At 37.1% G+C, this 72,089-nt stretch overlaps 4 protein-coding genes across 7 annotated transcripts in view; 3 read left to right on the top strand and 1 right to left on the bottom strand.

Annotated features, from left to right (window-relative positions):
- On the top strand, positions 11,864 to 16,036 carry LOC109223465. The gene is made up of 7 exons (XM_019387797.1): positions 11,864 to 12,159; positions 13,318 to 13,417; positions 13,517 to 13,637; positions 13,730 to 13,851; positions 15,284 to 15,405; positions 15,494 to 15,653; positions 15,738 to 16,036. Exons 1-7 carry the CDS (start codon positions 12,033 to 12,035, stop codon positions 15,850 to 15,852), a joined length of 867 nt encoding a protein of 288 aa, XP_019243342.1. The 5' UTR covers positions 11,864 to 12,032; the 3' UTR covers positions 15,853 to 16,036.
- On the bottom strand, positions 17,780 to 20,705 carry LOC109223475 (pentatricopeptide repeat-containing protein At3g46790, chloroplastic-like). The gene has a single exon (XM_019387809.1). It carries the CDS (start codon positions 20,403 to 20,405, stop codon positions 18,528 to 18,530), a length of 1,878 nt encoding a protein of 625 aa, XP_019243354.1. The 5' UTR covers positions 20,406 to 20,705; the 3' UTR covers positions 17,780 to 18,527.
- LOC109223486 lies at positions 27,780 to 32,264 on the top strand. 2 transcript variants are annotated; one of them, XM_019387826.1, is made up of 6 exons: positions 27,780 to 28,180; positions 28,791 to 29,234; positions 30,124 to 30,209; positions 30,298 to 30,608; positions 31,248 to 31,319; positions 31,782 to 32,264. In XM_019387826.1, the coding sequence occupies exons 1-6, from the start codon at positions 28,033 to 28,035 to the stop codon at positions 32,038 to 32,040; spliced, it is 1,320 nt and encodes a 439-aa protein (XP_019243371.1). In that variant the 5' UTR covers positions 27,780 to 28,032; the 3' UTR covers positions 32,041 to 32,264. The 2 variants fall into 2 exon arrangements, with proteins under 2 accessions (XP_019243371.1, XP_019243364.1); XM_019387819.1 differs by having other exon boundaries at positions 27,782 to 28,180; positions 28,737 to 29,234.
- Positions 61,360 to 72,089, top strand: part of LOC109223498 (phosphatidylinositol 4-phosphate 5-kinase 7-like) — a 13,643-nt gene continuing 2,913 nt past the window's right edge. Inside the window, exons 1-9 of one of the 3 annotated variants that reach the window (XM_019387852.1) lie at positions 61,360 to 61,697; positions 62,980 to 63,114; positions 63,239 to 64,297; positions 64,391 to 64,558; positions 65,096 to 65,151; positions 67,842 to 67,951; positions 68,938 to 69,048; positions 69,138 to 69,325; positions 71,542 to 71,696. In XM_019387852.1, the coding sequence (XP_019243397.1) occupies positions 63,098 to 63,114; positions 63,239 to 64,297; positions 64,391 to 64,558; positions 65,096 to 65,151; positions 67,842 to 67,951; positions 68,938 to 69,048; positions 69,138 to 69,325; positions 71,542 to 71,696 (1,864 nt within the window). In that variant the 5' untranslated portion in view covers positions 61,360 to 61,697; positions 62,980 to 63,097. Of the gene's footprint in view, positions 61,698 to 62,979; positions 63,115 to 63,238; positions 64,298 to 64,390; positions 64,559 to 65,095; positions 65,262 to 67,841; positions 67,952 to 68,937; positions 69,049 to 69,137; positions 69,326 to 71,541; positions 71,697 to 72,089 lie in introns of all 3 variants that reach the window. The other 2 variants (XM_019387837.1, XM_019387844.1) reach the window with 2 other exon arrangements.

Raw genomic sequence — 72,089 nt, forward strand, 5'->3', positions numbered from 1 at the left:
AGATCTTTCCACCAGCTTAGCAGTCTTTGATGGATGTTGGTGACCATGCCGAATCTGGGGATTTCGTGCCTCATTATCTGCAAAACAGAAGGGTTAGACCTTACCCCACCAGACTCGACTATTTAACATCAACAATTAGCATGAAGCATTTAGTTCTCCAAATAAATGCACATAACGTGATGATATCCGTTTGGGTTTAGGGCAACCCATTGGACTTTTGGACAAGGCTATCTTAAAGGATCATTATGTGGACAACATAACTGACCCGGCTAGGTTTGACCATGATGCATGCAAAGTTTAAACAGAGTAAGGTTTCTATGGGGTTTTAGACTGGTACCCTTGAGCGAACAACTCAAGGGGAAAGGCTCGGAACTGTCGACTGCACCGCTGATCGACTAGTTTTACCGCAAATATGCCTTTCCGAATTTAGGGGGTAATGATATAGGAAGAGCGCAACCACTCATTGTAAGCGTTGCTATAGTATTTGTTTTGGCACGAGTGGAGTATGATGTTGAGCATGATTATGCAATAATTAAAAAGAAATCATGTTGACACGTATTTGCACATTAAGGAAGCGATAAATACAGCAATTTCATAATTTAAAGCAATAAAGGAAAGAAAATAAGGAAGACATGTCAGTTTTGCTTCAAAAGAAGAAATTAAATGCTGAAAGGAATTAAACAGATAATTGCACATAGAGAGAGGTACAAATTGACAAGAATAATCTGAAATGGTAAAAGCCTAAAAATCCCCAGCAGAGTCGTCATGCTGTCGCGCCCCCTTTTTCCATCTTTGCATCGGAAAATCGGGTTTATGACATTTTGGGTATAGGACAACTCATTCCTTTCGGGAACTGGGTTTTGCATTTGAAGAGTCGCCACCTAATGATTTAAGGTGCATTAGGACACCTATAAGGTTCACTTCTAAGTTTGTTTGATAACCAGAGATAGAGTAAGGGCTTGAAATTATCCTAAGGAGAAGGTGTTAGGCACCCCTCAGGATCCACCATTGTGGTTCCCGGCCAGATAGTTCTTTGTGAATTTGTGCAATTAACAAGTAAACAAATTAGGCCCAAATAAGAGGGGATTTTAATACACAAGTGTTTGGAAGTGATAAAAGTAAAACAGAGTTTGCAAAGCAATCATTAAAGGGCTGATTTTGAAAAGAAGTTACAATTCTATAAATATTTAAAGGAAAAGAAAGAAGAGGGGGAGGTCCTAGGTTTATTTGCAATATGGATCACATCAATGCAATACCCGGTAATCACTCCTCGAAAGAGGGGCTACACGTGGTATTAGCGCACCGGTCATCATATCCATATCTACCCTTCCCACCCCGTCGAGGTACTAAAGCGCAGATTGGTCTCGACCACTATTGCATGCTATTACCCGTCCCATTCCTATCAGTCCCGGAGGCACTTAGGACTACTATTCCTAAAGGGGAGGGATATTAGGCTGACTTTGAGGTTTCAAAAGGTGAAAAAGCTAGGCCGACATACAAAACACATAGGACTGCACAATAAGGGGAACATGTAAACACCCAAAAGGCTCATGTATACCTCCTCAAGCAAAGCACATAAATAGCATGACTTAAACACAATCAAGGCCAGAATTTAAAGTACTAAGACAGGGGAGTTTCAGTTTTTGAAGCAGACCAATTATTACATAACTCAGATAAGAAGTCTGAATTAGGCCCGCCTGCTGGTTGTAGCAATTACTAATTAACAAAGGCGGATTCAGTTTTATTATTGTTATCACCTAAGGCTTGCCTAGGTGTTTGGGTGAGATCCTATAAACACAATATCTATTACCAATTCAGAATGGGGCAAATCAGTAACAGATTTTAGAATAACGATTTAAGATCCTATAAACATGCTTTCTAAACCGTATTAATAGGAAGGGAGAGAGTCGTTGAAAATTAGTTCAGAATAGTGAGAGTTAGGCTGATTTTAGACTAGACTGGTTTCAGACGATGACATCTATTATTGCTGATTTTAAATCCAATAGACATGATATCTAGTATTGCTGATTTTAATTTCTATAGACATGATATCTAGTTGAACGTGAAATGAAGCAGGCAGGATTTACTTGAAATTCCTATAGGCATGATTTCTATGAAAAGGTACTGATTTTAGATGCCGGATTATAACCAATAGGATCCTAAGAACATGGTGTCTAAGTGTGGTAATAAACATGCATAACTTAAGACAAATCCTACAGGCATGTTGTCTAAATGCAGAATTTAAAACAGGTCCTACAGACAGGTTCTATAAATGCAGAGTTAAACATGCAAACTTTAAAGACAAGTCCTATAGGCATATTATCTAGATACTGAGTTAATCATACAAAAAAAGGTCCTAAAGGCATGATCCCTACCCTTCTAATAGTTAAGCATGCACAATTACCCAGCCCTTTTTCACTAACCAACCCCAAATGTTTATTAAAAATTATTACAGACCAAAATAATGAATTACATCAAAAAAAAAAAAGTTACAACCATAGGAAGCCTGATTCTGACTTCCTCTTTGAGTTATGGAACAAAACACCTCAAATGCCAACTTGTTTCAAAACCTTTCTCACACCTAGGTGTGTCAAAGTTCCCTAAGGGTCTCAAGGGACCCCGGGCAGTGCTTACACCCAAGTTTGCATAACCAGATAGAGATGAGTGCAGTGTGGGAGGGCCAACCCTTATGTGTCCAAGTTCAGAGGGAGCTCATGGGTCCCAAGGCAAGGCTCACACAAGAGGGGCAGAACCTAAGTCTAAGAATATAGTGGAAGTGCAGGGAACAGAGATTTAAAACTGAATGGAGAATAGAGAGGGGTAAGGGTGATTGGAAAATAGTAGTAGTACAGCTAACATTACACAGAATCAACACTTTCATACAGAGGGGTCAGGAGTTTGGGAATTCATTGCAGGGAGTATATGACCTTAGGAAGGGGCCAGGTTTGGGCATGTACAGCAATAGATGGTGCTGGCATGCTCATATACCAGCCTGAGAACACAACACATAGAGGGGATGTGAAGCATATGACCCTAAGGAGGGGTCAGGTTTGGGGTCATGCACAACAATGTCTAATGCTGACATGCCCCCAAACCAACCAAGGAATACAAACACATAGGGGATATGGGGGTTTGAGGTTCATAAGTCATAATAATTGACTGACAGAGTTCGTACATAAGGAAAGCAGTAATTCAGAAGAAAGGGGCATATTACAGTATGCTCAGTAATGGAACTTGATTAAACACAAGCAGGAAACAGGCAAGAGTGAAGGAAATAGTAAGGAAACATGTTGTTATTGATGCTGGAAAAATAATTAGAACATACCAGTAAAGGAACAAATGCAGAAAGAAAAGTAAGCAAATTTCCCACAGCCTAGCCTTGGCTTTCAGCCGGCTAGACAAGGCAGTAACACAAGTAGTAACAGAGAAAAGAGAGAGTTTTTAGTGAGGTGTGTGTTCTGAACTCAAGTGTTTCGTTCCTTGTGTTCGTGTGTTTGAAAGAAGAGGGATGCAGGGTATTTATAGCTTTTTTGAAAACGAGTGAAGGAAGGTAATAAGTAAAGTTTTAATACAAATATAGAAACAATTTCCAGTCAGAATCAATTATACAAGTGATTCCCTTTAATTAAGGAATCACCGTCTAACAGATTCAAATAAGGAAAGAGATCAGTTTAGAGACGGGCTGATTATTGCCATAAAAGAAGTAGTACAAGCATTAAGTAAGTATTCAAGTCTAAGTACAAAGATATGCTTATTTTGGAAAAGATTCAGTAAGGCAAATATCGTAGTAATGGGGAAAGTTAATCAATTTGAACGGGCGAGTGAAATCAGGGTTCATAAAAGGGAAGAAATCAGTCGCAAGATGAAGATCAATCAAGGAAGAAACTTCAGCATATAAATAAAGTGAACAAGGTCATCAGACATGCGAGGCCAAACTCATTGACAAAATCACAAACAGGCAGTAGTGGCAGAAATAAGCTAGGGTTCAATAGTAAAGCAAACATTCGAAACACAGTAATCAAGTAGGTCAAGTCACGTTGAATCAATAGTGCAGAAAACAGAGTATCAGAAACATGCAAAGGTCTCAGAGTAGCAGGTGAGGAAACCTTTTGAAAAGTTAGGGTTTCAGCCATAGTCGAGTTGAAAGATAGTAAAATCAGATAAGTCACATAAAGAAAAGAAAGTCTAAAACAAAAGCTTTCAGTCGAGTCAAGTACTCAAACAAACGATTTCAGACCCAAAGACCTAGGGCTTTTCAACAACAATCGAGTTTTTTTTTTAAAATGATAACACAAATAAGTCAAACAAGAACGAGGAACTTAGTTAAACAAGTACACATTAAACAAACAGCTTCAGGATGAGACCCAAAAGAAATTAGGGTTTTAACATGCTAACTCAGATAGAGGAATAATATGAACAAAACCATAACAAAATCAGAAATACGTTAAAATCAGAGATCTTTGAAAAGAAAATTTAGAGGAAAAACCCTAATGGGAGAAGATGAAGGGTCGTTTATGAAGGAAAGTTAAAGAACCTTCGAGAAACACTCAAGAAAGTCATAGCGAGTACAGATCTAAAGCAGATCTGAAAGAAATAGAAAGACCTTAGAGATTAGGGTTTCAGAAAACCAAAAAGAAATGAGAAAGGCCTTGAAAGTTACCGGTCTAACAAGGAGAGTCAAGGATCTGACTCGAATGGCCATGGCTGGCCGGAGAAAGGTCAGGGATGACCGGAGAAAGGTCATCGAGCAAGGACTGGACAAAATCCTTTCAAGGTCTGGTCATGAAACCATAGAATCAAACACATAGGAGCCATGAAAGCTGCTACATGCCTCAAATGACCACGCAAGGTTATACATTAGGTAGGTATTAGGGTGGATTAGGGCGGCGGCGGCTAGGGTTTAGGTGGTGTTGCAGAGAGGGTCTGAGAGGAAAGGGGTTCAAGGGCGGCGGTAGGTGAGAAATGATAGGGTTTTGGGGTCGTTTGGGATTAATTAAGGTAAGGGGGAACGGGAACCGTTGATCTAAATGATCAACGGCTGGGATTGAAATGGTTAGGTGGGAGACCGAGTTGGGTTGTTTAAACGGGTAAGGGGTCGGATTTAAAAGGAATTGGGCCAAGGGAAATTGGGTTCAAATTGGGGTCAATTTTGGGCTATAATTGAAATGTAACTGGGCTATCATTTAAATAGCCAATTTTTCCCTATTAAAATTATAAAAAAATAGTAAATTGATTTTTGGAAATAAATTAAAAGTACTAAAATAATTTATGACATATAATTAACCATTTAAAAATTCTGGACTTAATCTTTATGAATATAAACGCAATTAAATCCTAAAAGAGGCTAATGTTGCAATTATACAATTTAGCCTTAAAAATACTAAATAATTTTGTAAAAAATATGCAAAAATTCCCTTAGCTATATCTTAGCATAAATATAAAAGTTCAATAAGTGAATCACCAAAAATGATTTTAGAAGTAATTATTGGGTTTTTTATGGATAAAAATAGGGAAATAAATTGATTTAAAAACCTTTAAAAATTAAGGAAAAATAATGAGACGCTTGGACATACATTATATATGCATACATATTCTATTTTGAGGGTAATTTGCATATTAAAATATATATAGGGAAAAATTGGGTATCAACAACACACGACTATCATAAGCCTAGAATTACTCATAACATAACCTTCTTATCACGTTAAGAACCCTAGTCTCACCCCAAAGCGCATGTTATAACATTAAAAACTTATCGACTTTCGGCGAAACTTATTTTTCGTTTAGCTTCTAAGCTTTCCAACCCTCTTGATGCTTGTTATTCATGATCTTAAAGATTTGTAACCTCCAAGGTAACATGATTAACTTACTTTATGCACTTTCAAAGACGGTCTCATTTATGAGCTTACATCAATTTACTTACAAATACTCTCACTTACGAAGATATGGGGTGTAACATCATTCCCCCATTTGGAACATTCATCCTCGAGTGTTGGCCGATGCGCTCTTACGAATATTTTAATACTATCTTTGCCATCTAGGAAATTGTTCTGTGAATAAATCCCAGGGCATCCCCCCCCCCTTTAGGCCTCTTTCTCACACCACGACTTGTTGTCTGAATTCTTCCAATCTCCTAACTGTTGCTACCTTCTGTCATGCAGCCTGTACGACTTTGTCCTTATATGTGCGCCTATGCGACTTTTCTCTCCTTTTTCCTTTGGCTTTTAGCCAATCTCTAGGCCTTACTTTGGGAACATATACAGTATTTTGATAAACTGTCCCTCTAGCATCTATAGGTGTACTGATGTCCTTCGCTTGGTACTTTGTTGAACTTACGACTATTGCTATATTTTGTTTCATAGCCTCAGTTATCTGTACTTATGGATTTACTGCATCTATATAGGTCATTCTATACCATAACACTTACTTTGGTTTATTATTACCGAGGTCTACTGTCACGACCCACATCGATGGGTCGCGACGGTTGCCCGAGTCCTACTTGTCGAACATCCTTAAGCATGCATCTAAGATATAAACATGAATAACATATGTGAGGGAAACCTGTCCAAAAGACATATGTACGTACACATGCGGAATATAGTGGGGCGAGCCGGCAAGGCTACTATAGACAACAATATACCCAAAACTGGAAACCGACAAGGCCACATACTATCCAACTATACATAACTATCTACAGACCTCTATTAGAATATACAACTGTACAAGGACGGGATTGGGCCCCGTCATACCTATATATGTATACAAACATATAGTACCAAGGTCAAAAGCAGCTCCGGATCAAATGGAACACACCAACTCTCGCTGATCAAGGATCCTAAGGAGGGGGACCGTCAGCTTGTCTACCTGCACATGCGGGCATGAAACACAGGCCTCGGGAAATAGGGCGTCACTATGAATAATGTACTGAGTATGTAAGGCATGAAAATCAGTACATAAAAGACATAGATTAAACATAGAATAAAGAATTCCGCCTGTAAGTATAAATAACTTTATAAATCCTGAAACATTTATAATGTCATGCACGTGCGTGTAATTGTCGTGTTATGCATAGGTATAGGTGTACATAACCTTATCAAGTCTCTAAGGGCATCCCATCATATCATCTCTGCCACTGGGGGCAAAATCATCAACATATACCAGCTGATCAGGTGGTGGTGCGTATATAACGCCGTAACCTTTTCCCATATCACACACACACACACACACACACACAAATATATACGCATATATAACACCATCTGGTCATGGGTCAATGTAAATGAATGCAATGCATGAGAAGTACGTCAATAAAATCTTTTGAAGTGTTATAAGACCATTATGCCTCTGATTAATATCATGAAATAGACTTTATCAACTACGTATTTTATGAGACCCATGAACAGACGATAAATAATAAGACTTATGGAGAATCAAGAATATAAGCATTTCTATAAATATAGTCATTTATGGAAGTTGTACATTTGCTCGTTTCGTTTGTGTCGCATGGACCATGCCAAAAGGAAAGAAGGGATAGCCTTAACATACATGAGTCGATTCTCTTGACAATCCCTCTAACACACGTTAATTGCAATGAAACACGTAACGGCGAGATCAAAATAGGTAACAATCCGTATGATATATTTGAGAAATATTGCACCGTACTTCCTTATAATTGCCCAATCTCACGTTCTGATATATTACTCTCACGTTCTTAAGAATAGTTATATGACTCTCATGTTCTTAAGACTTACAATGTCTCTTCTTTATTAAATGGATATGTGACTCACGTTCTTAAGACTTACAATGGCCCTTCTTTATTAAATGGATATGTGACTCACATTCTTAAGACTTGCCAAATCTCACATTTCTAATCTTGCCACATAATATAATAACTTAAGAGTCACAATTCTTGGGGTGGCTTGCTGCCACGTGGGAGATGGTCTAATCTTATCCAATTTTTTAATTAATCACCCAATAATCCTTAATTAACTAGGTAATCTTTCATTATCCAATAATTAATCAATTACCCAAATAATTAAGAATTACCTTAACTTACTTAAAATACTACTCACTTTTAACATACCTTATACATCTTACTATCATGGTCATGTAGTACCTTGTGTGACACTAGTCCATAAATAGGGGGTATTATAGCTTGGACCGTATTTTATCCCAAATTGCCAAACTTCGACAAAACACATTTTCTCCTATTTGCTTACCCTCTCTCCTTCATGAATTTACTCATCACGTGTTTGAAATAGCATAATGCTTATAGTCCCAAAATAACCTCATTCTCTAACTTACGTCGCTTAACTTACGACGAAACTTTAACGTATGAAAATGCGAGATATAACATCTGCTACCCAAATCCAGGTTACTCTCTCGCTGCTTATCATATATATATAAATCTAAGTTATTTAATGCTTCCTTATTACTGTTCATCTTAAGAATGACAACCTAATCTCATCTCATAATTTGTAACTTTTATCCATCCATTGTTGATTCGCCTCAATGTTGAATTATAGTCTACCACTGATAACTTGAAGAAGAAATGATCTTATAACAACAATCTCACTACAATATTGTATTCACTCCATAAGGAAGTGGCACCTATCATGACTAATAAACTTCTGTCACGACCCAAACCGCAGGGCCGCGACGGGCACCCGGTGCCTTACTCCACCGAGTACCAACGTAACTTATCTTTCTTATCATACCATCATGGTTAAGTGGGCCAGAAGGGCCGTCATGTTATAACACACATAGAACATAAGGGAATACTTGACATAGGACGACCCAACATGGAATACAAACTTATACATGTGACATACGACACTATAAGGCCGACATGATCACTGTACACTCAAAATATAGGTCGACAAGGCCATACAATTCTTCATATACATGACACATATCTACAAGCCTCTAAGAGTACATAAACGTCATAAAGGTCGGGACAGGGCCCTGCCATACCAATATATACATGTCCAAAGCATATTGACCAAATAGGCAACTCTTGAGCAAGTGGAGTGCACCAACACCTTCCGTTGAGCTAATAGACTACTAGGAGGACTGTCAACCTATCTATCGGGACTTGCGAGCATAAAACGCAACGTCCCTATAAAAAGGGACGTCAGTACAAATAAAGTACCAAGTATGTAAGACATGAAAAGCAGTATATAAAAGACATGAAAGAAACATGGAGTAAAGGACTCAACCTGTAAATCTGAATAGCTATGTAAATCATGAAACATTTATAATGTCATGCATGAGCGTATAAATGTCATATCATGCATAGGTATATGCTTACATAACGTCATCAAGCCTCTGAGGGCATCCCATCATATCATCTCGGCCTCATTGGGCAAAATCATCAACGTATACCAACTGATCAGGTGGTGGTGCGTATATAACGCCATAACCTTTCCACATGCCCCATATACATATACTATACGCGTGTATAACGCTATCTGGGCATGGGTCAATATACATGTATAAATGAATGCAATGCATAATGAAGTAAGTCAAGAAGATCTCTCGGAATGTCATGAGACCCATGAATAGACAATATGATAGTAGGACACATGGGGAATCAACAACATAGGCAACCCTAGCACTTCTAAGAATAAAATCATTTGTGAAAGTTGCGTGCTTGCTCGTTTTGTTGTATCATATGGATCATGACAAAAGGAAAGAAGGGATAGCCTTAAACATACCTCAAGTCATTAATGCAACTCAACAACAAGCATATGACAACTAGTGCACCAACCCTATAACAAAGAAATACATTTACAACTTACATGACGCTACTATATCATGTATCTCAAACGATAACTCGATTCTAAAATAAAATGGCAGCATTTCCCCTGATTTTACTGCTCCCTCAAGCCTAATATAGGCGAGATACAAACATAATACAATTAGCAACTCTAGCCTACTAGTTGTCAGTTATACCATAACACACCCAATCAACAAGTTATCAATTAGCCTGAAATTGCAACGACGACCGACTAGCCTACTACCCTACCACATATGCCGTTTCTCCATGCCTTTTTTTGCTTTCAAACTCCTCGGTAGCACAATAGGCCAACACGAGTGGACTACAAAACAGTCCACTAAAAGTAAAATAAATTGAACTCACGGCTTCCGATCACTGTCCCGTGAATTCTAACTATTAGGAAACGAATTTATCAACCTTCCTTGATATTTAAAGCTTAAATACAGAAAGTAGACATTTTCTTAACTATGAAGTACCTTCCAAAACTCAAACTATAAAGAAAAAGAGAGGCGATATAGCGATACTTACATCGTATGGATCGTTCTAATGTTAACGCTTCTTGATTTCATACTTGGGATATTAATCTTCTTTGAAACCCTAGAAGAGAGCTTATGGATATGTTTATGGATGTTGTCTAGTCGTTTTCTATAGAAAAATGAAGATAAAGACGGCCTAAGACCTATATATATCAACTTTGGAAAAGTCAAAGAGGTGGTAGCTTGGCACCCTAGCATTGGCCTATCTTCCGACGCTTATATCTTTTTATCCGGATGTCGTATGAATGAACAGATAAGAGCATTGGAAACTATATTCCAATACCTTAAATTTGGTATATAATATGTCCCAAAAAGACCTCATATAACACACAAAATGTATTGCTCAAAAAGCTTTAGTGACACACCTACTTGTCACCTATGTAGTATGCGCAGTCTCGCGAAAAGTGCAAATATCTCTCAACTCTGATGTCCTATCGACGAACAGTTTAACGAGTTAGAAAATAGACTCGTAGATCGTCAATTTGATATGTGAGTCATCCCGTTATTCGAGTATATTGGGAGAAACACTCCGCTACATTTGACCTAATTTTCAGCACATTTATGAATGTAACTTGTGATGACCATTGCTAACTTTTGTTCCACAGCTCGCTTGACTTCAAAACGTAACACACAACTATCATAAGTCTAGAATTACTCATAACATAACATCCTTATCATGTTAATAACCCCAGTCTCACCCCAAATTGCATGTTATAACATTCCAAACTTATTGACTTTCGACGAAACTTATTTTTCGTTTACCTTCTAAGCATTCCAACCCTCTTGGTGCTTGTTATTCATGATCTTAAAGATTTGTAACGTTCAAGGTAACATGATTAACTTACTTTATGCACTTTCAAAAATGATCTCATTTATGAGCTTACATCAATTGACTTAGAAATACTCTCACGTACGAAGATATGGGGTATAACAAATAGTAAAGTTAACAATTTGATAGTTTATTGCATTGAAGTTTTGATTAATATTTTTTACGTTAATGGTTGATATTTATTTCCACAAATATTGATTGAACAAGTAATGCAGAGACAAAGATAAGATATTTGTAAAAATCTTTTCGCAAATAAAAAAAAATGTTATTTCTTCTATTTTTATTGGAAATTATTTTATTTAAGATATTTATCAATAATCAAATAGTCGAGATGACTTTATTCAAATTAGAGTGTCCAATAAACATCTTCCTTCACACAAATTTAATTTTCAAAATAAACTCTGCTATTATATTTTGTGAGTTAATATCTCCTTAACTTTTTATGAAATTATTAAAATCAATATTACTTTATATGCATTCGTAATTATTGAGTATGCCACAAGTTTAATAGCAAATTTAAATCGTAAATGTTTAATACGATGACTTTTGTTGTAAGCAAGACCCAACATCAACGTATTGCTAATGTCTTAACATTTAACTTTAGCACACCATCTAATACTTATATATTATTAAAAATCAATACTTTAAAATTTTAATCAATACGCTATCTGATTTGTCAACATTATTACTAATTTACAAAATATATTTTCTGAAAATAATTTTCCATTAGCAAACATTTGGGTTAAAACCGAAAGTAAACCCGTTTCTGAAAATCAAATGACAGAGCGGGGTAAGTTTCCTTCCGTTGAAAAACGATCACCTGAAAATCGAAGTCTTCTCTGAGCAGAAATTGAGCTTCATCACAATTAGGGCACGCGAACGCAAAATAATGAGGAAGAGAACTGTGTGGGCATGGGTAGTTGCAATCTTCTGCTTCATAGTGCTAATGATCGTCACTCCAGCAATTCCTCAGTCTCAAGAATATCACAATTTTGCTGATCAACGCCAGTTTTTGGGTATACGCATATTCATTATTAATCTATGTTTTTTTCTCTCTTTAAAATTTGGATATTTAGCTTTCAATTTGCGATATTGTTCCAGTTCTAGGTCATGATTTATGAACCGGTTTTTGTTGCTTTAAGTGTCGGTTCACTGTTGCTCCAGAGTGTTGAACTTATATTCAGTTTGCTAATATGGTTAAGTCAATTTGTCCTTTTGTTTCGGGGATCACTATGGTGGTCTTATTCAGAGGCGGAGCCAATTTAGAACTTTATTCTAGGATAGCGGACATCACATGTTAATAACTGGTTTCTGAATTTAATTTTTGTATATATTTAGTGGATTTCTTAATAAAAATATAAGGTTTGGACTAAAGCTACTGCCTACTGGGTTTGGCCGAACCCATACCTCGCCTTCGAGCTCCGCCACTGGGTGTACTTTGGTACCTGTATGCAACTTCTGTATGTTGAATGCCAATGACATTTGTATATTTCCAATTAGTCCTACATACGTTTTAACCTTTACTCTTTACTACCTATAGCCATTCTGATCCATTCACACGTCGAAGTGATGATGGTTATGATGATTTTCTCAGTGCGAGTTGAGAGTTCCGAGATTAGCTTTGACAATATGATTAAACTAAGTTCAGAGAAAAATAAGAACAACAAATTGTAGATGGTTTTCAGCAGATACTTATGAGGACAGAACAAGCAGCAGATTGCTTGTGTTCTCTCTGTTATATGCTGAATTGTCCGTGTCTGATTTTCACTTAAGTAAAGTGTTAGCTCCTCCTATCTGAAAATTGGTTTTTGCACATTCATATGGCTGTGGAAGAGCATAGTGAATTTGAAAAGTTTAGTACTCACGTACAAGAATTATGTATTTTGCTCTCGCCTTAAATGTTTAAGAGTTAGTCAAAAAGGTAACAGTATAAATTACTATAAATCGATTAAGATATAATTCGGATAATAGCAGTAAACTTGCTTTACATTTTACCCCTTCATTACCTTTAGTTTAGATTGTATAATATGTAAAATCAGATTTATCTTGTATTTTGAAGTCAGTGTTGCCAGTTCTGTTTTCATGTCAGCTGTTTATTGATTGGCTACTGGGTGGTATATACTGCCTTTGGAGTTTGCTGCTGCAATTTTTCATGCCTTATTTTTCTTTTGCAGGGATTCCCAACGCACTGAATGTGGTTTCGAATTTCCCTTTCCTTGTGATCGGTCTAATAGGTCTTGTACTTTGTCACCACGGTAACTATTTCAAGCTGAGGTAAACTGTTTACAAGTATCTGCTCTACGTATGGTTAAGGCTTTGAAGTTTATATGTCCAGTACTTCAAACTAATTCCACTTGATATGTGCTTCAAAAGCTTGCAAGGAGAGCTTTGGGGTTGGACATGTTTCTATATTGGTGTAGCAGCCGTTGCTTTTGGGTCCTCATACTATCATCTCAACCCAAATGATGCTACTCTTGTGTGGGATAGATTGCCAGTAAGTTATTTAAGTATTTACTGTTAAGTGCAAGCTGTTATTAACTAAAATTTCTTTTGTGTGCTTGTTTTTGATACTCTCCAACTTTGCAGATGACTGTGGCATTTACTTCTATCGTAGCTATCTTTATTATTGAAAGAATAGATGAAAGAAAGGGAACTTTGTCTCTCATTCCATTGCTTCTGGCTGGTGTAATTAGTATCATGTATTGGAGGTAAGCTTCTATTTTCTACAGTTGCTAATAAACTCCTACCCCTCCCCACTCCCACCATTAATTTCTTCTAAAAGAAAAAAGAAGCAGGAATAGTGGAAGAAACGCAAAGTGTTTCCCTGGATATATGCTCTTTGGGTCCTCTCCTTTTTTTTTTCTCTCTCTTCTTTCTTTTCTTTTCTTTCTTTCTAGATAAGTTAGACAATTATTTTTCTCACAAAGGACACCTAGTGGGTATTGACAATTACCAAGTTACATATTACTAGCCTACCAAGCATGTAAGGAGTTACCAAATTCAGCAGTGTTAAAATCATCTTTAGTGTTCTATATTTTACACTTAATTTAGCTTAAGATCTTCCTTCAAAGCACTTGTATTTCCTTTCTAGATAATCCATAGAATGCATATGGGTACTATCATCCATGTTTCTTTCAATGATTTCCTTATGATGTGTAGTGCCTTTAACATCCTTAGGCATCACCCATTGTGACACCAAAAAGGTTCATAAACAAACACCATAACTTCCACTTGAAAGAACAATGCAAAATCAGATGCCTCAAGTTCTCATCAAGCTTTTGCACATGTAAATATCTACTGCACATACTGAAGCTCCTTTTCAATAGTTTATACGTGATTATTCCAGTAGAGCAAGCCACTTTCAGGAGTTTACTTTTGAATATCTATTTCCAAGTTCCCTCATAACTGAGATATCAGGACACTAGAGCATTACCTTACTGAAAATTTACCTGCTTTTCTCGCTTCCATTAAGAGAGATTAGAGAATCTACTCCTCCCTTCAACTTCTTAGCCTCTGCCAGCTTTCCAAAAAATTGTACGACCCTTTCAAACCCCGTCATGTAAACTCCTTCTGGACTCAATGTTACTACTATTTCCTATCTACTCTTCCGATTGTGCTGTCCTTACCGATTGTAGGACTATAGAGCCCAGGGAAGGTGTCTTTAAGAGGAACCAGCTATCTTCCTTGAGTTTCAGCTTTGCAGTAGGCTGGAGCTAGGATTACAAAGATTATTGAGCTTCTTTGAGCCTACTGTCCAATATTGAGTGCTGGTTTTGATTTATAAGAAAGTATAACATATTGGATGTGCTTTTGTTTTTCTTGCATTTTCATTTTTTAAGGGTGCTAGACGGTGGCGAAGTCAGGAATTTACTCAAGGGTGTTCAAACTTGAAATGAAAAAAATTCTCCGAGAAAGAGTGTTCAACATATGTTATATACTTTTAAAATCTAATATTTTACCTATATACGCAGTGTAATTTTCCGATGAAGGGTGGTCACTTGACCACCCTTTATAATTTGCCCATGGTGCTAGAGGGGAGTGGATGGTCTAGATCCATAATTAATTACTGTTATTTCTCTTGATCATCATTTGGCTTTTTCAGCTAAAACAGCTTTGTGATTGTACATTTTCCTTCTGAAGGTTCTTTGAGGATCTCCGTCCTTATGCGGTAGTTCAGTTTGTACCGTGCCTAGCCATCCCAGTCATGGCTATCTTGTTACCTCCAATGTACACTCATTCCACTTATTGGTTGTGGGCTGCAGGTATGAATTTCTTCTTCTCTGGGTTCTGTGACCTTGTTCCTGCAGCACTTTGTGCCTATATAAAGTGAGATTTTTCTGCATAATGCAGGATTTTATCTTTTAGCTAAGATTGAAGAAGCAGCGGATAAGCCAATCTACAACTGGACTCATCACATCGTCAGTGGCCACACGCTCAAACATTTATGTGCTGCAATGGTGCCTGTCTTCTTGACATTAATGCTTGCCAAAAGGGACACTGAAACAAATAGGTACAGCTGTCTCTCCCCCCCCCCCCCCCCCCCTTACTTTCAGCTTGCACTGTCATTACATGATCCGATTTCACTCTCCCACAGGATCAGTTTATATCAAAGTTGGAGAATATCTTGGAGTAAAGCAAAAGAAAGTGGAGCAGAAGTGGAGAGTTACACTTGTACTTATTCAAGTGTCCCTGTTGAGGAATCACGTTGAAGGGAGTGCTTGCATTTCATTGACAGAAACTCTTTATTTTACTGTAAACAGATAGGAAGGCTAAAACAAGTCTCTAGAATAATTAATCTGGTTCTTTCTTGTGCATCCGAAAGAAAGATTCATACTTTTTATCAGTGTATACAAGTCACATGTTAATGTATAAAAGTAAGTTTTGTGCCATGTAGATTATGTCTCAGCCGTGAGCCGTGCCAGCAGCATAAATTAGTCATTAGTTGTTGGTTACTTTGAATCAAACGTGCAATGGTCAGATTGGTGATCCCAATTTCGTTGCAAATCACAAGGCAAAAGAGCACATGAGAATCAATACTGAAAAAGAAGAAATAAGAAAATGAGACCTGACTCATATGAAGTAGGGTGAATGAACCATTTAACCTTTAAACTAGTTTTATGCTAAGTAGTGGTAATAAGAATTTGAATTTTCTGACAGATTATTCTTTCTCGGTAAACTTCTTAAACGTCCAGCAAATTATTACTTTGGATAGGTAGAACAGAGGAATCTGGGAGAGTTTCCACCGTTCTGGTCTGAGTACCAATTAGCTAACATTCCAAGAACTTCAAGTCTAATACAATCATATGGTAGACCACCTTATCCCAAGTGATTATTAGCCAAAGAGCAAAAACACGAGGTTGAATATGACTCTACTAAATTGCAATTTTTATTGGAGTAAGGAAAAGTACTTTGTTTCTTTTGTCAAAAAATATAGTAGCATTTTAAAAAATAAATTCATACTTTTGGACCTTTATTTGACTAGACTTGTGCTACCTTTAGTACTTCAATCAGAAATTCCCACGAAAGTGCTCAGCTTTCTGTCTTTGCACGCGTTTTATTTTTTCTTTGTGAATTGAACTCCCTAAACTATGGTAACTAGATAGCTACGGATAAAACCTATATTAAGTTTATTTTGTACTCTTACCAGCAACGGGGTGGTGGCGCAGTTAGCTAGCGCGTAGGTCTCATAGCTTCTGAGTAATCTTGAGGTCGAGAGTTCGAGCCTCTCTCACCCCCAGGAGCAACTTTTCACTTTATGAATTTTGTGTTAAACACACGCTTTCTACCGTTCAACCAGGTATGGTGTTCCATGTTTGAAAGGGTATGATCAATCGGATTCGGATTATGTACTAAACTTTAATTTCGGATAGTTAGTACTTTCTTTACATCTTCCTCCAAGTTATTACCTTTACAATTGCTGGATTTAGCTATATTGGCACCATAGTACACTCATAATTGCAGAAACATGAATTTTTCTTGTTGTATTGCCTCTTTTACAAAGAAAATATACGTATGAGTTTGCAACTTTGAGGCATAACAATTCGAACCTCCAGATAAACCATAGTACCCTCATAATTGCAGAAACATGAATTTTCTTGTTGTATTGCCTCTTACAAAGAAAATATACGTATGAATTTGCAACTTTGAGGCATAACAATTCGAACCTCCAGATAAATATTTTCTTAGAGATGCAATGCTGATAATAGGGATGAAAAGTAAAGAGATGTTTGTATTAGCACATAACACAGAAGAAGCAGATAAGGCAGATGCATTAGCTGATTAGATTATCAATAGCCTTAATATATGTATACTCCGATCCGAAATCCGAAATATTGATCCGATCCAAACTTTAAAATCCGATCCGATCTGATCCGATATTAATTCAGATCGGATTCAGATTGCATTTTGTAGAATCCGAAATCCGAAATCCGAATCCGAAATGTGCTAAATTCGATCCGATCGATCCATGCACAACCCTAGTTTCAAGTCCAATAACCTTTTGGTATTTCGCTTGTATTATACTTGATCACTTGTAGGAATAAGACATTGGCTACAATGCACATTCTAGTTTTTGGGACAGGTGAAGATGATAGTAAGATAAAAGCATCCAAGGAAGAGTACAGTTCATGTACAATAGCATATGTTAGGAAGCAATACTCAATGATAGTCAAAACCTTCAAAAGCTTAAACAAAATTCAGTTCCTGCGGACTTGCATTCTCATATTTCCGGTAACTTAATGAACATTCCATATAATCTTTTTCATTTTGAGGAATTGTTGAATTTAATACTTATAGTAAGTACAATATGTTGGTTAACAAATTGATTCGAAGACGTTCAACCTCTCTCTTTTCTTGAGGTAACCAAGAGCATTACTATACCGCAAGGCCAGAAGACCAGGTCTAATGGTTTATTGGCTCTTGCTGTATGGAGCTTCTTGTGACAGTGAATAACATCCTCGAGATCAGGTTCCTAATATTGGTTCTCAGCAACAATGGCGATTTCAAACTTGATATACGATAAACTACGATAAAGTCTATCTTCTCCCACCACAGTTGTGAGATTTTAAATGGCTTCTCCAGGAAGGATACTTCACCCTCAAACATCAAAAATCTCCATAAAACAAACCACCATCTTGAGGCTTGTTATTCAGCAATGATGATAGTTCAGTGAGGAGACAGCTTGTTACAAATAAATTCATTGCCACTGTGGTTTTAATCATTTCCTCCCAAGCCTGGACAGTGAACAAGGTAGATCTTACAGTTGGTAGCCTTGGACATGGTCATTCATAGAAACTTCAGGAATTCCTGGACTGAGTTTGTTAATTGATCCTGACTCTTGAACAGATAAATTAGAGGTATCAATAAACTACATCTTCTTTTTCGGTCACCAGTAGTCTCTGCAGGAACAGCACCCATCTTTGAAATGATGAAACCGATTCACATCCCTTACAATGATCTCTCTTTCATATATTTTTGAGATAAGTTTTATAACAGTATGACAGTCTCCACAGATTCTAAGATTCTTTGTCACTCGGAGAACTGTATCTGGGCTTGTATTAAGAATGCCAAAGGCAATGGCCAGCCTCTCACTGTGACTACTCAGATTTTGCTCTTTCTCCTCTTCACTCACATCATGCAAAGCAAAAGTAGTATCTGGAATGTAACCAGCCGCTCTTATCTTGGCAGGCAGTGCCTCTAAAAACATGTATATTTGTTCTGCCTGTGGATGAGATGTATCTCCTCCAAGGAATAAATGGGCCTTTCCTTCAAATTCAATCCAACTACATCCGGGATTCTTCATAATACGCTGTGATTTCAGTTGGATCCTCAAGTCGTTCACTTCCTCCCACATCCCAGCTTCTGCATACATATTTGAGAGCACCACATAATTCCCACTGTTGTCTGGTTCCAAGATAAATAACTTTTTAGCTGCTAATTCTGCAATTTCTAAGTTGCGATGGCTTCGACCAGCAGCTAATAACGAACCCCAAATGCTTGGTCCTGCTGCCATTGGCATTTGAGAAATGAGGTTATATGCATCCACCAATCGTCCAGCACGACCAAGAAGATCAACCACACAAGCATAATGATCATGTCCCGGCTCCACAAAGTAAACGGAACTCATACAATCAAAATATCTTAGTCCAACATCCACAAGACCCGAGTGGCTGCAACCTGATAACAAGCCTGTAAATGTAATTCCATCAGGCTGTACACCAGCTCGTATCATATCCTCAAACGTTGAAATAGCTTCCTGCCCACAACCATGGGATGCGTAAGCAGAAATCATTGTATTCCAAGCAACCAACTTCTTCTCCTTCTGGTTCATCTGATCGAAACACAAACGAGCATCAACCAGACTGCCACATTTCGCATACATGGCTATAAGAGCTGTTTGCACCGAAGGATTCTTCTCCAATCCGGTCTCTCTAGCAAAACTATGTATCTTCCTCCCACGTTCTAGTTCAGCAGAATGCACACATGCAGGTAAGACACTCATAATCGTCACCCAATTAGGCCTCACCTCCGAGTCACGATCCAACATCTTATCAAACAATCGCAGCGACTTATCAGCTAAACCATTCTGAGCATATCCAGAAATCATTGCTGTCCACGACACTATATTCCGAGTTGGCATTTTCTCAAACAACTCCTCAGCGTATTTGAATAACCCATCCTTCATATAACCAGCAATTAATGCATTCCAAGACGATACATCTCTCACGGGCATTTCATCAAACTGTTTACGAGCCTCAATCAAATCACCACACTTAACGTACATATCAATCAAAGAAGTGCCAACATAAATATCAAACACGAACCCACATCTCAATATTGAGCCATGAACACATTTCCCCAACCAAATATCACACAAGTCAGCACATGACTTAAACACAAAGGGAAAAGTAAAATTGTCACCACGCAAACCCAAAGAATGCATTTGGAAGTAAATCTGTATTGTTCTTTCGGTAAGCCCATAAAGGGTAAGTGCTCGAATCATGGCATTATACAGAAGCGAAGAGTGTTCAGTGGCATTATCGAAAATACGTGAGGCGGAGTCGATTTCACCGGAGCTGGCATACATAGCGACCATTTTCGCTGCGACTAATCCATTGGGATAAATCCCTCGAACGGCCAAGTGAGCGTGAACTTGTTGGCCAAGTTTGAGGCAATTCTTGGCAATCAAGTACTGGAAAATAGGTGCGTAAGAAGAAGGGGGAAATGAGTTTTGGTACAATGGTTGCAGGAGGATTTTCAACATTGTATTTCTGGAAGCTGCTCTCCGTCATGGAACAAAGGAAAAATTGGAACTTTGGAGCTGATTCAATTCAATATGGAAGTTTCATGTCCACTTCTCATTCTTTGGTAATTCTCCTTTGCATTTTCTGTTCAAATTTTAGAAAGTATTGTACAAGTTCTTTACTTATAAATAATGTATCTGTAGTTTTAACAAGAGAAACGAAAGAAAGAATCTATCCAAATCATGAGTACAAGTTCAAGGAGTATAAAGTTGGCTAGGATTAACAATAGATGATTTTATACATGACTATATGTTCTCAGAAAGAAGTTTATTTGTTGCCCACCATTAAGACTTGTACTCTTTGATCTTAAGTTTGTAGTTAGGGGTTTCGTGAAAAATGAAAATTCAAATCAAACCGAAAACTAAATTAAACTGACACAAAAAACAAAACAGATAATATCTTTGTTTGATTTAGTTTTGATTTTGAATTTTAATAGCCGATCAAATTTGGTTTGGTTTTAGTTTATATATATATATATATATATATATATATATATATATATATAATTTCATGGTAGATTTAATAGTTTGCACTATTAGTTGGTAGTCTAGTTCTTTGTTATTATGATAATTGTTTACCCCTAAAATGGTACATTTAAATTTATTATGTGGGTTATAGACAAGCGAAATGATTTGATCCAGAAACAATAATGAAATAAGACTAAGAATAAGATTTAGTAATTGAAATTGATAAAGATAAGAAGCCCGGCTCTGAGCGCAATGCCTCCGAGGACAAAAAATAAAAGCAATGATAAAGAATGAGCAATGTTGTTTAATTGAGAGCAAAAGTAAAGTACAACTTGTGTTTTCCAAGAATTTTCATCCCTTATAATGGTTGCTGAGCCTGCTATTTATAGCTATACCTAGGGAAACAAGATCCTAAGATCAATCTCCACTTAAATGACGATAAAGGAGTCATTGATAAATATGTAATGGCAGTGAATGCAAGGGAGAATATTCTCTCATTGAATACTATCCGATGGTAAATACTCGATCTACTCCCGTTGACCATGCTCACCTCGTGATTTGCCCGATGTCGATTGCAGTTGTTGTATCCGGTATTGATTGTTACTTGACTCGCCTTTTGTCTGCCTACGGTTCCAAGTGTTATGCTATCATTTGACCATTTATTATAAACTAATTTTACCCCGTACAATAACCGGGTTCTTTGCATTTATATTCTAGCTTGATGGTAATTTGATTTTGCTAAGCTCGGTAATCTATTTCACGTTAAAAATAACTTGTCTTTAATTGAGTCCATAAATTTTTTATCACTATTTAATTCAATATATATTATCACTATATCTTAGTAAATGATAACTTTTCTTAAAGAATAATTGGCGAGTGTTGTGTTAGAATATAGTTGCCGGATTATATACTTGGCAAATGTCTCATATTTAAGAAAATAAGCCGAAATAAACGAAAAACCAACTAAAACCTACATAAAACCGAACCTATAAAAAAACGAGTTATTTGAATTGGTTTGGTTCTAATATTTGAAAAGGCGACTTAATTGGTTTGGTTTCTTTTAAAGGAAAATCGACCAAATTGAATCATGAACACCCCTATTTGTAATTACTTAACTTTATAAACCCGCAGTCGTTACCCTTCGGGTGCGACTAACTTGCTTCACTATGCAATAACTCGCAAACCAGTAATTCCCCTTGAACTCCCAGACCCCTCAGAAGAACATGCACTAGCTGATGCCCTAGCCTGTTGCTGGGTAGCTACCAACTATGTCAACAAATGCACTGCACTCCTCAAGTCCTGATCTGATAGAAGTGGAGGGGGAACTGGATGTGCTGTATCCCTAGAAATCTCCTCAGGTGGTGGAGGAGCCGGCAGTGGCTGAGTAGGGGTCTCGCCCTGGGCCTCAGACTGGGCCCCATCTACTGGGGGTAGCCTGCTGGTCCCCTCACCTGCTGTTGTATGTCTACTAGTCGTAGTCTTCCTACTCACCGTCGTCTCTGTATGCAAACACCAATACGTAAGTTTAACTAAAATTTCTTATAACTCAGTTCTACAACACAGTTTAGATTTGAAAGAATGGTAACCAACTCCTAAATGTCCTGTAGTTCCGTGCTTATGTAATGTGGTGCACAACACATCTATAAACAAGACCCTACTAGACACGGCTTGTAGACTCTCTAGGACAGAACTTCTCTGATACCAAGTTTGTCATGCCCCCGACCTGGAGGGCGAGACTAGCACCCGGTGCCTCACTTAACCTAGCGTACCAACTAGCGACTGAGGGACTCTGAACATACAATGTCATACTTTGGCCATAGGGCCACGTTGAAAGACAATTTGTGAAACAAAATATAAAACTGATCGAAAACTAGCTCTGACTGAACATCATTATAAAGTTGGGTCGACAAGGCCGTCATAACTACTGCAGCTGACAAACCAACAAAAATATACATACAAGGCCTACAAGCCCAACATACTACACTAACTGGCAGGATATGTCTACAAGCCTCTACTGATAGATGTACTGTGGTCGGAACAAGGCCCCGACCTACCCATAATATATATACATACATACACAATATGTACTCAAAAACCTAGACCCGGAAACTCCGAAGGACATGGAGCTTACCCATCAAGCTGATCAAGGACAACACCTACAGGAGTTTTACCAATCTGTCTATCCGAACATGCATGCATGAAATATAGAGTCCCCAGGAATGGGACGTCTACGAAATAATGTACCGAGTATGTAAAGCAATAGAATATTGAAATATGAAACTAAACTGATAATATAATAACTAAAAGTAACTGGGAGTCAAGGATGATCTGGAGATATACTTACGTGTTGATACTGACTCAAGTCTCTCAATATAGTAAGTAAAATAGCTGTCCGACCCTGTAAGGCTCAGGACGTGTAACTGCTCAGCCGTAGTAGGCTCGTTCATAGGCGCCCGGCCATACTAGGCTCGGTATCTCGGCCATTCTGGGCTCGCTCATAGGCGCTCGGCCACAGTAGGCTCGGTATGTAACGTACCATCTGATTAGAAGTTTTCCAATAGGGGCCTGCCCACCAATTATAGCTCGGTGGTGGTGGAAATACTGTAATACTGTATATATATAGACCCTATACCTTCTTGACTGAAAAAAGATAATACTTAACTGAATATAAGGGAGAATACTGTAAATTCTGAGACTAGGATAATGTGAATAAACTCAGGAATACGAACTTCTCTTTATGTCTCGTTATCAAACACATGCAGTTACGAGATCATGCTAAAATAAAGGAAATGTTTAGCCTTAACATACCTTATCACAATCTTTCCAGTAACCACTTTGAACTCGTCTCTTTTCACCTTAATCTACAACAACGACAATAATACTATCATTAATTTACGAAATATACAACTATCGCATAGCGAACGATAGGCTTATTTTATATTAAAACCGGCAGCATCTTCCTTATAATCTTTACTTCCTCCAAATTCAAAATAACACCAACAACACAGAACACAACAATAACAACGTACATACATTATTTTCCAATTCAATTAATTTAAATTGGACAACAGAATTCAATTAATCTATGAGATAATTTTTGCACACCTTATAATAGAATAAATTACTGCACATTTTTGCAAAGGAGATATTTGGTTAATCTTAAATCCTTTACAAATTACATTTTTGCATAAAGAGAATTTTATAAAAGGAGAAATTACACATTAAAAGGACATCTGATAAAATTTCAAGTAGAATAACCGAGGGAATAAGCAATTAAACACGGTTGGGACCAAGACAGAAGCAGCAAGGCCCAAAATAAAATATTGGATTGGACTTGGTGGGGTGCGCCAGGCCCGTACAATAGTGCAACGCATGAGCGACGCTCGAGAACCCAAGTAGCAAGCTACCTTAATGACTCCCTCCATTAAAAAATTAAGTTAATATCGTGTGAGCCGATGGCCCACATATCAGATATTAAACTGATAAGAATAGATACTTCACTTGATCTTAGCCAAAAGGCTGAGAAAGGTATGCTTTGAGAACAACAACTGGAGAAATTTACCTAGTTATACTATAATAGAAACTTATTTACCATTTTTCTATAGGTTTCTTAAAAATTATATTCTCTATCTATATTTACTTATATACAAAACCTTAATAAAGAGAGTATCCCTTAAAATTAGGATGTAACTGAAATAGCCCCTTTCCCCATCCCACGTTACTCCCCCCCCCACCCCACCCCAACCCTCGTATATATACAAAGCCCCTAAATCACGTTGCATCCCATTTTCATAAAGATTTCAAAAAAATTCTTAATCTTCATACAAATCAACCCAAATCTCTCCCTCTTCACACAATTCCATGAACATTATTTCCAAAATTGTAGCAACAAAGTATTCTCCATTGACAACCATTAAAAAACTTTGAATTCAATATTTGGATTTTACGAATTTGTGATTTGTTTAGATTGTGTGTTCTTGCAAACGATTGAGAATATACCTTGGAGTTTATATCTCAATTTTGAGGGAGATTGGTTAAGTTTAGATTTATTTTTAGGTAAAATTTCAGATTGAAACTTGAAAAAAGAAGAAGTTTCAGAACTGTATCATGATTGTATGATAATTGTATCACAATTGTATCAATATTAGGGTTTTATGAATTTTGTGAATTGTTTTGAATTGGGTGTTCTTGCAAACAATTGAGAATATAATTTTGAATTTATATATCAATTTTGAGGGAGATTGGTTAATTTTAGAGTTGGCTTTAGGTAAAACTATATCGAAACTCGAAGAAGAAAAGTAGTTTTCGAATTGTATTACGATTGTATGATAATTGTATCATAATTGTACTAGATTTATTTCATAATTATATCACAATTGTATCAAAGTTGTATGTGATACATCAATACCTAAAACAACACCTGATACAATGCTAATACAACTATGATATAATATTGTATCAGACTTTAAGTTTAGAGTTGTGATTGAAACTTGAAGAAGATGAAGATCAGAACTATATCACAATTTTTCAGAATTGTATCACGATTGTATCATAATTATATTTGGATCATAATTGTTGCAGAAATTGTATACCAAATGTATGATAATTGTATATTAGTTGTATATGTCTAAGAGCAATTGTAAGTTTATGTCCTATTTCACATTTGAATTTTTACGAGCCATTATCCCATTAATAATAGTTTTGCTAGAGTTTAAGGATTTTTGAATTGTTCAAGATACTTGGTTAGCAAATGAATATTTTTATATCGTGATATTTCCGTGTGTATAGATTTGTAACTGCACAAAAAAGTTTTTTTGTTGCTATTCTGAAAAGCAGTCCCGTGTTATTGGAATTGTTAGATTAGGGATCACTTTCTTACTATTTTAAGATAATAGGAACATAAATTTTACTTTATGACGTTATATCCAGTATTGGATGGTCCAACCAAAATTCAATAATGAAGAAAAATTGCCAGATTTTTGTTGAAGACGTACAGTTTACAACTATCAAAGAGAGAGAGAAAGAGATCTACTAAAGAAATTAGGATGCAAGGAATGAGGAGAAGAGAGAAAAAAGGAAAAGGATATAATTAAATCTTTTAATTAAAGGCAATATTAATGGGGTGAGAGCCTTTTAAGGAAGGAATATATCTAATTTGTAAATAAAATTTAGATACTTTTTAAAAACTAAAAAACCTAGAGAAAGTAGGTACATTAGTTTCTATTATAGTATATATTGAAAAAATTCCCTATAGCTTTTTAGATGCCTACGTATTTTCGCTAAAACCAAAGTAGCAGCGAATGAAATGATTGAATGAAGTTGGGCTTGGGCCTATCCTGGGATGATAACGAAGGACAAAGTACACAAATAGCCCTTTTTAGGATCCATATTTATAGAATAATCAAAAATTATAAAAAATGACGAAATTACGGGTCTATAATATCCAAATTCACATATTCATGTTCAATGAGCCTAAAAAGCTATTCATATGTTTAACTTTCCTTTTGCATTACATATATTTTATATTTTATATGATGGTATTTCAATAAGCATAAATCTTTCTTTATTAAAGAACTTCCGACATGTATCCAAGTCGAGGGATATGGGTTCACGCGAATTCATACTCCTCTCTCTAAACCATGTATAACAATGTTATATTTTTTTAAAATTATTTAAATCTATGTGCGTGAACACATGCTCAAAGACTATTATGGTACAATTATTATTGGGTGTACCTCTACAAGTGAAATTGGCAGTTCAAATCCTACTCTGAATGGTCTTGTTTTTGGCACGTTGTATAGATTTATATGTGAAAATTATTAAAATTTCAAAAAAGATATAATTTTGAACCTATAATTTTAAAAGTATAATGGATTTTTACTTTCCTATACACTATTTGAAACTTTATTATTCTCCCTACTCAAGTTTATATTTAATTACATGGTCATATACAACTTACCAATTATGTACAAATAAGTTTTAAATGAGTATCCCTTTATATTAGGAATTGAATAAGGAATATCAGCTATTTATACTTGCTCACTCTCTCTCCGTCTCTCTCTCTCTCTCTCTCTCTCTCTCTCTCTCTCTCTCTCTCTNCAAAATCTTTGTTAATCTAACGGGACTTATACAGGGAGCGCATTGAATAACTTTTTTTTTATGTATTTTTCATACTATATATATATATGGTAGTTTTTTATTTTATTTTATTATTTTCAATTTTTATATATATTTAAATTAAAAAATAATAACCAATAACTAATTATGAACTAAATAACTAATTATGCCATGTGGCATTTTTTTGGGTTGCCACTTGGCTTAAGGAAAGGACTTTTTCCTCTCCTTTTAATAATATATAGATATAGATATAGATAAAATTCCCTTTGAACTGTTTCTTCCGGCCCTTTTTAGACATAGCTTTTTTCTCCATCTTATATTACAAGCCAATGTGGGAACAAAGGCCAAGGCATACAATAGAAACCTGGTAAAAATTGGGATAGCATGAAAAATTAAGGGAATGTAATTATTTTGATTTATTTATTTTCGTTTCTAGGAAAATTCTATGTTTCTAACTTTCATATATTGGCTAGCCTTTTTAGAGAAATATAGTTGTTTCTATTTAAATAGAGGAAAAATAAGAAAAAAACCAGTGTGCCAACAGAACACACTTTCTTATAAATTAAGATTACCAATCATCTCGTTCTTTATTTTTCCATATTCCAGGGAGGATACTTTTGTCCATATTTCATCCCTGAATTAAATAATAACTAATATTTCTTAATTACGTTGCAAAAGTCGGTTATTCCTTACCTTAAAGCCCAAGTTTTTTTCCCACAAGTACTACAAAAGAGCAATTACCAGTTTACCACTCCTACTGTTAAAAGGATTAATTTGCAAAAACATAAAAATAATTTAACAAATGGAAAGTACAGTGTTGTTTTAGCTGAAAACATAGTCCTAACTCATTTAGGTTTCAGTTTTGTGTCGTTCCTCAGGTCAGTCAACTATATTTAATACGAAGACTTTGCTAAGTGTAGTCTATACATTCCAAAATTCAGATTGATTCATATTTATCTCTAGTGGGTCAAGAGCTAAGAGGAATAAGAATAAGAATTGGGTCATGGCCGGAGATTTTTGCCGCAGGTCGCAGGATTTCATGGCTATGTTAAGGAACCTGTCACGTGAAGAGATTCTTGTTGTTTTGTCTGAAGGTTTATGTCCGCACTGCGAAGATGTTATTGAGGCTCGTGTTTACAATCTTCATCAGAGTAAGTTGTCTCAGTTATTCTATTTTCGGATCTATCAATGGATTTGTATCTAATTTTTTGTTACGATTTGAATTTAATTTCAAAAACTCATTTTTTAGGTTGTGATTATCAATTCTTTGATGTTCTGTTTGTGACACGATAATTTTTGTTTCTGTCCTGAACTTTTTTAAAGTCTTCCCTTCTAGCAGAGATTAATATATCTATTGAATAAATTAATTACAGTGCCTGTATGTTTTTACTGAAAATACTAAGATTCCCTCGTGAGAATATTTTGCTTGCTAGTATTGAAAGAACTGAGCTTTCTCTTTGAATTTAAGGAATGCTTTGAACATAATCCTAGGTTGGGTGGTTCTTAAGGAATGTTCAAATTCAATCTCGAGTTCCTGAGTAATTCGATTTAAATCACATATTAGGATTTTTCAGACAGAGAATCTATGGAATGGCTACAATATATTCTTTCTTTCTTTTCATATTTTTTTTTTGGTAAAATAGGATTTTTAGAGTGATTCGTCTTTTGGTACAATGCAAATTCACATAATTTTCTTCTAATTTGTAGGAAGGTTAGATGAAATGTCTTTATCAGATGTTAATGTCACAAAAAGTTCTGCAGAGTTCTTGCATGGAGAATCATCAGATGATGTAATTTCACCAAAGAGAAGGCTGAATTCTTATGGTCATACACTCAACTCTTTGCGTTCTCCACAAGTTGTCGACTCAACTTACTCAGGAAGGCCGAAGGTACTTGTTACACCTTCATCGATAAACAAAAAACGACCAGTGTTTAATCATTCAAATTATGAGATTCCACTAAGTGATGGACTTAGTAGGTCAGTCGTAGGCAATGGTTTATCGGAGGATCAGAAAGAGTTAAGTAGATTTGGCCAAGTTGGTAGACGAAAGGATTTTGTTTATTATGAGAAGGTCAATGGAAAGGAGACAAATATACTTAAAGGGCTTGAGCTTCACACTCGGGTTTTCAATCCTGATGAGCAGAGAGAGATAGTCGAATTTGTTTATGCACTTCAGAGAATGGGACAAAAACGGCAGCTTAGAGGTACACACTAAAGTTTTCATTCAATCTTGTTTTCTGAATTAAGGCTATCAGTATGGTGATACAATATTGCAGAATGCATTTTTCCATTAATTATATCTAGAGTAATAGCTAGAGAAATGCGAAGAATGTTTGGAAAGCTATTGTACTGTTATTCTTGTGTTTGTTGGTATAGGATACATGCATATTACATCTAGACTTATATGAATTATCAACAACTTTTTTTTATATATTTTCAGTCAAAATATTAATAAATTACTGTCCGCTTATAGAACATAGGAAACGATAAACATATCTGGGAAATCTGAAGTGCATTCTCTCAGTATCTATAATTGTGCAACTCAGGAAAAGGCTGAAACGAGAGAGACAGATATATGAGGCGAATAGATTCATCAGTTTTCTAGTTCTGTTATAGTTATCTGATTAAGAAAGTATATTTTGTTCAATACATAAGCTATGTTTTGGTCTAGCGGTAAGAGTGCAGCAAGTGATGTATAGGTTAGGCGTAGGTCACAGGTTCGTATCGTGCCGTAAACAAAAACCTAATATTTAAATGGAGAAAGGTAGATGAGTGGGACCATTATCTATCGAGCTTCGAACTGTGTGGCATTGACCCTCGGGAATTTCTTGGTTATAAAAAAAAAGTACATACGCTAGGTTAAGATGTGAGGTAGAAAATCCTCTAATCCTGATATGTATCTTCTTCTTTGTGGATTGGCATTAGAGAACACATTATTTGACTACATTGTAATATTTCAGTCTCCACTGAAAATTGTTTTTTGTCCAGGCTGCTATGTAGCAGAAGAGAGATAGCTATATCAGTTAACATGTTGCTCTCGCAAAAGAAAAATTAAGTGTTTCAATTCTCTCTCTTTTTTGGTTGATTTTGCAGCACGAACATATTCTGAACCAAGAAAGTGGATGAAAGGAAAGGGCCGTGTCACAATGCAGTTTGGTTGTTGTTATAATTATGCTGTGGTAAGAGTTATCTAATTGATTCTTTGAGATGCATGTTTATTCCTTTTCAGTTTTATCTCAACATTTATCCACTTATCCTTCTTAACAGGACAAAGATGGTAATCCACCAGGCATTATTAGAGATGAAGAAGTGGATCCATTGCCTCCTTTATTCAAGAAAATGATTAGGAGGATGGTTAGATGGCATGTTTTGCCTCCGACATGTGTTCCCAATAGTTGCATTGTGAATATTTATGACGAGGGTGATTGCATTCCTCCTCATATTGACCATCACGACTTTGTTCGACCTTTCTGCACAGTGTCCTTTTTGGCAGAATGTAATATACTCTTTGGCACAAGCTTAAAGATTATTAATCCTGGAGAGTTCTCTGGTCCTTTCTCCTTACCTCTTCCTCTCGGGTATGACACCACATTTTGCTCTATTAAATTTTAATACCTTATATGATTCGGTCCCATCCAAATAAAACTTCCCCATCTGCATTGCCTTGTCACGTTTGTTTTGATTAAGCAAGGAATGCTATAGAAATATGTATCTTTCTTTTTCCTCTAATTTTGCATAAATGTCTAAGATAGTGAAGCAAGAGTCTATCATAAAATATCTGGATTAATTATTGGGTACAGCAAGTAGCGATTAGTGAACAAACTTGGTACTAGGAAGTTGCCCAAACCTTGATTAGTAACCTTTGTTCTGACTTTTACATTCTTTACTTGAATTAATCAAAGAATGTCATTGTTCATATTTGTAATTTAAAAGAGGGGGGGGGGGGGGTGGCATAAGTTTGTTAAATTTACTTCTGAAACTTTGCTTTTCCTCCCTAGATGAGATTTAGCATCTAGTTTTATAGGGAGAAGTGGTGATGACTAGGAGTAGTGGTGCCATATTGAGGTAAATAAGGCTAGCTTTATTTCCAAGAACAGTCTCACAAAATTAAGCTTCCCTTTCCTTCATTTGAAATACTTTTTGAATTCACCTTAATAAAAAGTTATACTTTTAGTCTGGAATTTATGTTTAATAACTTGTTGCTTTCTATCATGCAGGTCGGTGCTCATTCTCAATGGTAATGGAGCTGATGTTGCTAAACATTGTGTGCCTAGCGTTCCAGCTAAAAGGTTGTCCAATTTTCTCTTCTATGTATGACATCAATGTGGCATTTCTCAAAAGGATATCGAATGATCGATTCACCATTGGGAACATTAACCCCAAAAAGACTGAATTTTTTTTAATGCAAACATTTAAAAGATTTTCAGAATATATTTTTGTTTTAGTTTTTCAAGAAGCTTTTGCAGAAGATTTTCTCAAAACACTATTTTCGATAGAAGTGATTTGATGATGTTCTCAAAGAGTAGTTCTTCTTCCACTCACAACAAGACTATAAATATTCAATATTAATAATTGTTCTTAATAAAAATGAATAATACCACTACCCAGACAAGTGTTTTGCGCACAAAAAAAAATAATCCATATCATTTTGCAAAAAAAAATTGTCTAAAAGTTGTCCAAATGGCTCCTTATCTTGTGCAATTGTCTTGTTTATTCCACTGACACCGTCATTGTTATGTTCTTTCTTGCAGAATATCCATCACTTTCCGTAAGATGGATGACAGAAAATTGCCGTTTGCATATACTCCTGACCCTGAGCTTTCAGCAATTGAGCCTTTTGTTCCTCCATCATTGGAGAAGTCAAGAATTCGGCACCACAAAGATGGTATAAATGACAACCATGATAAGTCAGAATATCGTGCAGAAAGTGGTAATAAGGGCTTCTCCAATGAAGATGAGTTCCCTCCTCTGGGAAAAGGGAATTCTTCCAACCGTAGAAGTCAGAGATAATTTTTGCAGCAATTAGGATGAGTACTACATAGAACAACATTGTAACTTATAAGCATAACATTTGTTGTATGGTCAACGACTTACTTTAGTCATAAAAGTTTATCTGTTGAATCCTAAATTTGAAGTTTGTATTTTATAATAATTAAGTTGTTTCTCATAAATGGTTGACTCGTCAAAATTTCTATGTTTGTTTGAGCCGAAATAAACATTCTATTACTGGTGAAGCTTCTCCTATGACCTCTCTCTCTCCTCATAAGAGAGAAAATTTACATTCCTCTTTGAGACATTACTTGAATGGACCTATATATCATATCAGTGCTTTGCAACATACTATGATGCCCAATATCTGATTGTAGAACCGCCTCGTTCTCATACATATGAGAGGGTCCCGTCCTCCCCAAGCTAATGCGGACAATTGTTTATTTTAGTTCTAACTGGACAAATGCGAGCGCCACCTTTCCTTCAGTATGCTGTCTCAGTACCGCCTGAAGTGTTTACCTTTGCATATTCTGGGAGTCAACAGGTAAAGTGCTTTTACATTAAGCTTTCAACATCATATCATCTACAATTATAGCCAGCGGGCCTTTATTGATGCTGAGGAATGACCATAAGGTTCAAATTTGACATGGAAATGACGCTGTGTCTCAATCTTCTGGAATTTCTTTCCAAGCTGGCTGAGAGAGGCATTTCTTTACTGATCATTCTTGAGTACCCTCTGCTTCTTAGGATGTAAGCATAAATGTACTGGCTTGCATATGTATAAGGTCTTTCCTCCTCTTTTTCTGCTTTCATCTCGATTAATCAGTATCTTTGAGTAAGTTTCAGACTGCTTATAACTTCAGCATGAAGTAGCATCTGGTGTTTTACCTAATATACTTTATAATGCAACTGCCAGCTCTATGATTCTTCACTTATGGCATAATCCTAACATCTTGTTGCAGGTCATGTAGATGCCATGGACATTGACCCAGAGAACGTGAAACAGATTCTTGGATGCTTGTCAGGAACTAAAGGTTCGATCATTTCCAAATGCTAGCTAGTATCTTGGCTTTTTTACTCCTTGCAGTCTGACGCACAAAATTGAAACTATTATTGTCTCTGTGCTATCAGAGATGATTCCTATGCTGTATCTTTGAGTGTTGACATTATTGTTCGAGTTGATATATCAGTCATAGTTGTATTTGGAGAACTTCTAATTGTTTTGTGGTTAAGGTCTACGTCATTGCTATAGCTTACTCTGGTAACCTCGTAAAGTTAGTGTCTGTTTCCCACTTAATTATTGCTTTACGATCATTCTTGATAGATCCTAGGTTGAAACCATCACCCCAAACGATGCACATACGTGTATTGTCTGAAGAAATAAGTGAATTAAAGACCTTCTAAGCTTTTACTTCTCCAAGGGCTTCACTTCTAGCTGTAGTTCGTAGCTGAAACACAAGTTTCTCACTGTACCTTTTCCCCTGTTTGCGTACCCTCCCTTTCCATATGTACATGTATATATATTTTGGGTTACAGATCTGTTGAGATTCCTGGATATGATTGTTTATTCGACATTAGACTTGCTGCCCTTGATTTTTCAAAACACTCTTAGATTTGCCGAAATGGTTGAACAACAACTTGAACACATATGGAGAGATCTTCTACGAGGTCGTCAAGTGCCTCACATTGGTTGAGGCCTTGAGGGAATGGACTGTTTCTTCGTCTTGTGCAATCGGCACCTCATGGTATAAAGCTAGAGCCATCATTACTCTTGGTTTACTTAATGTTGGACCCCTCATGTTATGTTGTCCACGCTCCAAATGTCCAGCCCTAGGCATGCGGGGCTGTTAAAGTATCCCACATTGGTTGAGTATATAGGTTGTTGTCTCCTTATATGGTCTAGGAAACCAGCAACCCGCATGAGCTAGCTTTTTGGTTGAGTTAGGCCAACGTTCACTTTCTTTTTCTTTTAGCTTTCAGTCATAGATTTGAAAAGACGTTCCGCGGTAATTCTGTTGGCTTTCAATCATAGGTTTAAAAAGACGTTCCGTGATAATGCTGTTGGCTTTCAGTCATAGGTTTGAAAAGACGTTCATCACTAATTCTGTTGTGAACATCTAGTCTTTGTTCTCGTTGTTCTTAACATAATGAATGCTAATCAAAGCATCATAGTGTGGGTGGTGCTGATGTATCTAGTTCTGATTGTTATCCTGATTATTTCAAAGCGGAAGCAAACAAGTTTCCATCCAACGTTTCTTGATCAGCTGACTGTTGATGCAATGATTCAAATGGCTTGTTTTGAAGAATCAACTGAAAAGAGAGAACTTTCTTTTTACCAGAACCCTTATAACTTTTTGGGATCTTTTGTTTGGTGAACACATATACAGTCATATATGAATCAAGCATTTCTTAAGATGTTTCTCCTCTGCCATATGCTCTTTATGTTCCAGAAAGATTGCTACAGTAAGAGGGCTATTTTGTTTTTGTGTTTTCTTCTTACCATTTTCTTTTATTGCGGTGGGGGTGCAGAAAAGGTGTGTGTAAAATATATAGTGAATGATTAATTTTCTTCTAAATAATTTTGTATACGGGTAAAATCGGCCCGATTTTGCAATTGTTTCGAGATCGGAGAACCGCATCAAGGGTCAGCCTCGTAATAGATTAGGCCTGAGCACGAAGACAACGTACTGAAAATATGAAGATCGAGGTACCCGTAGAGATTGAGATCCCCGTTGATCGAGACCAGATGTGATCAGCTTCGAGCGGAACGCAATAACGGCAAGACAAAGTATCCGTAACCGGTCGGAGATCACGGCGAAAATCTCGGAGCGGATCAAATCAAGGGCGATTATTTGTATCAATCTTGGGATTTACTTCCGTAATCAGAATTGTACCTCAATTAGGATTCCTCTAGTATATAAAGAGGGGTCTCCATCATTTATAAACTCTCTCACATTGATTCGGATCGAAGCAATATAACATTTCTCCATTGTTCATCAATTTATTGTTCTTTACTTCTTCTTACTTGTCAACTCAGCAGGCTGCAATACCAGAACTCCAGAATCGGGCACCTAGCGGAATCAAACTTGATACATCGCAGGAAGTTGTTCATAGGATCGAACCAGTACAGGATAAATTGACCGATAATGGATCGGCGACTGATCCCGCCGTTATGAAGATGCTCGAGGAGCTCACGAAACGGATAGAATCAGGTGAAAAGAAAATCGAGGCTAATGACAAAAAGGTAGAAACGTGCACGAGTTGACCAAATACCGGGGGCATCCCCGATCCTAAAAGGTGTGGATTCGAAGAAATTCGTGCAAAAGCCTTTAGTGCGGCTCCGAAGCCCATTTCTAAGTAGTTCCGTATGCCGGACATCCCCAAGTACAACGAGACCGATCCTAATGAACACATCACTCCGTACACATGCGGGATAAAGGGAAATGACTTAGAAGATGATGAGATTGAATCCGTTTTGCTGAAAAAATTTGGAGAAACTTTGTCGAAGGGGGCAATGATATGGTACTACAATTTGCCGCCCAATTCCATCAGTTTTTTCGCCATGCTCGCCGATTTGTTCGTAAAGGCACACACCGGAGCAATAAAGGTCGCGACCAAGAAGTCAGACCTCTTCAAAGTGAGACAAAAGGACAATGAAATGCTAAGGGAATTTGTATCTCGATTTCAGATGGAACGCATGGACCTACCCCCGGTTACCGATGATTGGGCTGTCCAAGCCTTTACTCAGGCTCTGAACGAGCGAAGTTTGGTAGCATCACGTCAACTGAATCAGAATTTGATTGAATATCCAGCGGTGACCTGGCCGATGTGCATAATCGGTACAAATCAAAAATTAGAGTCGAGAATGATCAGTTAGGAGCCCTATCCGGTTTTGTTTACCCAAATAGATCTGAAGGCAGGATTCGAAGAGACATCGATGGAGAGCCCCGATCAAATAGAGATCGATACCTACCTTATAGCGCAGAACGTAAGAACAACGGATCAGGACGTAATCCCATTCGCAATGTTCGAAGGAACGATCGAGGTCAAAATTCTCGAGGGTGGCTTCGATAAACATGTCGAGCCTAAGGAAGCGCCACGGTTATCAGACTACAACTTCAGCACCGATGCTTCAGGTATTGTGTCATCCATTGGACGAATCAAAGATACTAGGTGGCCCCGACCCCTACAGACTGATCCAGCTCAAAGGAATTCAAATCAAACGTGCAAGTACCATGGAACCCATGTTCACGGAATCGAAGACCGTAGACAGTTAAGGGAGGAGGTAGCTCGCTTATTCAACGAGGGTCACCTTCGAGAGTTCTTGAGTGATTAAGCAAAAAATCACTTCAGAGACAGGGATGCAAACAGGAGGAGCCACAGTAAGTGATTCATATGATCGTTGGTAGGGTCGATATCCCTCAGGGTCCGACATATAAACGCACCAAAGTCACAATCGCAAGGGAGAAGCGTTCCTGGGGCTACTTACCAGAAGATACCTTATCTTTCAACGATGAGGATGCAGAAGGGATCGGACAGCCTCACAACGATGTAGTGGTAATATCTATCCTTATGAATAAAATTCAATTTAAATGTGTGTTGGTTGATCCAGGTGGCTCGACGAATATTATTCGATCGAGGGTCGTGGAGCAGCTCGGCCTTCAGGATTAAATCGTGCCTGCAGCTCGATTGCTCAACAGTTTCAACATGGCGAGTGAAACCACCAAAGGGGAAATTGTGTTGCCAGTAAACATGGCCGGAACTATCCAGGAAACAAAGTTCCACGTGATCGAAGGTGATATGAGGTACAATGCGCGCTGCTCGGAAGACCTTGGATACATAATATGAGGGCAATACCTTCAACGCTTCATCAAGTCTTGAAATTCCCAACACCAGAAGGAGTCAAAACGGTGTACGGCGAACAGCCAGCAGCCAAAGAAATATTTACAATTGATGAAGTAATACCGGTATCGGCACTAACAAAGGGACCAGAATAAAAGGAAAAATAGAAGGTCAAATAGCAACCACAGTCGCCGGCTTTGACCAGATCGGAACATCAGGAAATGATCGAGGACGATGATTGCATGATACCTCGAACCTTCATAATCCCTGATGACTCCGATGCCACGAAGTCAACGGTCGAAGAGTTGGAACAAGTCATACTGATAGAGCACCTGCCCGATTGAAAGGTATACCTGGGCACGGGGTTAACTCCCGAGCTTAGGGAAAAACTCATTTAATTCCTTATTAAAAATATGAATTGTTTTGCTTGGTCCCACCTTGACATGACAGGGATCCCACTGGAGATCACCACTCATCGACTGAGTTTGGACCCGAAGTTTAGACCAGTAAAGCAAAAAAGAAGGCCACAGTCCGAGGTAAAGCACGCATTCATCAAGGACGAGGTAACCAAACTTCTCAAAATAGGATCCATCCGAGAAGTAAAATATCCCTAGTGGTTAGCAAACGTAGTTGTGGTCCCCAAGAAGGGGAATAAACTTAGAATGTGTGTAGATTACAAAGACTTAAACAAAGCATGCTCTAAGGACTCTTTTCCGCTGCCAAATATCGATCGCTTGATCGATGCCACGGCCGGCCACGAGATCCTCAGCTTTCTCGACGCCTACTCCGGGTACAACCAAATACAAATGAACCGGGAGGATCAGGAAAAAACTTCGTTTATCACTAAGTACGATACTTGTTGCTATAATGTAATGCCGTTTGGGCTAAAAAATGCTGGTGCTACCTATCAACGCCTAGTAAACCGAATGTTCAAAGAACAAATAGGTAAATCAATGGAGGTTTATATTGATGACATACTAGTTAAGTCCCTACGCGTAGAGGACCATTTGACACATTTGCAGGATTCCTTCGACATCTTGAGAAAATACAACATGAAGCTCAACTCTGAGAAATGCGCATTTGGGGTCAGTTCACGTAAGTTCCTCGTCTTTATGGTATCAAATCAGGGAATCGAGATAAACCGCGATAAAATCAAGGCAATTGAAGACATCACAGTCGTGGATAGCGTTAAGGGCGTGCAACGACTAATAGGACGGTTAGCTGCTTTAGACCAATTCATATCGAGGTCTTCTGATCGAAGCCACAGGTTCTTCTCACTTCACAAAAAAGAAGAACAATTTTACTTGGACCCCGGAATGCCAACATGCATTGGGGGAATTAAAGCGGTACCTTTCGAGCCTACCATTGCTTCATACTCCGAAGGCGGACGAGCAACTCTACTTATATTTGGCAGTCTCGGAGGTCGAGGTAAGTAGTGTCTTAGTTCGAGAAGAACAAGGTACGCAATTTCCTGTTTACTATGTTACCCAAACTTTAGGGGAAGCAGAAACCCGGTACCCACACTTCGAAAAATTAGCGCTTGCTCTAATAAGCGCCTCTAGGAAGTTAAAACCATATTTTTAACGTCACCGAATTTGTGTTGTAACCACTTATCCCCTTCATAACATTTTGCACAAGCCCGAGCTCTCGGGCCGACTGGCCAAATGGGCCGTCGAAATCAGCGGGTACGATATCGAGTATCAACCCCGAACGACCATGCCGACTTCACACTAGCCCTCGTGCCCAAGGTCGAAAAGGAGCTATTGCTAAAATCGTGCACATCCTCAGGAGTGTGGACCCTTTTCACAGACGGTGCTTCGAATGTGATAGGTCCGGGCTAGGCATCGTTTTGAAGCCACCCACAGGAAATACGATTAGACAATCTATCAAAACCCCCAAGTTGACCAACAATGAGGCCGAGTATGAGGCCATAATTGCAGGTCTCGAGCTGGCTAAAAGTTTGGGAGCTGAGGTCATCGAGGCCAAGTGTGATTCCCAGTTTGTGGTTAACCACGTCAACAAAACCTTCGAAGTCCGAGAAGATCGAATGCGAAGGTACTTGGATAAATTGCAGGTAACCTTACACCGGTTCAAAGAATGGAACCTACAACATGTACCTCGAGAACAGAATGGTGAGGCCGACGCCCTTGCAAACTTAGGGTCATCAGTCAAAGATGATGAAATTAACTCGGGGACTATCGTACAGCTTTCGAAGTCGGTGGTCGAAGAAGGCCACGCCGAAATAAACTCCACAAGACTAATGTGGGATTGGAGGAAAAAATATATCGATTATCTAAAGGGTGGGAAGCTTCCATCGGACTCTGAGGAATCGAGGACTCTACGAATGAAAGCTGCACGATTTACATTGGCCGAAGATGGAACATTGTACAGGAGGATGTTCTTTGGGTCATTGGCAATATGCTTGGGTCCGGGAGACACCGACTACGTCCTACGAGAAATTCACGAGGGCACTTGCAGGAATATTCCAGTGCCGAATCACTGGTTCACAAAGTCATCAGAGCAGGATACTATTGGGATAACATGGAAAAAGATACTAAGGAGTTCGTTCGAAGATGCGACAAATGCCAAAGGCACGCACCGATGATTCATTAGCTCGAGGAGCAGCTCCACTCAGTCCTATCCTCATGGTCGTTCATGAAATGGGGAATGGATATCGTCGGTCCTCTGCCATCAGCTCCAGGTAAAGCCAAATTCATTTTATTTATGACTGACTATTTCTCTAAATGGGTTGAAGCACAGACTTTCGAAAAAGTTAGAGAGAAAGAAGTTATAGACTTCATCTGGGATCACATCATATGCCGATTCGGGATACCTGCCGAGATAATATGCGACAATGGAAAATAGTTTATCGGCAGCAAAGTAACAAAGTTTCTCGAGGATCACAAAATAAAAAGGATATTGTCAACGCCGTATCATCCTAGTAGGAACGGACAAGCCGAATCAACAAACAAGACTATCGTTCGGAATCTAAAGAAGAGACTAAACGACGCTAAGGGAAAATGGAGAGAGGTACCCAAAGTTCTTTGGGCATATCGAACGACGTCAAAATCTAGCACAGGGGCAATACCATTTTCCCTAGTATGGCGCTAATGCTCTGATCCTGGTCGAGGTCGGGGAGCCTAGCGTCAGTTTCGATATACAACGAAAGAGTTGAATCACGAGGCTATGAACACAAGCCTCGAACTGTTAGATGAAAAACGGGAAGCCGCCCTCGCTAGAATGGAAGCACAAAAGCAGCGCATCGAAAGATACTACAACCGAAGAGCCAATCTTCGCCACTTTCAAATCGGGGACTTAGTTATAAGGAAAGTCACCCTCAATACTCGAGACCCAAATGAAGGGAAACTCGGCCCAAATTGGGAAGGGCCGTATCAAGTCTTCGGTGTCATCGGAAAGGGATCTTACAAACTCGGCACAATGGAGAGCGAACAATTGCCAAACAATTGGAATGTGCTCCTTAAACGATATTATTGCTAAGGTATGACTTTCTCCCTTTTCATTTGTATTCGATACTAACTTGTTGCAGGTGTTCGATCGAAGATGTCGAGAAGCTCTTCAACACGAAGACCTTAGGTTTTCCCTTAGATCGGTTTTTATCCCAAATGGTTTTTTCCAGCGAGGTTTTTAACGAGGCAACAACTGTATGTGCTGCTACCCGGGGACAATTCAAGTATCCGAGGCTTTTTTACAATCAACCTCGAATACTAGGGGGCATCACCCTCGGATGTTATATTTTCATAGAAGATGCTTCGTACCAACAGTGTCTCGATAGGAGAATTTTGTAAAGGGTCAAACAGTCAAACGAACTGTGCGCATGTAGATTGCCCGAGCCCTAATGATAAAGCATGTACGCATGAATGATATATTGGAAGAAGTACTTTTTCCTTATCAGATGTTCCATGCCTTAGTAAAATTTCTACTTCATGATTTCGTACTTATGATATTTTACGAAAACCGGCTCAAGAGCCAATCGCAACTAAAGATCGAGCAATTAACCCCGTACTGGGGGGCTGTTGTTCGAAAATTAACGTGCTCTAAATGTTAACTTCGAAATCTTAAGACCTTAAAAAGGCAATCCTCGATTTTATAGGCCACGACCACCCCACTCGGGGATCGATACTTCGAACAAGTTTGAAGTATAATCGAGAAACAAGCCCAAAGGGAAAATATCAAGTTAAAGGCTACGGCCGAACTAACACGGTTCGGAGACGTCCGAATTCCGTAATAAAACAGGCCTTAAATATTTTCACAAAATCGGTTATACAAGGCTACCCTCGGCAAAATTACAAAGGGTTTCGATAACATCAACCTTCAAAAACCTTAAGGGGTACTAAATTGTTCGAACTCTCGAACAAGCTTATGCTAAGCATGACAAAACTAAATCCTAATGGGTACAGATTTATCTCATGCTATGCCATAACAAATTAAACTTTTAAGCAAAAAAAAAGAGGGAAAAGCCACTATTTTGAGGTCGTATCGTCCCGATTAAAGAGCCTAAGGGCCATCAGATTATTGAGCACGAGGGCTCACCTCGCTTAACCAAAACCCAAGGGGTTTTACCACTCCAAGTTCGAGCAGGTACTCACTTGGTTATAGAAATTATAACAATTCGATTTCAACGAAATCTTCACGAGGCGACAAAGTGAGTCAAATTCCTCACAAGGCCTAAAGTATATCGGAATTATCATAAAGCAAAAACAAAACAAAGTTTTCAAAACAAAGATTAGAGACAAATCGAAAAGAAAAAGGATCTTTCATATATACGAGAGTATTTACAAAGACCACTCATGGTCGTACACAAAAAACCAAAAAGACAAAAAAAGTTCTAAGTGACTAATCTTCCACGGGAGCTTCATTTTCATCTTCTCCGCTCTCGGGCCCGCTCGCATGTAACACCCCGTAAATTCGGCTTAGGTACGAATGAGTTAAAGGAGTAGTAAGGTTATATTTTGGACATGTGAAGTCCCATCGGGATGATTATGGGTAAAATAGTTGTTTCAAAATCAAGGTGGAAAGTGAGGTGCATAGGATTTGAAAAAATCGACTAAGTTTGCAGAAGGTCTGTCCCAGCAGGTTTCAGTGAAAATGTGTAAGGAATTTGGGAAAACTCAAAGCACGAAAGTTGTAGGCCTTTGAAATATCTTTCCAAGATATATTATGGAGTCCGAACGGATCTCTGTGCAAAAAGTTATGCGCGTTTTACAGAACAGTATGCGATATGCGTGCCCTGTAGCGCGCCCCTAGCGCGACCGCGCTAATTTTGAGGCAGTGTTACTGCCGTTTTAAGTGGTCAATAGCGCGGGCAGGTCTTCAGGTGCGCGGGCGCGCTCGTGGGGGGCCGTTTTAAAGCCATATTTCGTCCCCCACAACCCCAAAACATAAAAACTTGCTCTAGAAAGGGGAGCTCTCAAAAACCTAACTCCTTAAAGGTCCCACCACCACCCAAGGTAAGTTCTAATGGTGATTCTAAGTTAATTTCAATTTTCCAATATCTTATTAACATAAATCCTCCAAATCATTAGATATTTGATTGGGGCATCATTGTTGAGAGAAGGAACCCTAGAACTCGAATTCAAGAAGATTGAACGTCAAGAAGGTAATGTCTTCACCCTCTAATTGATTCTAGCATTGGTTTAATGATTTTAAACCCTAGTTCATGAGATGTGAGTTGATGGGTTTGATAGAAAAGCATGAACGATTATAGGTTTGGGGTGTTGATTGTTAATTATTGATTAAGGGTGTTGTTTACTTTATGGGTGATAAAGAATAATGTTGATTATAACCATTTGAGACTTTAGAATTTATCTAGGAATAAGAGAATGGATTATGGGTGTAGAGACACCATTAATAAGGACTATGAAGCTTTATGACACCAAGTGCTTGAGAAAATATTTAAGTGACTAAAACATGAGAATTATTGCTAATATGGAATCACTTTGACTTGTATTGATATAGATTAAAGTTGAAAGGGTTGACAAACGTTGTATTACGCTCAAGAGCAGGAAGTTAAGGTATGTGAGGCTAACTCTCTATGTTTGGAAATTTTAATGATTCTCCCTACACTACGTTTCTTTTACGACGTAACCAATTGCCTCAGAAATATAGTTAAGTCTAGTTCCTTGAATAGTTGTAGAACTTCTATTATCTAGCTTCATAACTCGTTCACCACTTTCATTCTGAACGTTGTGAGCTCAGTGCGTATTCAATATAGACTTGGATTTGATTCCCCCGAGTCTTAATATAGATTACTCAGTATGTCATAAACAGTTGAAGTTTCAGTGTTCATAATCAGTTCAAGAATACATGTCTCAGTCTAGTCCTATTCAGTATTCCAGTATTATGTAACTCAGTGTGATCCAGTATTCCAGTATCATGTAACTCAGTGCGATTCAGTATTTCACTATCATGTATTGTAGTTTGATTCTTAGTTCCTGAATGTTGAACACCTGTATTTGGGCCTGAGGCTGCAGTTTATGCTTTATGCATCTTTGGTCCTGGGCCGAAGTTTATGCTTTATGAATTTTGGACCTGAAGTCGTAGTTATGTATATGTATACTTGGGCCCGAGGCCGCAATTGTGCACATATATATACATTGGGCCTGAGGCCGCAGTTTATTTATTCAGATAAATAGGTTGTTCATTATTCAGAAGAGGGAGTATTCATATCCTTACTTCCTTTATCATTTCAGTTACCTGATATCAGTTCAGTTATCAGTTATCAGTTATTATTTCAGTTTCAGTTTTAATAGTTATCATTTCAGTTATCAATTATCAATTCTCAGTTATCAGCTTAGTTTCAGTTTCAGCCTTTATAATTCTTTCTTTTAGTTACTTTACATACCAGTGCAATTCAAATGTACTAACGTCCCTTTTGCCCGAGGCCTGCATCACACGATGCAGGTAATGATTTACATGTTGATGATTCAGAGCGCTAGGATTCTCGTACCAGCTGTTTGGTGATCCCCAATTCTTTCGGGATTATCATTACTTTACGGTCTTTCAGTATTTACAGGCAGTCAGTGTTTTCAGTACTTCATTAGAGGCTTCATAGACTAGAGTAACAGTTATACAAAGTCTCGGGCTTTTCATGTTAAGCTATGTTGGCTGCAAATATGTTTCAGAATTGTATTAGTATTTTCGTACTTTGATTTATATCATTCAAACTTTCAGTATAGCAACATGTGTTAGTTTATCTTCCGCATTCAGTATGTTATGAAACCACATGTCGATTCAACCAACCAGTTGGTTTGCTCGGTCACGTGTGGTCAGGCACCGAGTGCCGTGTTACATCCAGGCCCAGGTTCGGGGCATGACATCGCACTCCCGGAGTCATATTCATCAGAGAGAAAAGCTTCGGCTTTGGCTTCTAGCACTTTCGCATCCTCGATATCAGCTGTGAGGTCAAAGCCATGAGCGTGAATCTCCTCGAGGGTCTCTCTCCGAGACTAACGCTTAGCATGATCGGCAACGTAGGATAATCGAACCTCAGCGACGTTGGGAATTTTCTTTGCTCGAGCATTAGCGGCTTCAGCATCGGCTCGGTAGACGGCCACGACCGCCTCTGCCTTGGCCTTCACTTTCTCCGCCTTAGATGTGGTTTTTGCAAGCTCAGCGGCCAACCGAGTCTCAAGCTCTTCAATTTTCTTGGCTCGGGCCAGGCTCTCCTCCTTCACGCTTTGGAGTTAACGTTCAACCGAAGACAACTAGGCTCGGGTCGTATCTTTCTCCGAGGCGAGGCGGTCCATGTTCTGCTTCCACCCCAAAGTCTCTGCCTCTTTTATCTCTGCCTCCTCGCGAAGCTGTTCGATTTTCTCGGCTTTCTGCTGAACCTGCGGGATCTAAGTGTTAGTCACCAATATCAAATTGATATGTCAAGCTCCTAAAAATTTACATTACCTGTTCGATGAGATCGGTCTGCTTTTTATGGGATGTTGCCAATTCAGCTCGGAGGTCCCTGATCTCCTTTTCTTTCTGCACATAGAGGCGTTTGAGGGCGTCTCTCTCCTCCGTGAGCCTTTTGAGATCGGCCTCAGACCTGTTCAGCTTATCTTGGGATTTGAAAACGCTTCCCGATGAAGCGCCACAGCCTGTGAAAAAAGGAAGGGAATCAGACAAAAGGAAATAAAAACAAACATAAACCAATTAACCAGAGCTGAAATTTACCTGGTTCAGGAGTCATTGAGCCTCATAAAAAATGATCGTTGCATCCAGGTCAGAAACGTCATCGATCCCCGTAAAGCAGCCTCGGAATATGTCATCTCCTTCGTGGGCAGTTCCTGCATCGGGGGTCTCCATAGACTGAGATCCCGAAATTGCCCTTCAGAAAATATGGGGCCGGGCGGCGAATCATCAATATTGATTGCCCCAAGCAAGTCACTTGGGGCACTCTCTCCCTTTTGAAGGGCCTCGGAACCGGACCCTTCGGGCATACTCGCCGATTGTTCGTCACGACATGAGACATCTTCGGCCCCCGATGACTCGGGGGCTTTGCTCGGACCATCTTCTGTGATCTCCTCGGTCCGAGGATGAGCCTCCTCGGCCATCACCGACTCAGCTGCTATTGAAGCTTCGACGCTTCCCCTCTTTTGAGCCACTAGCTCACAGTTAGCATCTTCCCCCTCCTCTTTTTCATCTCATAGCTTTTGGGCTACGTCAGCAGATAGAGCGGCGGAGTCGTTCTTCAACTTACGAGTCTTGCTCTCCTTAGTCTTCGGAGTATCTGAAGGTGAGACCCTTCTCCTCTTCTTATCCTTAGGTGATTTTGGGGCCACCTCCTCCCCAGGCAGTGCCGGCCTTATTTTGGAAACATCCCCGAGACCTGCATAAAAGGAAATCAAGTGAAAATAAGAAAGACACATTTCAAAGAAAGGCATCAAACACTATAGAGAAGCTTACCATTGTTTTTGTCCTCCCACCGGCCCTTGGCCAAATCGCGCCAACAATGCTCAGAGTATGAAGAGGTCGAGGCCAGCTTCCGAACCCAGCCTTCAAGGTTCGGGATTGCACCGGGCACCCAAGCAACCGTTGTATCATAGGAAAGGATGTCAGTGCAAAAAGACAAAAGAAACAAAACGGTAGACGGAAGTTATAGGCAAATTTGTGCTTATGCTTCATGTTCCACTCTTCAGGGAACGACATCTTCTCGGCCGGAATTATGTCGGAAGTCCTCACTCGGACAAACCGGCCCATCCATCCTCGATCCTTTTCCTCATCTATGCTCGAGAACAGCACCTTGGTGGCCCGGCGCTGAAGCCTTATCAACGCTCCCCGATAAAGACGGGGGTTGTACATTCTAATAAGGTGGTTGAGGGTAAAAGGCATCCCCTCAACTTGGCTCACGAAAAATCGAAGCAAAATAACAATGCGCCAGAAGGAAGGGTGAATCTGGCCCAAGGTTATTTGGTAGTGGCGGCAGAAATCAAGGATAACGGGGTCAACAGGACCCAATGTAAAAGGGTAAGTGTAAACACTCAAGAGCCCTTTCACGTGAGTGGTGATGTCCTCTTCAGGGGTCGGGATCACAACCTCTTTGCCTTCCCAATGGCAATCCTTTTTCACCTGCTTCAGGTCGCCCTCAATTATCGATCATATATATCTCGACATCGGCTCGCATCGTCCAGGGACAGACGAGGGTTTCTCGATCTTGAAATCGGAGGAAAGATCGCACGACCCCGGAACGTACTCCTCGATGCATGGCTCCACCGACGTTTTATCACCGACAGGCCGCGATGAAGAAGCCTTTTCCTTTTGTAGGACGATTTTGGAGGTTTTAGCCATTAATTCAAGTAGAAGGAAGCGTAAAGAGGTGAAACTTGGTATTCTTGATACTAACAAAGTTGACTCAACGGATGGTGAAAGAGAAGAGATGGAGAGAATAAGAAACTTAGAAAACTTGGTAGAGGTGAAAGTAAAATTTTGATTCAACCAAAGAGCCTATATTTATAGATTTACGGCGATGATTTGGTGGTGCCACTAGTAAACATTAATGGCTTGGGGACCTATACCTGCAGGACGTTTCGGTCACCTCAATCGCTTACGTCACAGGGATGACATCATTATCGGGGTATCCAGAAAATTGAGGCTCAAGTCGTTTCTTATCATTTTACTCTAAGAAACGAGGGAACTATCTGTATACGGGTAAAATCGGGCTTGCCCGACTTTGCCATTATTTCGAGATCGGAGAACCGCATCGAGGGTTAGCCTCGTAATAGATCAGGCCTGAGCACGAATACAAGGTACAGAAAATATGAAGATCGAGGTACCCGTCGAGATCGAGATCCCCGATGATCGAGATCAGATGTGATCAGATTTGAGCGGGACGCAATAACGCCAAGGAGAAGTATCCGTAACCGGTCGGAGATCACGACGGAAATCTCGAAACGGATCAAATCAAGGGCGGTTATTTGTATCAATCATGGGATTTACTTCCGTAATTGGAATTGTACCTCAATTAGGATTCCTCTAGTATATAAAGAGGGGTCCCCATCATTTGTAAACTCTCTCACATTGATTCAGATCAACGCAATATAAAATTTCTCTATTGTTCATCAATTCATTGTTCTTTACTTGTTCTTTCTTTACTACTCTCGAGGGTTTATCAGTTCGAGGACTTTGTCCAAGCGTAGGTTTGTTTTATATTCTTGTCAATTCATCACTTATCTCTAAATTAATCAATTGGTATTAAGTGAAATCACGTATCCTCAAGACCACATTACATTGTTGTCAATATAAATATTGAATATTGAAAAAAAAAAGAAATTTCAATTGACAACAATAAAAAATATTTTAAAAAAAGGACTTGTGTTGGATTGGCACTACAAATCTAATCCAAATAAAATAGATACAAAAAAGTATAGATGCGAGAATAAATTAAGTGGAAAACAAAACTACAATTTACTTAGATTTATTTAATCCTTTAAGGCGGTGGCACAGGGTTATGGTCTTGTTACTTTATGTTTCGGAGTCATGTTACTCGATTTTTAGGGTAAACAAATTTAATGTTGCATCAACGTGGACTCTCATTGCTGGATGATGAAGTAACTTGTTGAAGTTTTAAACATGTTTTGTCACTTTAGAATTGTTCTCTATGGAAGCTTGATCTATTGAAACCTAAACTGAGAACTTTTCCTCTAAATGCTTTTTCTTAGATGTTTGCAGAAGAGAAGGAATGTGTGTTTATGGTGACCAGTTATATTATGTCTGTGTTAAGAAGTGACGAAATGGCATGAATAAGTGTTGCTCCCAAACGCACACGCAAGTATACGTGGTCGACAAGTAATATAATGATAAGTTGAGTATCGAACCCACAGAGACTTGTGTAAACTACTCACTAAATCACTAAAATTGTCATTTAATCCAGCTAAAAGCAAAGTCCAATAATATGATTATACGATACTACGATTCTAAATAATAACTAAATTATCAAGTAACGAGTTGATTGTTGTGTATTCAGTAGAGACAAGTATTCCAGGGTTGTGATCGATTCACCATTCGTATTGTGTTCTAGTTAACTCTCCCCTTCATATAATTTATTCATGGTTGCTAATTAATCGATAAATGCTCTCATAGCCTTCTCCCGAAGTACTACTCACCTATTCTCAATAGATTAACGCCTATATTCCTATGAAATCAATCTATTAAGAACGCATAAGATTACGATATTTAATTGAGCATGGTGACTAGGTATATTCCTATCCTAACCACAAATCCGCTCCCCCTAAGGGTCAAGATCACGCTCTCTCAATTCTTCTCTAATCTACACACGACTTTCCCAAGCATAGCATAGATAGTAAATAGAACCTAACTGCTGGCCAGACAATTAAGCAATTAAACACAGAATTGAAGAAACAACCATATATTGGTGAATTATAATCATGGTCAAGTTAATATCAAACAACAATATTCATGGCTAAATCACAACCCCAGAACAATGGGTGTTTAGCCACTCATGATGTAATCAAACAATTGCATAAGTGTTGAATAATTGAAATACTAGAAAAGATGAGGAATTCTGAGATGTTCTTGCTCCTCGATGTTTCTTGTGTGTATTTTTCCTCCAAAGTGCGTCTCCCTCCTCAAAATTAGGCTTAGTCTTCCTTTTATACGTGTTGGATAGGTCTACGGCCGAATAAACCGTGTCCCGGGCAAAATAGGACAATAATCCGCGTCATTGGCGCCAAGCTCGGCGCCAGGCTCCCTCCATAGCGTCCCCATATTTTCAACACTATTTTCAGCGCCACAGGTGGCGCCAGGCGCTGCTTGTGGCGCCCAAATGGCCTTTTTCCCAATTTTGTTCGTTTTAGCTCAAATCTTGCACGTTTCGCCCCCACTTGCTCCCGAATCATTCCTACAAGCAAAAACACTTCAAATCAATATCAATCATAGCATTTAACATCCCAATTTCACGAAACAAGAGCAAAATATGAGGCGATATACATAGAAATATATATACTTTAGGCTAAACATCAATTAGTTTCTCCCGAGTGTTTCTGGTCATGATAGTTTAGCGTTGTTAATATATTTTTTGAGGTGATATTTGAAACTTTCAGGGAACAATTAATTTTCGAGTGCCTGAAGTACACGAAATGAAATTAGGTAACCACTATTAAGCATGCTGTTTAAAATATATTCACAGTTTACAATGTATTTAAAGATTAGCCAATTCGCTCAAACTTCAGGGCACGACGTCTTGAGTGAGGTTCAAACTTCAGGACATCGTGTCCTAAAGTTCGAAAATTGTGTCCAGAAATTCAAATCTTTTGTCCTAAATTTTAAATTAACAGTTCAGGAATTCAGGATGCTTAGTCCTTGAATTTCAAATTAGCAGCTCAAATATCTAGGACACTAAGTCCTGGATTCCAAATTAGCAGCTCAAATATCTAGGACACTAAGTCCTGGATTCCAAATTAGCAGTTCAAACTTTAGGGTACAAAAATTAAGAATAATTAGTCCTGAAGTTTGGGTGAATTAGCTAATCCTAAAGTTTGGGTGAATTAGCTAATCCTTATAATTGGTTAAATTCTATTGATAGTATTTCTTTTTATATATCGTAAACTCTCTCTCCTCTCTCTCTCTCTTTCTCTCTCTCTCTCTCTCTCTCTATATATATATATATATATATATGCATCTCTTTCACCAAAAAAAAAAAAGCATTGGGATATTATAATGTCAAAACTAGTTACTAATTTTTAGTGTAAATTAGGACATACATTCTTTAAATTTTTTGAATTAAAAAAATTCAAATTATAAGAATTATTTTTAAAAAATCATAGTCAAAGAAATGTTTTTTTTTTAACTTATCAAAAAAGAAATAGTCACGTAAATGAAAAAGAGAGTAAGTTTTGTACAAACAATCTCTAAAATTCTCATCTTCTACTTTAGAGTTTAGAGTTGCCTACTATATATCAACTACGCCATTCCCTTCCACGGAGGGCATTCTAACTCAACGCAAAACCACACATTCCAAGCAAATGATCAAAAATGCATAGTCCACTATACCCAATTTCAAAATCACTGCTCCATTTTGTTCTCTAACATGAAGACAACAATTGTCCTAAAAACGGTCCTCGTGAAATTGTACCATATAATAAAATTAGAAGTAAAAACGAATCAAATGCATAAAAGCTACGCATCATATATATTTGTCTTGGTCATAAATGACCTCTCACACCCCAAAAGGGCACGCGAAAAAATAGAACGTGACACAAAAAGAATTGGACCACAAATCATTAGACAGGTCGTTCTATGATATGTATATGTATTTTGTTTTTCATTTCCAATTATTTCTTAAACTATAACTATCAGTTTTCTTCTCCTAAGCACATAGTGACATTAACGTGGTGTATTTATAGAATCGCCGACATCTCGTGCAACGAGATTTTCCAGTAAGTTATAGCTCATTACAGTTGGTAAAATAAACGAATTATATATCAAGAATAAAACTATATTAAGTAAATAAAGTTAAGCAAGAACTCAATCACAATTGGTAAAACTCATTACAGCAAATCTTGAGTATCAACTCAAAAATAATTTAAAAAGAAATCCACTCACCGTGTGTAGTAAAAATTTATGGTTCATTTCATGCATTACTTTTTGTGCAATTGTACTCAACTCAGCTTTTTAACCCGGCCCCGAGCAATTTATTTTCCGTACTCTATTATTTTTTATGCCGCGGAAACAACTTCTTGCAGAAATATAGGGTATGACTGCGTACAATAGACCCTTGTAGTCAGGTGTTGGAACTAGACAATTTACAAAAGAAAAGCTTCTAAATCAAGAAGACAATGGCCAACAAGAAGATACAAAGTCAAAGTTTGATGTTTACGTAGATATCGGAATCTTAATGGATCGAGTTAAATCCTAAATTCAAGATACTACAAGACTTCTTGAAATTCTAGGAGTCTGTCAGTGTTGCTTAGAGGCTACTCTACCAAAACCCTAGGTCACTCTTATAAAAAGGGTTACATAATCCTTTAAAAAATATCTCAAAAATGGAGATCATCTCAAAAATCCCATAAACTCACAGGATATTCACAAAGAGATCAAGAAGTGGCCGGATAATTCTTGATAATCAAATACTTCAAGAAGATCCACAACATATTTCATGGATATCAAATAAATCCATGAAAGCCCGCACCATCCTACGTTCGAGAAATACGCTGTTCTAGCCCTCGAATCACAGAGATGACCAGGAGAGAAGAATCAAGGGGATAAATAGAATTGTACCCGCGTCTTTTTATGANACTCTCTCTCCTCTCTCTCTCTCTCTCTCTCTCTCTCTCTCTCTCTCTATATATATATATATATATATATATATATGAATTAGCTAATCCTTAGAGAAAGGAGAGAGAGTTTACGATATATAAAAAGAAATACTATCAATAGAATTTAACCAATTATAAGGATTAGCTAATTCATATATATATATATATATATATATATATATATATATATATATACACGAATGTGTGCGCGCGTGTGGCTGCATAGTACATATTGTTGTTTTTAACATGCAAATTTGTTTTAGTTGTACATGATGACATGGTTTTACCACTTCCATGCAGATCATAAGTTATGCGTCTTTTCTGCTATTTTTTCTTCTTAGTAGCTTACAATAGTCCTAGGAAAGAACCCTTGAGATGGATGTGCGGGCACACCAGGTTAGATAGGATTAGAAATGAGGTTACTTGCGATAAGGTGGGGGTGCCCTCTATTGAGGACAAGATGCGGGAAGCGCGGCTTAGGTGGTTTGGTCATGTGAGGAGGAGGAGCACAGACGCCCCGGTGAGGATGTGTGGGAGGTTGACATTGGAGGGCCTACGGAGAGGTAGAGGAAGGCCAAAGAAGAGGTGGTGAGAGGTGATTAGGCAAGACATAGGGCAACTATAGATGACCGATGACATGACCCTTGATAGGAAGGTATGGAGGTCGAGAATTAGGGTAGTAGAGTAGGTAGTGTAGAGTGTTCATAACATTAGTATTGACACGCAGTCTCGTTTTCTGTTGGTAGTAGGTTTTTATGACTAACCATTATTTTCTTTTATTGTTGATCACTTTACTGTCTTGTTATTTTATTCTGCTTTATATGGCTTTTGATACCGTCCCTTCTTGCCTATATTTTCATTAATGTGGTACTTATAATATCCTGAGCCGAGGGTATATTGGAAACAACCTCTCTATCCTCACAAGATAAGGTTAAGGTCTGCGTACATGATCACGCCCAACTATGCCTTACAGAAAGGACTAAGCGGTCGTTGCAAATATAATCCTGTTTACAAGTCCGGAGTCGAATCCCACAGAGAACTAAGGCTTAGCTACAACTGTTCACTATCACCACGAAGACAAGCTTGAATAATTTCTAACTTATAGATATTAAGATTCTTGTGTTTAACTAATTAACTAACAAATTAAAATAGTACATTAACAACTAAAGATACTAAGGGTTGGAGACAAGATTAAGGAGGTCTAGAGTTATGATTTCCCCTATTGTCGGAATCCTTCACGCTACGTTTTCGATAAATTCGCCTAAGTATTCTCTACCGATCATGAGCGCTCTGACTGTCGTAACTCTCTCCCGAGTAATTACCACAATTTACTAGACATATTCTCCCGAACTACGCTAGCTGACATTAAGTACGGGTCACTCGGATCACACCCAAGGTTTCGTTATCCCTAATCCCACCTTTAAGCCCTTCGTATTGATCCCTCATATACGTTAGGAGTGATGTTGTTCAACAACTACCTAAATATGCACTCTCTCCCGAGTAATACACACTAAATAGGCACAGTCGATTGAGAGCTCTTCAACCAACCACAATAATAACGTAGTTGAACAAATAGAGAAAATACTACAACAAATCTATATTAACGTAACAGGAAAATCATCCTCCAATAGGTTCCATCAAAACCTTAGATAACAAATTAGCTATTCATAATAGTATGCATAACTACAATACTAGAATTCATAACCAATAATGAAAATAGGACGAAGGAAGTGAAAGACTCGTAGAAGAATTCTCCGCCTTGCTCCCAGTGTCTTCTTGCCTCCTTAGGTCGAATCCCCGGTCTCCTTAGCCTCCTTAGGTCTAAATTATGTCAAAAGTCTGTCAAATGTGCTCAAAATACCGTTTTTCCATGATATATATACCAAGTAGGGTCGGGCCCAAACAATTATACCTTCTCCTACGCTAACAAGGACACTTTTCCAGGTCAGGACGTCCGCGGCCGCGGATTGGACCGCGGATTTTGCATAGTGTTCTTTCTGCCGCGGCGGATTCGACCGCGGATCTAACCGCAGACTCTTTGGAATTTGGAAAAACATAAATGATAAAAGTTGTAGCCCTTTGAAATCAGCTTTCCAACCATATATTGTGGAACCCAAATGGAGTTCTGAGCTAAAAATTATGTGCATTTTACTAGACAGTGCGCAATATCCCTACTCGATTCTTCGTTCGTTCTTAACTATCATTCGTTGATCCCCAAACACGATCCCGGCTTAAATCCTTGGGTTTTACTCAGACTTCAAAGCTCCAAATCACTTGAATTCATTCCATAACATCCACATAGCTCAGAATCACTACAAGGCATAAAAAACACAATTAATGCAAAACACTGGCGATTAAAGCGCAAACTCAACTGAAGAGCAGTGAATTGGAATGTAATAATCGACTAAAATACGTAATTATAGCCTATCATCAGTACACACTACCCTTCCCAGACCCCACGGTGAGGAATAATACTGGGTATGTTGTTATTGTTGTTGTCGTCTTTTCTCGTGAATGATTATATAGGTTATAGTTGTCTTACAACAAAATCAACATCGCTGTTGCCAAAGACAAGACGAATAATATTATATTATACGAACCTGCTTATAATTTATACGTTCAGAAGAACATATCTTACCTATCGATCAAGTTGATATTATGATGAAAGCTGGTTGAGTAATCAAATCAAGACATAACATGCCTACTAAATATATAATTATTCACTCCATTAATGTCAACGTTGCTTTAATTTGTATTTCTATTAGACAATGAAAGTTGCTTTACAAATGGAACATACTTTTAGAAGTTCTTTCAATTGTTCTCAAAAAAAATCCACTTATGAAACAGTTAACTATATTCCTGATGTGTTAATGGTCCGGCTAAAAAGAAGGTAATTAAAGAGAGTTAATTTACCCAATGATTGTGATCTCATCATCTTTCCAGCTTCACCATATTATTTGCTAGTGGCGCTAAAGTAACTGTCTAGAATCTAATTCCAAAGGTTGATTATTAGTTAATACTTTCTGCGGTCCACAATAAGTAACCAATTTGCTTTTGACACGTCCATTAAGAAAATATTAAATTCTATACAAAAATACTAGTATGACTAAACTACCCTTAATTAAATATTTAATGTGGGGAGTAAGAAAACCTTTTAGGAATATGTACATGAGGATAATTTTGTAAAAACAAATTGAATTTTTTCTTGATTATATAAATGGACACTTATTTTGGACCAAAATAAAAAAGCAAATTGATCAGTTATTATGGACCGGAAAAAATTGTCAATGTGGAATCACAATTCACAAGTCACAATCAATCAAAGATGCATATATTTAATATACTTACTCCACTATAAAGAGGTATGGTGGGATCACCTTAACTTGAGTCTACAAGTCTAAGGTTCGAGTTGAAAGAACAGAAAAATATCTCATAATATGAATCTGTATTAGTCGGCCATTAAGCTTTGAATATCAAATAGTAAATCAAAAAAATTCAAATTATCTAAAACTTTTTTCACCGATCAAACAGAGTAACCCCACTCCATCCCCCAACTATCACTAAAAGGAACAAAAAAGATAGACTTTGTGTCTTCATTTCATATTTGAGAAATGCTTAGATTCATTTTAATGTCGAGTCAAAACATAGGATCTGAGATTGTCGATTCACATGCATTGTCCCAGAAGAAGCCATATTTTTTGTCAATCTACCATGTATTAAAGTCAAATAAAAGTAATCCATAGTCCATTAAGATACAATTTTACATAAAAAAATATATCTTGTGCCGCATATCAAATGTCAAGTAATGTACTACGTATACATAGTATTATTAATTTAGAAATACAAAAAAAAAAAGCATTTCAAATTCAGCTAGCTGTACACCTGTATCTTTTAGTTTTGAATGAAAATGTGCTAAAATATGAAGCGGATTCAGAATTTAAAGCTTATGAGCTCGAAATTCTAACTATTTTAAGTTACTTAAGTCTAAATTAATAATTTGTGCAAATTAAATAAATTTCTTAAGAAAAAATATAAAGTTTGAACTATAATTATTGAATTTAGTCAAGGAGAATCTACGTGGTCTACCTATTAAAAACACAACTTAACTCCATATACTTTTAAAATATTTATTTTACATTCTATACCTATTTTATAAAACTTTATTTACTTCTTAAATCTTTAATATCAATATATGCCATTAAGCATATCCCACCTTTTAAGGGATTAGATAGTCTCCCCAGATTCTTTTAGGATATCTTCAATCAACATTTAATTAGGATAAAACACTGTATCTTTCTCAATACACCGTATCATAAATTCTTGCACTGATTTATGCTCTTCCTTAATCACATAATCAATTCTTCACAAGAAATTAACGGATTGTGGAGGAAAAGATGAAGAGGAAATTGGCTTGCTTGCTCTAGCGATTAGAATATTGTGGTTTTTCTTTATGACTAAATAATGTATTCTTCTTTGGAATATTATGGGGTTTTCTTTAATTTTGTTTGAATACAATATATTGCTTAGAATATTAATTGACTAATGGCAGTAGTAATTGAATAGTGCGCTAAAATATATAAATATTGTATTACAAATTAGAATATTGTATTTTTTACTTAGAGTTGAATGGTGTATACTAAATTAGAGTATTGTGGTACAGTTTAAATATTGCATTTCAAATTAGAATATTATGGTGTTTATTTATGGTTGAATACTGTTTTATTCGTTAGTTAGAATTATGATTTTTCTTTAATTTTGATTTGAATACAGTAGTATTGATTAGAATATTAAATTTTGTGAATATTGTATTTCAAATTAGAATATCGTAGTATGTAATTATAGTTGAATGTTATATTCCAAATTAGAATATTATGATATATTTTGTTGATTATTGTATTCAAATTTAAAAAATCTCATAATAGAAAAAATCGATTTGCAACCAAAATCAATAATAACCACGTTAATAGAAAAATTCACATAATTATCGCTTTTTCATACTCCACCATATTGAATCATGATCGGTATATCTTTCATTACAATTGATGAAGTTTTTTATTGGATTATATAAAACTTGTTCGATAAAAAATAAAGGACTTCTAGTGGAGAAGAGGAATAGAATGTTAAGAGTAAAGAGGTAAATCTCAATATTACCAATATTATGTACTTAACTATGCACGTTTCAACAGTTATGCCTAAATTTAAAGGATTTTATCCCCTTAAAAGTAGTGGGTAAGATTCTGTATTTTAGTAAGGCAGGTGTACGGTGTAATTATAATTTGGATTTACTATGTATTTTCAATAGTTAGGAATATAGGGTAAAGAGTTTCTATATATAGATGGGTATACCGTATTTTTTACCCTTTAGTCAAACCGAACGTTAAATTCTAACCCTGGACTAAAACCAATAGAGTTTAGTCATATCTATAATAGCCACCTAAAAAGAAAGAAAAATTTCACATAAGAACAATTGGGCTGTCTATTTTTTAATTTTATAGCCCATATTTCAATTTACAACCAACTAGCCCAAAAAATAGGCTAAGATTCAACATCCAACTCCAATAGGTTCTAGAAATTACTATCTAATTTTTAAAAAGGATTACTCAAGTTTTTAAGTTAATTTTCGAAACAATGACTCAAATATTAGTTCAACAAACCAAATCCATTTGGATGGTGAAAATTAGATTTTTAACAAGCTTAAATATGTGGGTTTAAATTTCGAATTTGATTTTGTGAGAAATTTAGAGTGGGTGTTATTTAGATTTGTTAGAAATAGTATAAGGAGGTTGTATATAAAATTTGAATCCATTTAATGAAAATTTGGACTGCTTTTGAACAAGAATTGCAACTGAAAATCGTGGAAGAAGTTCGTCTGCAGACGCTTGTATAAAGGTGTAAAGTGTATAATAGTGTATAGGGAGAAATTCAAAAGTAGCCAGATTTACAAGCGGTCATTCAAAAATAGCCACAGTTTCAATAGTAATCGAAATTTAGCCACTTATTATGTTAGATTAATCTAAACGAGAACACTGTTCAAAATACAAAAAATATTCCAGCATAATATACTGGAGTTCCAGCATAAGTATACTGAAACTCCAACATATTATAATGGAGTTCCAACATAAGTATACTGGAGCTCCTGCATAATATACTGGAGTTCCAGTATAATATATCGGTCCAGTATAATATGCTGGAAGTTCATACACAGGTGCTCCAATCTCCAGTATATTATGCTGGAACTTTCCGCGTGTTGGAGTTCCAGCATAATATGCTGGAAGTTCATATACAAGTGTACTGATCTCTAGTATATTATGCTGGACCGGTCCCTGTTGCAGCAAAATAATGGCTATTTTTCAATGACTCTGCAAACGCTGGCTATTTTTGAATGACCAGTCCGAAAACTAGCTAGCCCGTGCTATTTTAAGATGCGTTTATACACTCATATACACTATTATACAAGATTATACATAATTATACAAAAAACTGACTTCGTCTTTTTCTTTGCGTCTTTTCTAAAATTTAACTCAAATCTTGCTCAAATCTACTCCAAATTTAAATTTTGAAATCCTTTTGATATTTTCAATCAATTGGAACAACACCCAATCCAAACAACTAACAAACTAAAAAAATCCTATTTTCGAAAGCAAAGCTTTGAATGGCCTTCAATGGTGGACTTCTACTCTTCAATTTTCTTACATTGCAACTAGGTGACACAGGGTAAGAAGCAGCAATGGTAGACGACCCCTTGTAGCATGTGTAGAGGATGTGAGAAGAAGGGAGAGTGAAAGCAATGTTTGTGAGAACAAAGATTTAACTCCATAGCTTTTAGAAGCAATGGTTGTAAGAACATAGATTTTGAATTTGCTAGTGCTTTCAAAATATGTACAATGTGGGCTAGGTTGGGTAAACTTAAAAACATGGGCCATTTTTTGTTATGGTGGGAAGTCATGTGTATTTTCTTGTAATTCTTTCTAAAAAGAAGGAAATTTTACCTCATATAGCAAAGCTTGATACCTTATTTATTATAAATAAATACCCTTTTAAAAAATTATCTCTTATAGCTACCTTTTGATTTTTATAGCAAAATATTTATTTATGGTCACTTCCTACCTTTAAGCCATTTTATACGTTGTATATTATTTTTCTCTCTCCCTCTCTCTTCACTCTCTCCTCCTTTATCTTTTCTCTTTCTTCTCTTTTCCCCCCGATTTTTTACTCCCCTGCTTTTAGAAACCCTAGTAGGGGCTGTGTTCCGCCAACGACAGATCCGGCCGGCTATCACTTTCCCCCTTCCTTGTTGTGTCACTCCTAGCCCCCTCCTCCGACCGGCGATTTCTTTCACACAGTTGTGTTACACATTCTAAATTTTTCTTAGATTTTGCATTGATTTTTCATGTTTGCCTTGTTAGATCTGAAGAAGTTCTGTGTCTAGTTTCCGTTTGATCCTTTAAATTGGTGCTTCTTCAACAACTGTCTTCATTTAACTGGCGGCGACGCCCCACATGGCGGCGACCTGGATAACGGTGGATCGGGGACGGAGTTTGGGGTTGAGGAACTTGAAGAGCCTGTTACCTTTTTTTTTTTTAAAATTGTATTTCAATGTATCTCGTTGTATTTCATGTATTTCATTGTATTCACTGTCTCGCTGTTTTTCATGAATGTATTCATACGTTTTTTTGATTAATATAATTTATATATTCAGATGTATATATGTTTTTAAATGTATCTGCAGTATGTATTCATATGTTTTTGCACTATAGAGGACCTGCTATACTTCATGTATTCAATGTATTTTTATGTATTTAACTGTATTCAATGTAATTGTATAATTTCAATATATAAATCTATTTGTAAAGATATCACTAAAAAATATTTTAGTAAAAATACCACTAAAAAAGAAAGTATGGATTGAATCTCTGAAGATTGCTCTATTTTTGGGGTATTTTTCGGGTGAGAATCTTTTCTATAACTGAAAATACAAATTTTGTGTGTTATAATTGAGTTTGTTGAGTTATATTAGGATTCTATCGCGTTAATTGATTCACTTACCGTTTTTAAACAGACGAAGACCTTTTTTTCTGCAAATTTCGTTACTGTATTCACGAATACAGTCGAATACATTCTCTGCTTAGCTGGACTCCCCTGTTTTCCGCCGAGTTTTGCTACTGTATTCATAAATACAGTAGCAAAAATACATCGAATACAGTCTATAATAACTGAAAACATAGCTTTAGGAAGTAGTTTAGTAAATGATAATTATAGCAAGTTAATAATCACTAAAACATAGTGGTTTCTGAAAATTTCTAGTCTATCTTATATTCACGAATTGAAAGAAACACGACCTTCTAACTCATTGAAAATAGAGGCACCTAACAAATTTAAAACTCTTTTATAACCCAAAAAAAAAAAAAAAAACAAAAGAGAAAGAAATGAAAACATGTAAAGAATTGCTACCTAATCTAATCACGCTGCGCAAATAAACTACCTTTTTAATGTGTAAACAACTGTCACTATATTTCGGTTGATATTGACATACCTCCAATAACATAAAGAAAAAAGAAAACGAATATATGAATAAAAGAGCACCTCATGACACTAAACATCAAGTTGTTTTTATTGTTTGCATGGACAATATATTATTTTGGGTCATGGACAATATTTGACACATCATATCGGTGCTTTTATCCAAAGCCAAAAGAACCACTAAAGTCTACAGCAGAGACGGAGCCAAATATTTTACTAAAGAATATCGAAATATAAAAAAATAAATCACACTGAAAAGTCAAAAGAATTCAACATATAACATATATAAAAATAATAATTTTATTTAATTATACAATATAATTTTTCGGCGACGGGGAGGCACAATAGCTCCGTTGATCTACAGCCATTCCAAATGGTTCACTTGACAGAGTCATAAAATAAAGCAAGTGAGAAAAGAAACAGATTTAAACCTTTTATAACACGATCCAACAAATCTGTGCTAGAAGACGAAAAATAAAAAATAAAAGCTACAAGTACGAATTTCAAAGAGTCAATATTCCAAAGGACGACCATATCTTTTTAGTGAGATCAAGAAAGATAATATTCGTAAAATTGATTTATTAATTTAGCTATGTTATCATAGTTTGTGCAAGAAAATTAATTCCTTTGTGCCCTCTTCCTCCAACCCCCCCTAACCCCCCCCCCAAAAAAAAAAAAAGAAAAAAAAAAGAAAGAAAGTAAAGAAAGAGCAGATTGGGAGTTCAAGGATCAATGCATAAAACTAATTAAAAATAACAACAAAATCCATTTACACTTAAAATAATATTACTAGGATCATATTTTGCTTGACATAAGTAATAAAAAAAATTATTCGAAAAAATCATTAATCATGTACGAAGTTAATAGATTTTCACGTGAATTCGTGTGAACCCCAACATAGAGCAACAAAAGATTCCATTAATTCCAAGTCATCTGAGCTGTTCGTTCAGAAAGAGGAATCAATTCCCTCCTTAAATAATTAAATTAAAAGCTCTTCTCTTCAAAATTTTTTAATTCCCACTATTTTGTACTTTACGTGGCAAGCAGTTTAACGCCAGCAAAATCAGCTACAACTCCCGTCCAAACTAATCCCCGTATATCACCACTAATATCGAAACACGTGTAAGTCGTCACTTACTCGGATGCCACGTAACCCAGTTCATACGTCATATAAATACCTATCGCGTTAGCCTTTTCTCATGTAACTGTGTCCGTAAAACTGAAATCCAAAAAGTACAAACAGAAATTTCTTCATGTCATATACAGAAAAATATGCCGAAAGGCTAAGCTTGATAGAAGAGCTTTTGTAGTCTTGTAGGTAACGTCATAGTGAGAGAGAGATAAATCTAGAGAGAGAAAGTGGTGAAAACTTTTTGGCGGTAGATTTCAAGGAAGAAGTTGAAGTGTCAATTCGAAATCGCTTTCCGCTGTAGCTATCGATTTTGATTTTTTTTTTTTTAATTTACTTTAAATTTTAGTAGCTGACGATTTTAGGGCTCGGCGATCGTTTGGTGTACACAGTGCAACTTGGAGGTGAGTTAATCGATATTTGATGCTCATTTTTTATCATCGACAGTTTTTGATTTAAATGACGAGTTATTTTGTGCTATCTGATGATGTGAAGTTGATGCGTTTTCTCAATTGAGTAAATGATGTAGTTCCTTTTGTTGAGCCTATTGATGAATTCGTTGGATTAGTTGAATGTTTGTGTTTCTGCACTCATTTTCAGCTGCTAGTTAGAGATATTATTGTTGAGGATTTTAATTTGATGCCAACTAGCTTCGACTGTTAAGATAATTGTAAGTTTGCAGGGAAATTTAGACTGATTAAGTTCATATAGAGAGAAGATGAGGAGCAGAAATATGTTTGTAATGCTGTCGAAATTGTACTTTTTGATTCCAATTTCTACAGAACGAGCTGTGTACAAGTTGATTGCCGAGTAGTAGTCTATTGTTAGGTTATTCTGCAGAACTGCTGGTGTCGAATGCAATTTTAGTCCTGACATGAATATCTGCCTTTCCGAAAAATTACTTGCCATATTGATATTATTTTGTAGATTTTGTTCTAAATGAAATTCTGTTGTTCCTGAAGTGTCTGGACAAAAACTGTATGGTATTGAAGTTAAATATGTGAGTCCATCACTTATGTAATAGCTTCTAGCTTTTAGTTAAAACTTACCAAATGATACATTGTGTTTCAAGATTAACAGCTCCAATCTCTGGATATGCACAAAATGTTTCAAGGATTCTGACTTGGATTTAAAATGGTATATCCTTCTATTAGCAATGTGATCTAAGTACGATAAAATGGTGTATCCTTACTATTAACAATGTGATCCAAACATCACAAACTTTCTAGATTTAAATGTGTTATACATGACTTGTCTTTTACTTAGGTAAGTATGCTTTTGTTGCAAAATACTCTGGTTCTCCATTTCAACCATGCTACTTTGATTTTAGATGTTACATCTTCATCTATCATACCATTCTCTTAGAAAATCAAGCCTAGATTTCTAGAATGTTTTGCATTTAGGCATTGCAATCTCGTTTGGTCTCACCTCAACTTCTCTTCTTATACTGACTAAACTTGCAGTGTATCTATTTGCCTCAATTCTATTTATCCTAAAACCTTTACTCTATAGAGTGCTTATCCAAATAACAAAAAAAATTAATTTATAAAGAAAAATCAGCTGAATAATGATTGCTATTAACTAAATTTGTGAAGTAGATAGAGGTACAGGTGCGCTTTATGCTACTTGAATTGGATGCTTTTTATGCTATTGTTCTTATTAATGCATGGCAATGTGCTTACTAAGGTATAAAAATTACTGAAGTTGCTCACCAGAGTAGTTCACTTACGGCTAAGCTCCTTAGATGGGTTCATCGACTATAATTAAGGAACTTTGAACAGATCGCGGGTGATTACGACAGGCCATGGAGGACAGTGGAAGGTACTTGCACATTGGAGCCCTTATCCGTACATGTATAAGCAATGCTGGTTCTTTAGCCTGAACTTTTATGCCTGTCTTCCACATAGTTTTTTATTAGTACTTAATTACTTAATTCTATATGCAGCATTACTGAAAAGGTCTTCTCAAATGGAGATTCTTATGTGGGTAGTTTCAAGGGGATTCTTCCTCATGGAAAAGGCAAATATACTTGGTCAGATGGATCCGTTTATGATGGTTGTTGGGAAGAAGGAAAAATGACTGGAGAAGGACGGTTTATTTGGCCTTCTGGAGCTTCATATGAGGGTGATTTCTCTGGAGGTTACCTCCATGGTTTTGGAATATTTAACGGGTCTGATGGCTCACTATACAGAGGTGTTTGGAGAATGAATACCCAGCATGGGATAGGAAGAAAGCAGTATCAGAATTCTGATGTTTATGATGGTTGTTGGAAAGAGGGAGTACGTGAAGGCAGCGGTCGATATGCATGGAGTAATGGAAACATGTATATTGGGAACTGGAAAGATGGAAAAATGTGTGGTAGAGGTGTTATGAAATGGTTTGATGGAGATGTTTTTGATGGATTTTGGTTGAATGGCTTAAGACATGGGTCAGGCTGTTACCGATTTGCAGATGGAAGTTACTACTTTGGGGTGTGGACTAAAGGGCTAAAAGATGGACTTGGAATGTTTTATCCTGCTGGAAGTAAGCATCGGTTTCTGAGGAAGACCAGTGATAGGCATGATGATAAGAGGAAAAAGCAGCTCCCACATGCTTCATCAACTATTTCAGAGTCTGTGAAACCTAAAGTGAAGCGTAGTATTTCGGAGAGATTCTTGCTTAAAGGTTCAGGGAGCATATCACTGAGGACTACATCACAGGGAGAAGACGTTTCCCTTGATGATTCCAGCAGAGACATGTTGGCCTGTGATTCATCAAGTGTATTATCTCAAAGCTCTCATGATGACAAAAGCGATTTTCTGGAAACTGGTTCTGTGGCATATGAAAGAGAATACACGCAAGGAGTCCTAATCAAAGAAAGGATTATAAATATTAGTAGGCTATCTCGCAAAAGTAAACAACGGATTAAGTTTCACGCAAAAGAAGTAAAAAGGAGGTCATGTGTGTACTTTCTAGAAGGCCGTAAGAGCTACTATCTGATGCTTAATTTGCAACTTGGCATCAGGTAAGGATATCAATGTCCTTTCTAATTGATAATTTGAGGGGTAAAATCCACTTGGTACCGTAGAACTATTTGTTAATATGGCAGAAATCACAGGTATTCTGTTGGCAAGATCACTCCTGTGCCTATACGTGAAGTGAGACAATCAGATTTTGGAGATCAAGCTAGAATTAAGATGTACTTTCCCAGGAAGGGTTCCCAATTTACACCTTCACATCATTCCATCGATTTTTACTGGAAGGATTATTGCCCTATGGTTTTCAGGTACTTGCACATTTATTTTATATCTGCCACTTGGTTGTTTCTTTAATACACTCCATCTATGAAGACCTTCTGATGGGAGCAAAACACAATTTTGGATTAAACCGGTAATAGTTCTTTTATAGGGAACTGACTACTTTGCTTAACTGCTAGGAGGGGGTTAGGGACTTATTCTACTTGATTTGATGAGATCATGTAAAAAGGTTTGGTTAAAATTTTCTTGGTATGAATTTTTTCCCTCAATGGTTAAAAGGCTCTACTGCTGTCTGTTCACTCTTTCTGGATCATTTCATCCTGAATGTTGCTTCCAGGACTCTTCAGCTATGATTTAGCATAGTGTATTCTTTGCCATGGGTCTTGAATTTCCTTCCTCCAGAGCCTAAAAATGTTAGAACTGTGGATTTTCCACCCTTGCAAATTCGTAGTTTTCATTCACCCTATAACCTAAAACTTCTAGTGGACTTCTCTGTTCTTATTGCTCTATATGAGTTACTGTAGAGTTTGAGTCATTTGTCTGACTATATAAAATGTCATGTTCAGATATTTGAGAGAGTTGTTCAAGCTGGATGCGGCAGAGTATATGATGTCCATCTGTGGTGATGATGGTCTGAGAGAGCTTTCGTCTCCTGGAAAGAGTGGCAGCCTTTTCTATCTTTCTCGGGATGATAGATTTGTGATCAAGACTTTAAAGAAGTCTGAGCTCAAGGTTTGCACAAGAAAATAAACATACTAAACTGTTTTAGGTTTTCTCCTTCCCTTGCTGTGCCGACATTTACATGCCTACTGATCTTCACGCTAACTCAAAATTAAGCAAGATGTTGCCTTTACATTGAAATTAGATGCAACTCTTTATGGAAAGTCAAGGTCATGATTTCTGTTTTAAATACATGTGTTCCCTTTCTTCTGTTTCTTTCCCTATTCCATAGTCCTCCTTCATTCTACCTCCTGAGAAATTCTCTACATAGACTAGGAAGAATAAAGAGCCCGGGGGGGGGGGGGGGAGGAGGAGACCACCTACTCATTTTTTGGTTTCACCTATATACTCTGTTTGTTTTTTGGGAGGGAAAAGGTGGGAGAAAACTTTCTGTTCTCTTCCTAGGTAGCATTGACGATCAACTGGTTGTTTCGAGTACGAGACGAAGGGAAAAGGGTAAAAGGTGTAATATGGTCCTTCTTNCCCTTCCCAGTTTCCAGGTGGTGCACTCATGTTGATCTTTCCTAAGGTGTTAACCTCTTCAAGGATAACCTGCTCTGATACCAATTGATGTTCTAAACGTCAATACCACACAAGAGGGGGGGTGATTTGTGTGGTACCCAATTTTCGCTCTAGAAGAACCTGGTTCTTCTAGGTGTTCTAACTATTGCAGTTTGCGGAATAATAAATGCATAAACTAAAGAACATAGAGATTTTTACGTGGAAAACACCTGGCTCAAAAGGTGAAAAAACCACGACCTACTACTCAGTAGGATTTTCCCAAACTTCCACTAAAATCACTGAGCTAAAACAACATTTACAAAAACTCTTTGTAAACCTAAGGATTAACTCTAATCCCAGTGTGGCACACAGCCTCAAATGTTGCGACACTTTCAAGTTAACTCTAACTTGAATACTCAAAGTACCTAATACAATTGCTTCTAAATAAGCTGAAAGGTACAAACAGAAATTCCTACTACAATTGAACTAGAATAAGAATAAACACAATGGAACTGGTTCTTCTCTCTCGTTCAAGTAGCTTCAGGAGTGCACACTTATATCTCACATATATTGCTTTCAAAACAGACTTGCTCTTTTGCTCTCAATTATGTTTTACTTCTGCGTATGTGCAATACCTGTAAAAGAGAACAAACTCAGTTATTTATTGAGTTAGTAATTAGAGTTTGATTGAGACTCTATTGCTTATCCTTAGACGATTTTGAGTCCTTGACCAATACAAACTCCAACCCTTATCCTAGATTAGGATTGTGTTCTCTCCTCATAAGGAGACTGTTCTCCTTATCCCAACTGCAATCTTTTCGATTTAGTTCAGAAGATATTGTTGCTTGATCTCTACGGTATATCTTCCTCACGTGCATCTCATATGCAATGGTTGATAAACACTGTGTTTTTCCGGATGGACCAGGTCCATTACTGAGTTCATTTGTCAATCTTCAAAACTTCAACTGAACTTACGCCAACACTATTGTTTTGGACATTCTGAAGTTAGAGTAGTGTACTCATTCTATTAGCTTGTGTTCCCGTGAGTTTTCGGGTTTTGGGATGATATTGTAGACTTCCGTGTTATGGGATTGTATATGCCAAGTGGCATCTATACACCGTATTTTCTTTTAACTGTTCAAGTTGAATTATTATTTTCCGCAAGTTATTTTGTTTTTCGCATTTTAGGCGTACCTAGTTCTAGAGACTAGGCGCCATCACGACATGTTCACGGTGGGTGAACTGGGATCGTGACAGAAATCCAATATTATTTTCCTAAATTATGTTCATTTTTATAGAATGGAATAACTTTTGTAAAGATAAAGTAGGAGCAAGGATAAAATTCATCGGACGGTTGAGATTAGGATGAAATCCATTCGACGGTTGAGATCAAAATAAAATCTATCATATTCTTATCTACCAAATTATTGTATCTACTTGTTATATATACATTGAATAATGTGTAGATATTTTTTTAAGATAAAATAGGAATAAGGATAAAATTTATCGGACGGTTGAGATTAGGATGAAATCCATTCAACGGTTGAGATCTAGATAAAACCAATCCTATTCTTATCTACTAAATTATTCTATCTACTAGTTGTCTACACATTGAATACTGTGTAGAGATTTATTTTTAAAAATAAAATAGAAATAAGAATAAAATCCATCGGATGGTTGAGATTAGGATGAAATCCATTCAATGGTTGAGATCAAGCTAAAATTTATCATATTCTTATCTACTAGATTATTATGTCTACTAGTTGTTTACATATTGAATAATGTGTAAAGATATTTTTTAAAGATAAAATAGGAATAAGGATAAAATCCATCGGACGATTGAGATTAGGATGAAATCCATTCGATGGCTGAGATCAAGATAAAATTTGTCCTATTATTATCTGCTAAATTATTATATATACTAGTTGTCTACACATTGAATAATGTGTAAATATTATTTTTTTTAAATATAAAATAGGAATTAGGATAAAATCCATCGGACAGTTGAGATTAGGATGAAATCTATTCGACGGTTGAGATCAGATAAAATCTATCCTATTCTTATCNCAGAGTATATGATGTCCATCTGTGGTGATGATGGTCTGAGAGAGCTTTCGTCTCCTGGAAAGAGTGGCAGCCTTTTCTATCTTTCTCGGGATGATAGATTTGTGATCAAGACTTTAAAGAAGTCTGAGCTCAAGGTTTGCACAAGAAAATAAACATACTAAACTGTTTTAGGTTTTCTCCTTCCCTTGCTGTGCCGACATTTACATGCCTACTGATCTTCACGCTAACTCAAAATTAAGCAAGATGTTGCCTTTACATTGAAATTAGATGCAACTCTTTATGGAAAGTCAAGGTCATGATTTCTGTTTTAAATACATGTGTTCCCTTTCTTCTGTTTCTTTCCCTATTCCATAGTCCTCCTTCATTCTACCTCCTGAGAAATTCTCTACATAGACTAGGAAGAATAAAAGAGCCCGGGGGGGGGGGGGGGGGAGGAGGAGACCACCCTACTCATTTTTTTGGTTTCACCTATATACTCTGTTTGTTTTTTGGGAGGGAAAAGGTGGGAGAAAACTTTCTGTTCTCTTCCTAGGTAGCATTGACGATCAACTGGTTGTTCAGTACAGCAGGAAAGGGAAAAGGTGATATGCTTCTTCTGTTCTATCCGGTGTTGGAAAAATTTAAAATGTTCATGTGGAAGACAACCCAGACCTTCCGCTTCTATTTTACCACCTCAATCAAACATTTCTTAAGTGTGGATCTCAGTTTCTGTAAATGAGTTTGACTTGGTTACTGGGATCAGTAAAAGTTTTTTTTAATCTCATATGTGCAATGGAAGGTTTCCTTTAAAAATTAAAACCACTGTGGAAAAAGATGAAATAAATAACGAATAATAGAATCATTGATGTTTTCGGTGCAAATTTCACGTTCTACAGTGTGGTAGGTCATATGAGTGGTGAAGCTAAAAATTGTGAACAGTGTTTTTTACCCGCCAAGACTACAGCTAATTCTGGTTAATGTATGTTCTTTCTTCTCACTACCATGCCGAAGGGGTACTTATGATGAATTTGATAAATGAGATAAGTAATCATGAATCTGTGCCATTTGTTCTGCTCAGAAACAATTACAAACTGAGAGTGGACTGAAAGGTTGTTAACAGGGATCTCTTACCATCACGTAGGTTCTACTCAAGATGCTTCCTGATTACTATAGGCATGTAAAGGAACATGACAACACACTCATAACAAAAGTATTTGGGCTGCATAGGATATCATTGAAACGTGGAAAAAAGGTTAGTGATCAGGCGTGAGTCCTACTGTACTTTGCTGCTATGAGTTTTTCTCATCATTCAGGTCGAGTATTCACCTATTTCATTCTCAGGTACGCTTTGTAGTCATGGGGAATATGTTTTGTACGGAATTAAGAATACATCGCCGTTATGATTTGAAAGGTTCTTCTCATGGGAGATTTACAAAGAAAGATCGTATTGATGAGACGACGACATTAAAAGACCTCGATTTGAAATATGAGTTTCATATGGACAAGTTATTACGTGAGGCACTTTTCAAGTAAGTCTTTGTTTGGTTTTCCCCTTCAGATTTGAGTTAAAAATTCTGGTTCATTGTAGTCTCTTCTCTTTAATGGTTGACTACTGAAGTTTTTGAAGATGGAGCAAGTAATTTGAAACTACTACTGTAAACCAAAACTAATCTGCTGAGGATGATGGATTTTTATTTTTTTCTCGCAAGTTGGATATCTGAAGTTAAACTCCAGTTAGTTTGCAACCCATAGGCTAGGTTAAGAAGGAGGATTGCAGTAGGTTCATAGTCACTGTAATCTTCTTATAGTCGTATTAACAATAATTTTGATCCAAACAGATCCGAGTGGTTACATAGGATTCTTATAGCTAACTCTAGCTTTATTTGGGATTGAGCAGTGGCAGAGCTACAGTGGCATAAGGGTGGTCGCTTGAGCACCTGTCGCCGGATAATTATAGAGTATATAAACATCAAATATTTTGTTGGAATATGTAATAAAGCTTGAACACCCTTAAAACAACTAACATAGATGGTCTAGCGGTGAAGGGTGTGCAAAGCGACCAGGTTGTTTGGAGTTCGATCCTTAGCTGCTACATTTATTTAAAAATGGCAGCCTGGTGCACGAAGCATTCCGCACTCATAGAGGGTCCAGGGAAGGGCCGTACCCCAAGGGGTGTGATGTAGGCAGCCTACCCTGATGCGTGCATCAATGGCTCAAACCGGTAACCTATAGGTCACACGGAGACAACTTTACCATTGTTTCAAGGCTTCCCTTCAACTGCTACATTTATTTACTCCTTTTTTAAAATCTCTTTTTAGGGAACAAGCAAATGGGAACTTTCTCTCCTTTTCAAAAATAGACTAAAAAATGTTTGACCCAGAAACGTTTATCTCTCTCTCCTCTTCAAAATGAGCTACAACTTTAATTTCCTTTTCAGTAAAAAATCAAAGGGAAGTACATACCAAAATGTTTGAATTTTGATCCCACCCCCTCGTTGACAAATTTCCGAGTGTCTCTCTCCCTTTTTCTTTCTCTCTCTTCGCTCTCTACCCTTTCTCTATTCTTGCTTTCTCTTACAGTAAAAATAAAAAAGGAAAATATCAAGGTGAGTTATAAAATAATTTTAGGCTGCAAATTTAAATTTCATGGTAGTAAGTAAAAAAGTGATTTCGGTAATATATAATTTGAAAAAAACTATACTACTAATAATGAGTCACTTTTTTTTTTAGTAATCGAGAAATCTCCTAGTATTAGTAACGCACAGTCTGAAACTCGATAAATATTGACTTGTTTAAGCTTAACTTCTTTGTTTGGTACCTTCCCTTTTTTTTTTCCACAAGACACGTTAGTTTTACCGTGCAAATGATTGACTACTTGTAAATGAATCTCGATTTAAAAAAATAAAATATTGTTCAGTGTACTCACTCATTGAAAAAAAATGTCGGTGCACTCACTCATAGGAATTTTTATTTTTATTTATTCAAAGTTTGAACACCCTTAGCGAAATATCTGGCTACGCCACTGGGATTGAGGCAGTAGTTGATTGATTGAATATCTACAGGTACCCAAATATGTTGTTGCCTTGAGTATGTTTAAAACTAAATATACAAACGTCAGAAATTATGCAACATGCCTTATATATATACGTCTCTATGTGTGTGTGCACTAGCTTGCGTACACACACACACACACATACATATATATATATATATGTTGTGTGGGTGTGGAGAGAGAGAGAGAGAGAGCTGTTGTAAGTTTTTTAATCTTGTTGCTCGTGCCTCGTAGCTTCAAAAATTGTCATTGGCTGTGTGCTTAAGATGGATCTCAATTTGATTACTTTAATGCCAAAGGTGGAGAACTTTGCTGTAATAGTATATGGTGTCATGATAAACTTCATGATTACGCAATTCTCGAATGACCAGTTACTTTTATTAGTATGATCTAAAAGAAAAAAGAATTTCTGGCTCCTAGCAAGTGTCTTATACATGTCCTAATTTATCTTATCTTTTTCTTTTTCTTTCTTCCTTTTGTGGTTATAGTGAATGCTGTGGATAATTTTATTTAGGACCGTTCATTTCTTTTCCTTAATTCCTATTTTGTTGGTTACAGAAAGTTCAACACTCTCAGGTTGTCCTTTTATTAACTATAGTTCTCTTTCTCTCTCTCTCTCTCTCTCATTATTATTGTTATTGTTATTATTACTATATTTTTGGTTTAGTAAAGCGCTCTCTTTTTCTTTTCGCAGACAATTATCTTTGGACTGCAGATTTTTAGAATCTCAGAACATTATAGACTATAGCCTTCTATTGGGGTTACATTTTAGAGCTCCTGAGAATCTGATATCTCTTTTACAGCCACCTGATTCTCTAGACAATGTAGAAACTAATCCTGAGCATGAAGGTAAAATCTTTTCTTCCTAAGCTTATTGTTTGGTTTAATCTTTATTATGGTGTTACCTCAAGCTGAACAGTATTTCTGATTCCAGTGTGTTCTCTTTTCCTTTCTTGATTGTTAATTGCTATAATACGGGAATAAGGTTAATACATTTTAAGATTAACACGTCACCGTCCTTTTGTGGTCATTAAGTTTGGTTGTACCTCTCTATTTTTTCTAGGCATAACATAAAGTATCTTTTAAGTGGTTTCTCTTTTAACAAAAAACACATGTCACAACATGATTGGTGCGTGAAACACACTTGTTGGGGGAATGTGGTCAAACACCAAAGAGGTGTGTCTTAGCGACAATTTAGAAAGGTTGAGTGTGTAAAATGATTCCCGTGGTCAAAAGGAAAGG

The sequence above is a fragment of the Nicotiana attenuata genome, chromosome 1, assembly GCF_001879085.1.
Source record: "Nicotiana attenuata strain UT chromosome 1, NIATTr2, whole genome shotgun sequence".
Lineage (NCBI taxonomy): Eukaryota > Viridiplantae > Streptophyta > Magnoliopsida > Solanales > Solanaceae > Nicotiana > Nicotiana attenuata.

Coding starts and splice junctions, on each gene's coding strand:
- LOC109223465 (XM_019387797.1), top strand. CDS start 12,033: ATGAGGAAGAGAACTGTGTGGGCATGGGTAGTTGCAATCTTCTGCTTC. Junction 13,418..13,516: donor GGTAACTATTTCAAGCTGAG/GTAAACTGTTTA, acceptor GTGCTTCAAAAG/CTTGCAAGGAGAGCTTTGGG. Junction 13,852..15,283: donor ATTAGTATCATGTATTGGAG/GTAAGCTTCTAT, acceptor TTCCTTCTGAAG/GTTCTTTGAGGATCTCCGTC.
- LOC109223475 (XM_019387809.1), bottom strand. CDS start 20,405: ATGTTGAAAATCCTCCTGCAACCATTGTACCAAAACTCATTTCCCCCT.
- LOC109223486 (XM_019387819.1), top strand. CDS start 28,033: ATGGCCGGAGATTTTTGCCGCAGGTCGCAGGATTTCATGGCTATGTTA. Junction 30,210..30,297: donor GTTGTTATAATTATGCTGTG/GTAAGAGTTATC, acceptor CCTTCTTAACAG/GACAAAGATGGTAATCCACC. Junction 31,320..31,781: donor CCTAGCGTTCCAGCTAAAAG/GTTGTCCAATTT, acceptor TCTTTCTTGCAG/AATATCCATCACTTTCCGTA.